The 69,224-nt window shown below is 41.0% G+C and overlaps 1 protein-coding gene across 2 annotated transcripts; it reads right to left on the bottom strand.

The window, feature by feature from the left end:
• Window positions 1–13,478: 13,478 nt before the first annotated feature.
• Window positions 13,479–39,657, bottom strand: LOC101393073 (sulfotransferase 1C2). 2 transcript variants are annotated; one of them, XM_087426077.1, is made up of 9 exons: window positions 39,492–39,642; window positions 38,865–39,015; window positions 36,673–36,695; window positions 30,916–30,943; window positions 27,089–27,143; window positions 17,152–17,278; window positions 16,547–16,641; window positions 16,241–16,421; window positions 13,479–13,807 (listed from the first exon to the last, which is right to left on the bottom strand). In XM_087426077.1, exons 1-9 carry the CDS (start codon window positions 39,640–39,642, stop codon window positions 13,695–13,697), a joined length of 924 nt encoding a protein of 307 aa, XP_087282203.1. In that variant the 3' UTR covers window positions 13,479–13,694. The 2 variants fall into 2 exon arrangements, with proteins under 2 accessions (XP_087282203.1, XP_004435944.1); XM_004435887.3 differs by lacking the exons at window positions 30,916–30,943; window positions 36,673–36,695 and having other exon boundaries at window positions 27,089–27,186; window positions 38,890–39,015; window positions 39,492–39,657.
• Between the last annotated feature and the right edge of the window lie 29,567 nt (window positions 39,658–69,224).

The raw sequence follows: 69,224 nt of genomic DNA, 5'->3' as shown, positions 1-69,224 counted from the left end.
ATCCAAGGACTCAATCTGTTTCATTTCTTCTTTAAACCTGACATTGACCAAATTAACACTCTGAGTTGATAATGTTAATACAACTTCACTTACTACTAATACTAATTATAGCAAAACAAAACAAAACAAACAAAGCACACCAAGTGCTTACTGGCTGGATGCTGTCCTGGGGCTTTATATGCTTCATCTTGTTTATTTTTAAATTTTTATGACATAGGTATGATTCTAACACCAATTCCCATGTGTGTTTTTTCCAACACCACCAAGCAATTCTCTGACATCATCTGGGTGTCCTATACTTCAACTCAATTATGACACTTTCTACCTGGAGATAGTGTCAGATCCCACAGGTTAAGGGCTCAGTCCTACAAGAATTTCACTCCCACCTCCACACACACACACACACACACACACACACACACACTCTTCAGATATCAATCACAAGTCCAGGTTGTTGCTTGGGCTTCTGACCTACTGACTATAGATGGGAGGGTCCCGTGACCTCCTCCATGGGTTCAATTAATTGCTAGAGTGGCTCACAGAACTCAGAGAAACACTTAACTTACTAGATTACTGGTTTATTATAAAAGGATATAACTCAGGAAGAGCTGGCTAGAAGAGATGCATAAGGCAAGGTATGTGGGAAGGGGCATGGGTCTTCCATGCTCTCTGAGCTTGCTGCTCTCCCCAAATCTCCATGTATTCACCAATCTGGAAGCTCTCTGAACCTAGTCCTTTTGTTTTTTTTATGGAGGCTTCATTACATAGCCACTATTGATTAAATCATTGACCATTGGTGATTGAACTCAATCTCCTGCTCCTCTCCTCTTCCCAGAGGTAAGAGGTGGGGCTGAAAGTTCCAACACTCCAACCACATGGTTGGTTCTGTGGCAACCAGACTCATCCTTAGGTGACCCAGGGGCTTTCAAAAGTCACCTCATTAACATAATAAAAAAAACCTTTGCAGCTCCCATCACTTAGGAAATTTCAAGGGTTTTAGGAGCTCTGTGCCAGGAACAAGGATGAAGGCCAAATATATATTTCTTATTCTAAATCACAGTATCACAGTAGGTATGACTATTGACCCCATTTTCCAGATGAGGAGACTGAGGTCAGAGAGGTAAAGTGACTAGCCCAAGGCTACACATCTAGTAATTGGCAGGGCTAGGACTCAAACTCCCACAGTAGGCTCCAAAGCTTGCTAAACTAGACTGCTTGTCTAGGATGACAGAGTCATTAGCATCCTCCATTCACTTGTTCCTGAGGATAAGCACATGCACACTTTTCTTATAAGGGTTTTATGGCTATTCATTGTGGGAAATAGGCATGGGACATCATTAAAATAATTTAAAAATTACCAACATTTAAGAAACCTTAGCAAGTTCTGGACAGTCTTTGTAGCTAATGTTGCAGATTCCTTTGTTGGTGTGGATCTCCAGGAGGTGCACACCTCTCCACTTCAGCTTCAGTCCTCACTGTGCATGACATCCTCATTGTCTCTCCTCCTACCCTGGCCTGAGATGCAGCAGGAGCTGGACTAGAGGAGTGGACTAGACTCCTAGTGCCCCCTCATTCTGAATTTCTGGGGACCTCTAGAATGAGTGATGCCCTTCTCTTTGCCAAACCCAGAGGGTGCTTCTTTCTTTCTTTCCTTCTTGTCCTCTCCGCAAGTTGGCCACTACTGATCACTCTGTGATTTGCTCTCCTGCTCTTAGGTTCCTACATTCATTTATTCCTTCATCAAGTATTTATCAAGCACTTTTAGACACTGAGGATATAATACTAACAAAACAGATATGGTCCCTGCCCTGGGGACACTTACATGCTAATAAGGGAGTCAAAGAATAAATAATTATTCAGATAATTAATGGAGTACACTGTGCTTTCTAAAGATGAGAGAACTTTTGAAAGCTCCTTGGAGACACTCTTCCACCGCAGGCTACTAGAGATATGAGGAAGGAGTAATTGATAAAGACACTAAGGAAATGATGGGGATGGAATCTGAAGTACAGCTGGTGTGGTCAGCCTTGGGTGGGAAGGGGTCTCATCTGCCCCAGAGACAAGAGGGATGATCCAGATAGTCACTAGGGGACTTTTGGGGGGGGTCAAGAATTTGAGGGGCAAGAAGAAAGTTTGGCACAGAGACAGAAGGAAATAGGAGGGCAGTGACTGCTCCTAGCTGAGGTCAGACACCAGAATTTGCAGTGATTACAATAGTACTGCTACATGAATTTTGTCTAGCAGTTCTGTGGCTTGAAAGAGAGAAAACTAAAAGGTGGATTGATTCAGACCTAAGCATTTGCAAGTTGAAGACAACAACTAACAAGCAGGGTAATTGGAAGTGATGGTGACTGAGCTGGAAGGAAGGGATTCCAATTGAGACAGGATATTATTAGTATTTAAAATGTCTGGTGCACAGCAGTTTTGGATTATGACAGATTCTAGGACGCAACTTAGGGACTGGGGTTGTGAAACAGAGTGTAGGTGAAGACCTCTAGAGCAGAGGAGGTCAGGGATAAGTTGCATAAGGTGCCCACAGGGGCAGTGAAACACAAATGATGGGGGACATGGTGGAATTGACAGTGAAGAGAGAAACTCTCAGTTGGCTAGTGCTGGTGCCATTTTAAAAGATATGGCCAGATAGATTTTGCAACCTCCTGATCTGTAGACATAGGGGACATATCTGGGGCCTTTGTAACCTTAAAGGTCATCTGTGCTCACAGAGATTTGCTCAGGGGTATAATTCACAAACAAGATGGAAGAAAAGGTCATTTCTGGGGCTTCCTTGCAACACTGAGTTTGGGAAGGTCCCACAGCTCTAGACCAAATCCCCTATCCCTCCTCCATCTCTGGCCTGCTCAAGGGACCTCTGATTAGGGACCTACTGAGTCTAGGACTACAAACTCTTTGGTCATTGCTAACATTCCAGTTTGTCTTTATGAGTCCCAGAACCTGTGAACATGATCTGATGTCCGATGGTGTGGTTCCTTGGACTCCTAATTAATGATAACCACCACAGGACAGCTCAAATGTCCATGCTATCAGGCCATGAGGCTCTTCATAGGGGTAAGAAGATCTTAGGGTTGCTCTTCCCACTTCATCTCTTGCTTATGTTTTGGTATCCTTTCACATGAGCTCATGATAATTTTTAGAAAGAGTTTCTACTATTGGTTGTTTCTATGTCATCATCTCTTCCACTAAATTAAGAAAAGGCTGGTTTCTGTAAGCCATGGGAAGAATTTCTGAGGGCCATGAAAGCTCCTGTGACTCCGATTCCTGAGTACTGTGAATTGACATTGCACCGGGATCTTGGGGTTGCCTAATGGTCAAGAGGTTTTAAATTCCATCACAGACTGATTTACTATGGAGTATAATTAGCCAGCAGCATAGTACCTAAAACCATTCCTGAGGCTTCTTTAAAAGACCTGATAACAACTGGGAATAAGTACAGGAAACTTCACAAATTTGAACTAGTGGAAGAAGGACGACATGCAAGTTAAAGGACAAACCTAATTTCAGAATTATTTCAAAGCAATAATGATGTTAATTACATCTGCTGAGTTAGGATAACTGCTAATTAATCTTTCCAAGAAGAGATCTTAACCAATGTGACTTAATAAAATCTAAGTGTTCTTTTTTAAATTTTTATTTAATTTTTTTATTAATTAATTTTTTTTGAGGAAGATTGGCCCTGAGCTAACATCTGTTGCCAATCTTCCTCTTTTTCTTTTTTCTTCCCAAAGCCCCAGTACATAGTTGTATATCCCAGCTGTAGGTCCTGCTAGTTCTTCTATGTGGGACCCTGCCTCAGCGTGGCTTGATGAGTGGTGAGTATGTCCACACCCGGGATCCAAACCTGTGAATCCTGGGAGGCCAAACTGGAGCACAGGAACTTAGCTGCTATGCCACTGGGCCGGCCTCAAGTCTAAGCGTTCTTGACAATTAGCAGCAGGGTGTTGTTATACACATCAAAGATTATCAGTAAACATGTGGAGACATTGATTTGTGTAGGAATAATGAGCTTATGAGTACTTCAATATTATTTAATCTTGTAAGATGTAACCATGTTAAACATTCCTTCTGAAATCTTTTTTATACAATTAATAGTTTAGCAAGATGTTCTTTTTAGCTGTTACAAAAATAATCAAGCTCAGCCTGAATTTCCACAAATTCAGAATTGTTTAAATTAAATGGGCTGTTTAATTTTCATAAAACAGCTCATTTGTTTTCCTTCTGCTTCTTACCTTGCAGTTTTTTTCCTAAATGGATAGCAGCATCAATTGGATGATGAATGTTAATGATCTTTGGGAAGGCATTGCATTGGTCTTTTCCAAATCTATAGATTAATTTTGACTTTATTTATGTCTAAGAAACTTAATTTGAATATGATTTTACTTAGGTGTTCTTTTGTTTTTGGTGAATTATGAAGGAGAATATTCTATCCCTACCTGCTTTACTCCTGGCTGTGTCCTAGGTGCTGTGGTCATGGAGAGAGTCTCATGTCTAGTAGCTTACCCTCCACCGTTGATGCTCTGACCACAGTCGATTCCACTTTCCTCTCTTCATCCAAACTCATCACCCCCATCAGTTCCCTTCATCACCACTCTTTCTACCAGTCTGTCGCTCTTTTCTGCCTGCTCTTTGCCTTCGCCCTGCCCAGACTCTATCATCCATCATTGCAACCACTCTTGCCAATGCCCTCAATGCCCTTGTCCTTACATTTCATCATGAGCCTGGATCAATATTAATCAAAGTTCTCTGCTTCCACAAGAGGGCCTTTTCCTCAATCTATATGCTCTCCCTGGTCAGTCTCAGCCCCTCTCACTTCCTGGCCATGGTCTGCTGACTCTCCTACTACTTTGCTAGTCCAGCTCTCTCCTTGGAGTGCCATCTTCACTAACACATTCGACAGGTACCTCCTAATCCCCTAAAGAAGACTAAACCCACCATCCTCCCAAATGCTCAAGCCAGGGACCTGGGTAACAATTTCCATACTCCATATTCTGCAATTACCACATCCTCAATCATTGTTGGCTGAAACCCTTTCTCCATTCCTGTCAAACCTTCTCCAAGTCCTGGTCATACTACCTTCAGCCTGGAGTTGGGCAACCACCACCAACGTGGTCTCTTGGCTTTCCTTGCCAGTCTCCAGCCATTGCCCTACTGCTGCCTGAGTGCCCTTTCTAAATTGCAGATCGATTCTGTCATCACTGGGGAAAATTCTTCACTGTTTCTACTGCCTTCGTGAAAAGGCCCAAACTGGAGTCAGCCACAGATCTGTGCCTAAGACACCACACATCTGGCCTCAGCCATTGATCTGATCACTACCCGTATATCAGTCCTGACGCCACTGTTGAGCGTTTTCTCCTTGACCATCCTGTCATGCTGAACTTGCAGCTTGCCAAACAGGCCATGCAGCTTTATGAAGCACAAGCTCATGCCAAAATGGCTTCTCTGCCCACTTCCCTGTACCAATAGCTCGTATTGTCCATGAAGACCCAGCTCAGGCATCACCTCGGGACACCACCTGCCTCCTTCAAGGCTGTGCCAGGTGTCCCATTGGCCCCCTCTTTCTATCACTGTCACAGCAGTTGTCACATAGGCTCCTGGCAGGAGAACTATGCCTAACCTGGCTCTATACCCTGTGTCATCAGATTGGTGGCACATTGCAGGGCCACTTGGTGAATATGGAGGAAGGAGCTTGTGTCTTATCTGCAGCTCCATTCTCTAGACCTTGCAGGCTTAGCAGTTTAGATCTGAATTTTAAGGACTATTCTGCCCATGGACTCTTGGCAAGGACCAACAATCTTACCATTGAGAAGTACAAAGGAGATAGCTACTAATGCTGCTAATTGAGTGGTGATGGCAGGGACTTTTTTATGTTAACTCTTGTAGCTTTGAGAAATTTATCTTGATATCCTGTTCAAGAATATGCTAATCAATGCTTGTTCATCAAATAACCCTAATATTTCTCTTGAATGTAAACTAGAAAATTGAACCTAAATATTAGAGGAGAAATCTAGCAGAAGGACATTTAGGTATTGCTTTCTACTCTGCCTTATTACAGAAGCGATTTCCAGAGATGATTTCCTGAGGCACATGAGGTATTTTTTTTGCCCCACAACAGCAGTTCTCAAACTTGAACATGTACCAGAACCACCCAGAGGGCTTGTGAAAACACAGATTGCTGGGCCTCATTCCCAGAGTTTCTGTCTCAGAAGGTCTTGGTTGGGGGTAATCAGTTACCAGGTGATGCTGATACTGCAGGCCTGGGGCCCACACTTTGAGAACCACTGCCTCAGAAATTAAGAAAAACTGATGAGATTTAGCACGTCTGGTAGTCAGTTTAACTTTTGAAGCTTGTGGCAAAGTAGAGTTTTGCATTGGAAACCTTTAATCAATTTTTTAAGCTATTAAGTTTGTTCTGTCCACAGCCAAAGAAGCTGAATCTTGGCCCATTGATTTTAGAGAGTAACCTGGGGTTGAGACTTAGTGGGAATCCATCACACTAATCTGAAAAGATAAGAGCCATCGAGAAGAGGTGACATGCATCATTTTAGGGCATGGAATCTGTGTTTAAAATCCCACATATTGCTACAATTGTCTTTTTTCACTGCTTGATTATGCAGAAAATATGGGGCAATCTTATTATTAAATTTTTGTCCAGGATTTTTCTTTCTTTACATTTCTCATGGTCAGGCTTGTCTGACCAGGGAGCCCCACACTCCTTGGGGTTAGGATGTTGAGAGGGTCACTCAGAGTGGCCTATTCAAGAAAAAGGTGCTTAACACATACAGGGTCTCACCTGCATTATCAACTTCCTCATCATGGAATGTCATATCCACAACCTCCTGTGGCCACACTGGCCCTGGTTGGCCCCACAAAAGGGTGAGTGGAGTGACATTTAGTTAATTACTTCTCAGACAGCATTTCTATTTAATCCTTTACATTTTACAATATAATTAGAGATCTGTAAAGCCATTCCCAGCTGGTGCTGAATACAACAAAACCCTATGATGAATAAGCAGCCATGTTATGAGGTCACGCCACTCTCCTACGAGCACCTCTTCCCTTTTGTCTGCTCTTTTCATTCATTCTTTTGTTTAATCATTTGTTCAATCATTTATTGAGATCTTATTCAGCCTCTAATGAATAGCACTTCCTGCTATGTGCTGGGAATAGGGTTCTGACAGAGACACAACTCCACCACAGGGAACTTCGAGTTCAATGCGTCAGGCAGGGAGGAGGCCGACAGGTCAGCAGGCTATCACAGCAGAGCTGGCTAGTGTTAGGATAGATGTAAGCAGTGGGCACTACAAGAGCTCACAAAGGAGGTAAACTAAAGTAAATCTAAAGTAAACTGGGGGGTGATGGTCAGGTTACATCTCAGATCAGAACTGAAGGGTAAAGACACCATCTCAGTGAAGGTGGGAGTGGAGGGCAGAGAGGAAGTTTCCAGGGTGTTTCCAGAGGAAACAGCCAGTGGGAAGCTGGAGGTGAGAGATGTCACATCACTAGGCAACTTCAAGCTCTCTTTTCTCTGCACCCCACAGTGCTTTAAATAGACCTCTATTCTAGACTTTTTGGGGGAGGAGGGCCTTGAGGTGGGGGCTAGTCCATACTATACGCCACAAGGCTGCTTTGCATTTACTCTTTCATTAAAACCTCCACAAAACGGTCAGGTGGACATTTCTCTCATTTTCCTGGTGAGGAAAGGGGGACCCAGAGAGATTCATTAACTTATCCAAGATCACACAGCTCAGAAGTGACAGAGTCTGAGGCTGAAGGACTTTCTCTTTCCACTATTCTACATTACAGCCTCCCTCATATTTAGGAGTTATGGCTGTTTTTCTTACTCATCTTCAGGTCCCCGGTCATAACACAGTACCCAGCACACTGTAAAATTCAGCAAATTTTTATTAAAACAAAGAATGCAAGTATCTTAGAATATTCTCTTCAACTTCCTCACTTTATATATAAGGAAATAAAAGTCAGAGAGGTTGGAGCATTGGCCCAAGCGTGTAGGGCAGGCTCGCTCTTATCACGTTATGTATGTTGCCAACTGACTAGAAATCTGCTTGATTTCTTTTCTGCTTCTTCCATAATCAGGAGCTAATAGAAGGAGAAACTCTAAAACAAGACTCTAAGGAAACAGAATAGATCATTTAGGGAATGCTCAGGGTCAGGAGGAAGCAGGTTTAGGACAATTTACTTCCAGATATAGTCATCTTGCTCCTGGGCAGGGACAGACACTGCTGCCTGATTCTGTGTGTGTTTGTAACTGTATGTGTGCCCATGTGTATGTGTGTGTGCAGGCACACGTGTGTACATGTTTGCACGAGTGCAGATGTGTGCACATGTGTACATGGTCATGTGTGTACGTGTGTGCACATGCACGTGAATGTGTGTGTATTGTACACGAGAGTGTGCACACGTATGCATGTGTGCACGTATGCTCGTGTGTACATGTGTGAACGTGTGTGCACTTGTGCATACTGTATTTGTGCACGTGTGTGTATGTGTGAGTGTGTATGTGTGCACACGTGCCAGTGCTTTGATGTTTTGGTGGATTTTGCTTAGAACCCTTCAGGCTGCTGCTTCCTCTGCCATTGGAGATAACCAGGAGAATGGAGGTGACGTGTATGTGAGCACCAACCCTAGATGTGAAGGTGCACAGGTGAGAAGGCTTAGCTCTTAGACGTGCCCTTTGACTTCCCACACCTGCCTCCCTATCTTCCTGAACAATTTTACACACCTGCTTTAGGATTTGTGGCAATGATGAGGTCGTTGGGCCTAGCCTAGAAGTGCTAGATTTTATCCCAAAAGGCATACGAGGCTTTGGTCAACAAAATTCCCTCCACCTCATCCATTTTGGGGGGCTGAGTTTGACCTTTCTTCTCTGAGGCCATTAGGAAATGGTGTTCTAAAATAAACCATAAGAAAATCAAAAAGAGAGGGCAAGGTATTTTATTTCAGTTGATGCAGGTTGTCTCAGTAGAGATTTTCAGAAATGGAGCTGTGAAAGAAGGTGCAAGCTTGTCTGATTTGGGGAAGATTCTAGCCGCCAGCTGGCTGGAGAGGAAACGCCTCTCTGGAGGGATGGTTGTGGTTGGTTTAACTTGCAGTGCTGTTGATCATAGCCTAGGCACTGTAATTTCTGTTTGATCACACTGTGACAGCATGGGGAGGTACCATCTGTGTGTTAACTCTTGGCACACTCTGAAGTGGTTCACCAGGTAACCGGAGAACACATCTTCCTGTGCCTTGGCCGAGTTGTATTCTGACTTTCTCCATGACTGGATCAAAGGGCCTGAAACAACTTACATTGGTCATGTGGGGTTTTCTTTTCTTTTTCTTTCCTCTCCCCACCTTTTCTTCTTTGTTATAAACTAATCTTCAGTAGTACCTAGAATAGTTATACCATGGTATTCTTTTGTTGAAAATGCATTTAAGTATTTTCTTGGCAGGGGGACAGGAAGTGCTCGTGCCTAAAGGTGGTCTATGTTTCCCATGTGCTTTTAGTATCGTCTTTTCAAAATGATCCACCAGCTTGTACTTTGACTATGTGGAAAGGAGGAGTGGGAAAAGTGTGGCTGGGAAAAGAGGTGGGAGAAGGCAGGGCCTGGGTGCTGAATGGCTTGTGCACAGGCCAACCTCTATTTTGGCCCCTCCAATGATGCCACCGACCAGGCAGAACAGAGAAAACCACCCAAGTCACTTGCTACAGACACCCGACAGCCTGACCAGCGTCGTCCTGATCTTTGGAGTCTGTGACTCACAGCAAACTGCTCCAGCAAGTTTAGTCCTGCATCTGCCATTGAGACTGTGACTAAATTGTATTCCTTGGGTCAGATATATTGCTGAATATGAAAAACAGTCCTGACAAAGAATCTAACTATCTCAGACCACATTTCCCTTTTCATAGAGATCTGTGACTATGTTATATATCGCTTACTGTTCTGAAGCTTGATAATCCAGATCTTCCCCTTTCTTTTTCCTCTTCTCTTCTCATTAATCTTCAGTAGAACTTAGCATAGTAGGTACTAGAGAAATGTTTGTGCAATTAAAATGAAAAGATATTCTACAAGAAACTGTGTCCTACAAATCAATCTTAAACTTAACCTTCCACTTTTGTTACCAGTGTGCTAGAGGCTAAAGGAGGAGGTGAGCTTCCTGTCTTATCCCTGAGAGCCTCCATACCCATGGCCACTCCATGGCCCTTTCAACTAGACAGTGCCATGACTCCTCCACCCCTGCTCCACTCACATCCTATCTCTACACTCCACCCACAGTGGACATCTTGAAATGCTAGTCTGAATATATCACCTTCTGTCTTAGAGTCTTTGGTGGCTTCTCACCACTCTTAGGATAAAGACTAACATCTTTTGCATGACTGTCAAGACCCTGGTCATTCACTCCACCTCTTTTTCTCTGACCTCATTTTGTCTGTTGTCCCCTGAGCTCACTGCATTTCCCTCACAGCCCTTCCTTCTAGTCCTCAAACAGGAACCATATCTCCTCCACCATAAGCCTCTTCCTCTAGCTCCCTCTCTCTGTCCATCTTCTTCTCCTAGTTAATGCCAATGCATGCTTCAGCGCCCAGGAAGGGCCACTTCTCCACTTCTCCTTGGGGAAGCTGATCCCTCAAACCCCAATCACAGTTTATCTGCTATGTACTCTGAAAGGACTGTGGCCTTCCCTCCCGGCATTCACCTTAATTGGTGACTATGTGTGTGGGTCCTCACTTTCCTGATGTTTGTCCCACTCACTGGACAGCAAAATCTGTGAGAAGGGCTTGTGTACCACTATATCACCAGCATTCAGTGCTGGACACATAGTTGGTGTTCAATGAATGAATGATGGCTGTAACTGTTTCTAGGAAGAAAGAAATATCTTCTTAAAATCATCACTTTTTGGCTATTGACACATACTAGCATATGGAGAGGGCATGCTCCTCCCTCATCTTGGCTTGTTGCTTAAATACTGAATCTCCTGGGCTGTGTCTTTGCTCTTGCGTTTGACCTTTCCCTGCTTGAGCAGGGTGAGAGCAGGTCAAGTTGCAAAACATTGTTTTACCAGCAGGGCAGCTTTTCATCCTTGACCTTGATTATAACGTGTTCTGGTCAGCCCGTGTAATCTTGCAGCATTAAACTTTAAACTCTTTGATGCACTAAAACTCAAAGTCAGTATGTTCAGTTCCTAGCTAATGAGGGAAAAGGAAAGAGTTCAAACAAGCAAACAAACCACAAACAAACCATATGCAGTTTGTAAGCTGGGACCATATCTGACCCCGGAGAAAACCATTTTTTTTAACTACTTCGCTCCTATATACCACAACATTATTTTCAGTGTTAATTATAAAGAGAAACAAATAATAATAATGGTCAGTAAGGAATGCAGTCAATGAAACTTTCTTTAAATTCAACTTTGGCTATAGACTCATTCCAGTTAAAAAAAATCAGAATGAGTCAATTTTAATAAAACTAATATGTCTATAAAAAGTTTAGACAATTGCTAAACCATACCACTGAAGTAATGTTTCATTTTCTTAATTCATTCTTGAGTTTTAAAACAAATAATTAATAATTATAAAAGAAAGTACATTTCAGTTTTAAAGATATCATTCAGGGGCCGGCCCGGTGGCACAAGCAGTTAAGTGCACGCCCTCCACTGCAGTTACCCGGGGTTCACGGGTTTGGATCCCGGGCGCGCACTGACCACTACTTGTCGAGCCATGCTGTAGCGGCGTCCCGTATAAAGTAGAGGAAGATGGGCACGGATGTTAGCTCAGGGCCAATCTTCTTCAGCAAAAAGAGGAGGATTGGCATCGGATGTTAGCTCAGGGCCAATCTTCCTCACACACTCACACACAAAAAATTTATTAAAAAAAGATATTATTCAAAATCAGTAAACTATTTCCTATATGAGCAAAACTTTGCACTTAATAAACAAAGATTTTATAGCTCACAGTTCACACTTTTAAGTTTCACTATTTTAAATTCTGAATACAAACAAAAACTCCAAGGAGTTATATAGAATGACAGAATCGATGAAACTCAAGTTCTGGTTCTTTGTCTTTACGATCTCGGTGCCATCAATTGTTTATTCTGAATCCACCACTGTTTGAACACAGGAATAGTCATATAAGAGGGGCACAAGTGTACCTGAAGTGAGCTTGAAGGATTCCGGACTGCTATGAACTTGCCCTGCTAAAGAAGCAAGCGTAACTGCACACGTGTCTGTCCGAGTTCTAGGGCAGCTGTATGCCTGGGGTTCTCTGAATTAACTTCCGTAGGAAGGTGAATAAGACATAGAACCAAACAGCAAAAAATTTACACTCTAAAATTACAACCTGTGGGGAATACAGACAACTTTTTTACATAATAAAAAGGTGCTAATTTGACGCTTTCATATATATGATTAAAACTTAGTAGTAACCAAGCAATTGTTTAGACTCTAAGCCAATAGAAGGTTCCTTTTTTTTCCCCCTGGGAGGAATATTTTATCACTGACATTGTTTAGAATTTTCAGAGGAAGGTGATAATAAAAATCAGTCAGAATTTTAGTTGGCTTAATGCACCCTCTTATTGCCTTTCCCCAGGTGAACTGCTCCTGCTGCCCTGAGCTTTGGAATGCCGCTAGTTGGGATTAAAAGTTGGGAATTTGTGATGTGAAATGTGCCTGCCTTCCTGAAGTCATTCATCATGCATTTACTTGCTCATTCAACAAGTAGTTACTGGACATATTATGTGCCAGGCACTGCACTAGGTACTGGGAGTAAACGGTTGAATAAGACATGGAACTGAACACAAAAGAATTTACCATCTAGAGGGGAAATAGACAAGTAAATTGACATATAAATATGGAGCAACGGGGCTACAGCTGGGGATAATGCAGGAAGACAGTAAAAAGGGCGCCAGCTTGGTTATGGGGGATCCCTGGAGGGCACGGACTTGAAGGAGAGACTCAGTTATCTCCAAGCCTGACAACCACACCTGCACTGACTTGTTGATGCTGCTCCCCTGTCTGCTATTTTCTGCTTTTACCAGGATACAACTTGTACTCCCAAAAGGCCACCCTTGAGTTTTCTGTTTCCTATACAACCTAGCACCATGACTCCTTGAATTAGGTTTTGGTCTTCTGGCATCTCCCTTCTGTGCCCTTCCCTTTTATCCTCCGCCACTAGGCAAGGCCCTCAGAACACGTGTCCTTGGGGCTGGCTGCACCAGAACTGCCCTCAAAGCATCCTGTCCTGTAATGGTCAGGACCTAGCACAGCTGGGGTTCCTTGAATGGCCAGGACAGATGTCAGAAATTTCATATTATTAATATAGATATAATCTAATATTTGCAAACTTATACTCAAGGTATTATTATATTACAGACTAGAAAACTAGGATGCACTTTCTAGAATAATAGAGGTTTAAAAAATCCTTGCAGTATTCAAGTCTTGTATTTTACTTAGTTTATTAATCCATCTTATTTCTTACTTTGGAAAGAATGATTGAGAAAATAAACATTAAACATGATCCTTTTTAAAAGTGAAGTTGGTACATACTGTTAATAATCACAGAGACAGTTGGAACCATAATCATACACATTTACAATATGCTCTCAGTGATTCTTTTGGCTGGGGCTGAAGGACTGAAGATAGCATCTGCATTCTTGTCATCCACATTTTTATCTACATTTTACTCAGAGTTCCATGCAGAAGTTTATTGAGGTTCCTTCCATCTTTTGTCTATAGATTTCATCAAATCTCTCATTCTGTGCCACAGTGAAGTGATTTTTCCAATCCCCCACAGTTCCTAGAAGAGGAAAGCCCAGACAGGAGTGTCACGCTCTGATTGAGAATTTTGGTGGCCTGAGTAAAGAATGGGGGTGACTGTCAACATGCCTACCTTTACCCAACTTCCTCTTCAATGGATACCCATCCACCTGCAGCTCTGTGCTCTGAGAAGCAGCTGTATGGTGCTGTATGCAGGTGGATGGGCTCCTAAATTGGGTGGACAATTGATTCAAAGGAGCTGGTGACCTGGCCCCATCTGTGGTATAGTCACATGATGGACTGCTACACAGAAATGAAAAAGAATGAACTACTGACACACAGCCACATGGAGGAATCTCAAAACATTACACTGAACAAAAGACACCAGACACAAGAAAGTACATACTATATGATTTCATTTATATGAAGTCTAAGAACAGGCAAAATCAATCTATAGTGATAGAAATTAGAACAGTGGTTGTCTCTAGGGGTAGAGAGTGACTGGAAAGGGGTATGAGAGGGAAGTTTCTGGGGTGATTAAAATTTTTGGTATCTTGATTGGGGTGCTGGTTATATGGGTGTATTCATTTATCAAAACTTGAACTATACATTTAAGAGCTGTGCATTTTTGTATGTAAATGACATCCAAATAAACAAGCCTTTTGGGAAAAATATGAATGAGATACCATTTTTTACCAAGTAGTATCTATTAAAATAATTTTAGAGCCAGCCCTGACGGCCTAGTGGTTAAAGTTTGGCGCTCACCGCTTTGGCAGCCCTGGTTTGCTTCCTGGTTGTGGAACCAGTCCACCTGTCTGTCAGTAGCCATGCTGTGGTGGCAGCTCACATAGAAGAACTAGAACGACTTACAACTAGGATATACAACCATGTACTGGGGCTTTGGGGAGGGAAAAAAAATGAGGAAGATTGGCAACAGATATTAGCTCAGGGCAAATCTTCCCCTAAAAAAGAAAAAAAAAATTTTAAAAAGGGGAAATATTCTTTTTCCCGCCAATGCTTATTCCGGAAAATTGTGCAACAGAAATAAAAGCATCAGGACATAAGAACGTATGCCCAAAGATGTTTACTGTAGCATTATTCATGAAGACAAAAAAAATTGAAAACAACAATAAGTGTAATGTCTGTCACTAGGGGAATAGTTGAATAAATTATGATGTAGCCATACTTTGGTACAACGTGAGACCACTAAAAATAGTGAGCTACATGTCCGGCCCTGGAGGGATGTCTGATATTCTGGTGAGCAAAGGTATATAGTACGACCACATTTTGGGTTTTAGGGAGCTAGCTTTCGTCATAGTATATATCTTTGTTTGTTATGTGTAAGCTTGAGGGAAGGAGAGTGTACAGAAAGATGAGTATGTATGGTTCTGAAGAAGGGCTACTTGCCAAATCATTGCTATCAATTATCTGAAGAGAAAAGAAGTGGACTTGTTCGCTTTGTTTCAACAGTGTGGGATGCTGTTGTAGATTGGAAAATGCAACAATATAAATTCAATCACGTGTTAAAAAGAAGAAAAGAAGTTGCAAAGCAGTATGTACCCCATGGTTCCACTGTCGTGAAAAAGAAAAGTATGTGTTTGTAAAACAGAGAGGGAGGTGACTTCTGTACCATTGGTGGTTACTTCTGGGGAGCAGGGTTTTGGTGAAGACAACTTCTTTTATGCATAATTCTATATTGATCTAATTTTTTACAATGACATGTGTTACTTTTTAAACTAAAAAGTGATAAAGCTTTTTTTTTTCCTCAAAAAAAATATTAGCTGGGCCAATTAGAATTCCTCTTTTGGGAATTGGAACTAAGAAATATTGAGAGAATGAGGCAGTTCTCAGCAGTAGTTGTAGTTAAAAACCATGATGTAGTGCAGGTGTGGGCCGTGATCAAGACCAAGTTATGAGCGGAAACTGAGTCAGTAGAAGCTATAAAGTAGGAAAAATGTATAATGGGGCAGAGAGACAGGAAGCTTGTCAGTGTAGAAAGGCACTTGTAGTAGATATGTGGAGAGCAGCTGAGTGCTGCCAGTGGAAGAGCCTTAGAGTCGAGAGCCGCAACCTCCTGCTGTTGAGGCCCTGACCCCTAGATCCAGGGATCCTCTGAGGTCTGGACCAATAATAGCTCCTGCTCTTAACTGTCTATGAGCCTACATTTCCCTTGCTTCTCCACGTGAATCCTCATAACAAGCCCCTTGTATTGGGGCTAGCTAGAGGGACTCTCTGCTCCTTGCAACCAAATACCCCAGAGAGCTCTCTTCTATAACAAGATTAAATCCCCAACCTTACTAGCAGCAGATACTATGAATAAATATTTATTATGACTAAATATTATGTCTAAATGTGTTGTCTTGAAATTGATAAAACCTAACATCTTCTTGCTAAGAGGCAGACAGTATGTTACTAGACAAACTGAATATTTGATTTAGACTTATGTTTATATAGTATTTGAGGCCCCACAAACCTTTTCTCATGAAGGGGGAAATGGACTGGTCCAGAATAGATTTGGGAACTGTAGAACGATTTGTCATGGGATTTTCTTTCATTTTCTCAAATGACGTCTCCTGGACAATTTTATCTAGCACTGTTTCACCCAAATTCTTTCCCATGAACTGCATCACCTTCTGAATTTCATGCTTTGGGTCCTGTGGTGAAGGTAACATTACATTGGACTAGAAGAAGCTATCAGAAGGACACACTTAAATTCTTCAGGATATCCTTCCCAGAAGCACAGCCCTGAAAGTGGTTCTTCTGAAGGGCTTTTACTCACCCTCTTTATGTCTTCATAGAAGAGGAAGAGAATCTGGTATCTGTCTTTTATCTCCCACCATCCTTTCACATGATCATACCAGGAACCCCAAGCCACTGTAACAGAGACAGGAAACAGGATAGTCTATATAGGGATCATACAAAATCTTCCGATAGTCAGGAATTTTATTTACCTGAAGTGCGTTGGAGAGAGAGAAAAACAAATTCTGGATAAGGTATAACCTAAGAGTCCTGATCTGTTTGATTTGGAGGGTAATGTGGAATGAGACAGCGTTGGGGTAATTTATCCTAAATGCTACCTAAAGTGGCTTCATATTAATTATGCAGAATCACATATGCCCTCTTGTTGGGACAGGGATACTCTTTGGAATGAGGGTGACTCTACAGGTCAGGTGATTGAGAATAAAGGCTTTCAAATCAGGTGAGAGATGTTTGCTAGGGCTGTGGGTATTCACTATGAGAGTAACCAGACTGCTCCTCCCTGTCGCAGTCTGTGGTAAGACACACCTTAGCAGGCACACAACATTCTAGGGAGTCAAAATGTTATGTGTGATGGGTGAGCGTAGCTAGAGTGGGAATGCAAAAGTGTGAAGGATTATCCTTTACCTTTTCCATTGATGAAGGTTTCAAAATACTCTTCCCAAGTACCAGGGTCAGGAAGCATTTGATTCATCCTTTGGAAATGGTAGTAGGAAACCATACAGTCTTTGGCATTTCGAGCTACATAAAGGAACTTTGGGGTAAGAAGAGAGGTGGGTGAAAGATGGTATAAAAAGTGGACTCGCACACAATTCACTTAGGTTGGGCCATCCTGAGGGTGACTGCATACACCCAGCTCAGCTCTCCTGTGCAGGCAATTCCACTTGGCCTTGTGACCTCTCTCTCTTCTGGCTGTCCCTGCTTCTCTGCCAATTATGCTGTGTATTCCTAACTCACTCCTATGAAGTAGCCTGACTCATTGCCCCCATGGTGTCAGAGTCCAATATTTCTGTAGAAACTATGACTTACCATCAGACTAAGAAACTTCACGTGTCTGCTAATGATCCTCCTAACACCTTCCTCTTAGTTTCCTGGAGAAGCAGGACAGCTTCATGATTGAGAGTTTGGGCCATGGAGAGAGAAAATAGCTATTTTTTTTTCCTGGCCTCATCAACTCTGTTATTTTCATCTCTAATCACTTCAACTCTTCCCCTACAAAGCATCCTGTTTGGTTTCATTTTGACGACAACCCTGTATCCTTCTACCCTCCCAGTCTTTCACTGTAACCAAATTTGACCTTTTATCTCATTGTGACTTCTAGGTACTCAGCTCACATTCGAACAGCATCAATCTCAAAGTGGCCTCATTGAGAAGTCATCTTAGATCCACGGGTAGCCATTTTAATGTTGTGCTGATTTTTCACCCTAAAATGGTGCTTCTCAGTTGGGAATGATTTTGCCCACTAAGGGACAGACATTTGGTAACGTCTGGAGATATTTTTGGTTGTCACAATTGGGGGTGACAGTGCTACTGGCATCTGATAAGTAGAGGCCAGGGATGCTGCTCAACATTCTACAATGCACAGGGCAGTCCCCCACCCCATCCCCAAGAAAGAATTATCTGGCTCAAAATGTCAATAGTGCTCTATTAACCATGTCTTTTATTTTCTGTATTCTGATCCTTTGACATCTTGGGATCTTTTTGACGCTGGATGGACTGCCCCTCCTAGGGTTAGCCAATTCCTAGAGAGAGTAAACAACTCACCTTGAAGCTCACTTTTCACATGCAAACCAATCAATCCAGAGCCCACACCTCAAACACGACCCTTACTGGGCTCTCACACTCTGGGCCACTATCTACCTGCTCTAATCACTCCAGGGCCAGGACCAGATGACAATCTCGATGCCCCAGAACCCACTGAAGTCATTCAAACTACCCAATCCTAAACCTGCTTACCTGCCTCAACCATTCTTTCCCTCAAAATCCACAATAAAGGCACTTGCCCACGTTTTACCCTTGCTCCCTCTGCCCGACCCTGGTGCTTCCCCCGTGGGGATTTAAAAAAATCCACCTGAATTCTTAAGTTTTTTAACTTCTGGTTGGCTTTCATTTCATTGCTGCTTGATAATCATTTTATTAATCTCTTCTTTGCTTCCTCTCATATATCTCATTTCCAACCACAAGACTCTCTTCTTCCTCCCCCCCCTTTTTTTTAATTGGGGTGACATTGGTTTATAACACTGTATAAATTTCAGGTGTACATCATTATACTTCTATTTCTGCATAGATTACATTGTGTTCACCACCCAAATACTAATTACAATCCATCACCACACACATGTGCCTAATCATCCCCTGTCGCCCCTTCCCCTCTGGTAACCACCAATACAATCTCTGTCTCTATGCGTTTGTTTGTTGTTTTTATCTTCTACTTGTGAGTGAGATCATACGGTATTTGACCTTCTCCCTCTGACTTATTTCGCTTAGCATAATACCCTCAATGTCCATCCATGTTGTCACAAATGGCTGGATTTCATCATTTCTTATGGCTGAGTAGTATTCCCTTGTGTATATATACCACATCTTCTTTATCCATTCATCCCTTGATGGGCAGTTAGGTTAATTCTAAGTCTTGGCTATTGTGAATAATGCTGCAATGAACTCAGGGGTGCTTGTATCTTTACGCATTTGTGTTTTCGTGGACTTAGATAAATACCCAGCAGTGGAATAGCTGGACCATCTGAATTTTTTGAGGAATCTCCATATTGTTTTCCATAGTGGCTGCACCAGTTTGCACTCCCACCAGCACTGTATGAGAGTTCCTTTCTCTCCACATCCTCTCCAACACTTGTTGTCTCCTGTGTTGTTAATTATAGCCATTCTGAGGGGAGTGAGGTGATATCTCATTGTAGTTTTGATTTGCATTTCCCTCATTGTTAACGATATTGAACACTTCATGTGCCTGTTGGCCATCTGTATATTTTCTTTAGAGAAATGTGTGTTCAGATCTTTTGCCTATTTTTTAATTGGGTTGTTAGTTTTTTTGTTATTGATATGGATGAGTTCTTTATATATTTTGGATATTAATCCCTTATCAGATATATGGTTGCAAATATCTTCTCCCAATTTTTAGGTTGTCTTTTCGTTTTGCTGATGGTTTCCTTTGCTGTGCAGAAGCTTTTTAGTTTGATGTAGAGCCCCATTTGTTTACTTTTTCTATTGTTTCTCTTGCTGGGTCAGACATGGTGCTTGAAAATATGCAGCTAAGACCAATGTCAAAAAGCATACTGCCTATGTTTTCTTCTAGAAGTTTTATGGTTTCAGGTCTCACATTCAAGTCCTTAATCTGTTTTGAGTTAATTTTTGTGTGTGGTGTAAGGTAATGGTCTACTTTCATTCTTTTGCATGTGGCTGTCCAGTTTTCCCAACACCATTTGTTGAAGAGACTTTCTCCATTGTATCTTCTTGGCTCCCTTGTCGAAAATTAGCTGTCCATAGATGTGTGGGTTTATTTCTGGGCTTTTGATTCTGTTCCATTGATCTGAGTGTCTCTTTTTGTGCCAATACTATGCTGTTTTGGTAACTATAGCTTTGCAGTATATTTTGAAATCGGGGAGTGTGATACCTCCAGCTTTGTTCTTTTTTCTCAGAATTCCTTTTTCTATTTGGGGCCTTTTTTTGTTCCATATAAATTTTAGGATTCTTTGCCCTGTTTCTGTGAAAAATGTTGTTGGAACTTTGATAGGGATTGCATTGAATCTATAGATTGCTTTAGGAAGTTTGGACATTTTAACTGTGATAATACTTCCAATCCAAGGGCACAGAATATTTTTCCATTTCTTGGTGTTTTCTTCAATATCTTTCAATGATGTTTTATAGTTTTCAGTGTACAGAGCTTTCACCTCTTTGGTTAAGTTTATTCCTAGGTATTTTATTTTGTTTTTTGAAATTGTGAATGGGATTGTATTCTTAATTTCTCTTTCTGCTACTTCATTGTTTGTATACAAAAACACAACTCATTTTTGTATGTTGATTTTGTATCCTGCAACTTGACCATATCCGTTTATTATTTCTAAAAGTATTTTGGTGGATTCTTTAGGGTTTTCTATATATAAAATCATGTCATCGGCAAATATAGACAGTTTCACTTCTTCCTTTCCAGTTTGGATCCCTTTTATTTATCATTCTTGCCTGATGGCTCTGGCTAGGACTTTCCATACTATGTTAAATAGGAGTGGTGAGAGTGGGCATCCTTGTCTGGTTCCTGTTCTTAGAGGGATAGCTTTCAGTTTTTCACCATTGGGGATGATATTAGCTGTGCGTTTGTCATATATGGCCTTTATTATGTTGAGGTACTTTCCTTCCATACCCATTTATTCAGATTTTTTATCATAAATGGATGCTGTACCTTGTCAAATGCTTTCTCAGCATCTATTGAGATGATCATGTGATTTTTAGTCTTCGTTTTGTTAATGTGGTGTATCACATTGATTGATTTGCAGATGTTGAACCATCCTTGCATCCCTGGAATAAATCCCACTTGATCGTGGTGTATGATCTTTTTAATGTATTGTATTCAATTTGCTAGTATTTTGTTGAGGATTTTTGCATCAATGTTCATCAGTGATATTGGCCTGTAATTTTCTTTTTTTGTGTTGTCCTTGTCTGGTTTTGGTATCAGACAAGGCTTCGGAGAATGAGTTAGGAAGCTTCCCCTCCTCTTCAATTTTTTGGAAGAGTTTGAGAAGGATAGGTATTAAGTCTTCTTTGAATGTTTGGTCGAATTCACCAGGGAAGCCATCTGGTCCTGGACTTTAATTTTTTGGGGAGGTTTTTGATTATTGTTTCAATATCCTTACCAGTGATTGGTCTATTCAAATTCTCTATTTCTTCTTGATTCAGTTTTGGAAGGTTGTATGATTCTAAGAATTTATCCATTTCTTCCAGATTGTCCAATTTGTTGGCATATAGCTTTTCATAGTATTCTCTTAGAATCTTTTGTATTTCTGAGGTGTCCATTGTAATTTCTCCTCCTTCATTTCTTTTTTTATTTATTTATTTATTTATTTATTTTCCCCCCAAAGCCCCAATAGATAGTTGTATGTCATAGTTGCACAGCCTTCTAGTTGGCGTATGTGGGATGCAGCCTCAGCGTGGCCGGAGAAGCGGTGCGCCGGTGTGCGCCCGGGATCCGAACCCGGGCCGCCAGCATCAGAGAGCACGCACTTAACCGCTAAGCCACAGGGCCGGCCCTCCTCCTTCATTTCTGATTGTATTCATTTGAGCCTTTTCTCTTTTTTCTTGGTGAGTCCAGCTAAAGGTTTGTCAATTTTGTTTATTTTTCAAAGAACCAGCTCTTTGTTTCATTGATATTTCTATTAGTTGCTATTTCATTTATTTCTGCTCTGATTTTTATTTCCTCCTTCTACTGATTTTGGGCTTTGTTTCTCCTTCTTTTTTTAGTTCCTTTAGGTACACTGTTAGATTGTTTATTTGGTATTTTTGTTGTTTGTTGAGGTAGGCCTGTATTGCTGTAAACTTCCTTCTTAGAACTGCTTTTGCTGTATCCCATAAATTTCGGCATGTCATATTTTCATTTTGATTTGTCTCCAGGTACTTTTTGATTTCTCCTTTGATTTTTTCATTAACTCAATCATTGTTCAGTAGCATTTTGTTTAATCTCCACCTATTTGTGGCTTTTCTGATTTTCTTCCTATAGTTGATTTCTAGTTTCATACCATTGTAGTCAGAAAAGATGCTTGGTATTATTTCAGTCTTCTTAAATTTATAGAGACTTGTTTTGTGGCCTAATATGTGATCAATCCTGTAGAATGTTCCATGTGCATTTGAAAAGAATGTGTATTGTTTGGTTTTTGGATGGAATGTTCTGTATATGTCTATTAAGTCCATCATTTAATGTGTCACTTTAAGGCCAATGCCTCCTTATCGATCTTCTGTTTGGATCATCTATCCATTGATGTAAGTCCCCTGTTATTATTGTGTTACTGTCTATTTCTCCTTTTATGTCTATTAATAATTGCTTCATATATTTAAGTGCTTCTATGTTGGGTTCGTGGATATTTACAAGTGTTGTATCCTCTTGTTGGATTGTTCCCTTTATCACTATGTAGTGCCCCTCTTTGTCACTTGTTACAGTTTTTGTTTTAAAGTCTATTTTGTCTGATATGAGTATTGCTACCCCAGCTTTCTTTTCATTGCCATTTGTATGGAGTATCTTTTTCCATTCCTTCACTTTCAGTTTGTGAGTGTCTTTATGTCTGAAGTGTGTCTCTTGTATGCAGCATGTATATGGGTCTTGTTCTTTTTAATCTGATCAACCACTGTATGTCTTTTGATTGTAGCATTTAGTCCATTGACTTTTAAAGTAGCTATTGATAAGTATGTGCTTATTGCCATTCTTTTCCTTTTTTCCTGGGTGTTCTAGTGGGTCTTCTCTCTTCCTTTCTTCTTCTCTGGCTCTCTTCCCTTGGGGTTTGATGGCTTTCTTTAGTATTATGTTTGGGTTCCCTTCTCTTAATTTTTTTTGTGTATTTATGATCGGTTTCTGGTTTGTGATTACCATGAGGTTCATATATAATCACTTATGTATATAGCAATCTATAATAAGTTGATGGTCTCTTAATTTTGACCTCTTGCTAAAAGCTCTACTCATTTATTCCCCTCTTCCCACATTTTATGTTTTTGATATCATATTTAACCTCTTTTATTTTTGTGTATCCCTTAACCTCTTATTATGGAAATAGATAATTTTAGTACTTTTGTCTTTTGACCTGCATACTAGCTTTATAGGTGGTTGATCCACTACATTTACTGTGTATTTGCCTTTACCAGTGATATTTTTTCTTTGATAATTTTTCATTCCTATTTGTGATCTTTTCTTTTCCACTTAAAGAAGTCCCTTTAACATTTTTTGTAAGGCCTCTTTAGTGGTAATAAACTCCTTTAGTTTTCACTTGTCTGGGAAAATCTTTATCTCTCCTTCCATTCTGAATGATAACATTTCGAGTAGAGTATTCTTGGCTGCAGGTTTTTTCCTTTCAGCGCTTTGAATATATCATGCCACTCCCTTCTAGCCTGTAAGGTTTCTGCTGAGAAGTTAGCTGATAGCCTTATGGGATTTCCTTTGTGTGTAGCTTGTTGCCTTTCTCTTGCAGCTTTTAGGATTCTCTCTTTATCTTTAATTCTTGACATTTTAATTATAATGTGTCTTGGTGTGGGCCTCTTTGGGTTCATCTTGTTTGGTGCTCTCTGTGTTTCCCGTACTTGGATGTCTGTTTCCTTCCTTAGGTTAGGAAAGTTTTCAGCTATTATTTCTTCAAATAGGTTCTCTGCCCCTTTGTCTCTCTCTTCTCCTTCTGGGACACCTATAACTCAGATGTTAGTGAGCTGATGTTGTCCCAGAGGTCCCTTAGACTGTACTTGTTCTCTTTAATTCTTTTTTCTTTTAACTGTTCAGCTTGGGTGATTTCCTCTAGTCTTTCGTCCAGGTCACTGAACCATTATTCTGTATCATCTACACTGCTTTTAAGTCCCTCTAGTAAATTTTTTGTTTCCATTATTGTATTCTTCATTTCTGATTGGTCGTTTTTTGTATTTCCCAATTCTTTGTTAAAGTTCTCACTGAGTTCACCATTCTTCTCCCAAGATCAGTGAGCATCCTTATGACTGTTAATTTGTACTCTATCAGGTAGATTGTTTATCCTGTTTCATTTAGTTCTTTTTCTGAGGATTTGTCCTGTTCCCTTATTTGGAACATATTCCTCTGTCTCCTCATTTTGCTTCTTTCTCTGTGCTTATGTCTATGTATTAGGTAGATCAGCTACGTGTCCCGGTCTTGGAAAGGTGGCCTTATGTAAGTGATACCTTATGAGGCCCAGCAGTGTGCTTCCCTCTCTGTCACCAGTTCCAAATGTTCCAGGAGTGTCCTTTCTGTGGGATACATATGTCCTTTTCTTGTGGCAGGGTTGCTCTTGCTGCAGGTGCCCAGGGAGGCTAGGCTGTCCTCCTGGCTGGCTGGTTGTAATGCTTGACTGTGTGTGGCTGCTATGGTCCCTTCAGTCACTTTATTGGGTATAGGGAGCCCCAGTACTGTTGGCTTCAATGTCTAATAGCACATTCCTGCTGCAGTTTCTGTTACATGAATAGGACCTCAGCATGGCTGGTTGCTAGGCTCAGGGGCTCACAATTGCTGTGGGCCTCCAGCCTGCAAGGCTGTTGTTGGCTCTTTCAGGAGTGCAGCTGGCTGGGGCCAGCCTCAGGTGTGGCAGCACACAATTGTTTCAGGCATTGGAAGGTGGGGCCAATCCCCTCTGTGGCTGTTTGAGGAGCACGAGTCTGTCTCAGCTGACAAGTCCCACTGCCCCCAGGGCCACACACACATTCAACACAGTCCTGCCCCATGCGCATGCCATGATCCACTGAAGTGGACCCACTAGCCCTGCTGCCAAGGCCCCGCACACTCTGCCAACACAGGCCTGCCCCTTGCGCATGCCCTGCCCCACAGAAGCGGACCCACTCACCCTGCTCCAGAGGTCCCACATACTCCACCTATGCAGTCCCACAAGTTGCCAGAGGGCTTGTTCTTGGGTGGGGCCATTCCCTAGTGCAGGCTGCCTGCCCTGGCTGAGCTGGATTAAATTGGTGCTCTAGTGGGTGGGGCAGACTCCTGTGCTAACAGACGAGGGGAAGGACTCCAATGGTGTCTGTCAGTGTCTGTGTTAGCACACCAGTACTAGGTCACAATGGCTGCTGCCAATGTCTCAGTCCCTTGGGACGTGGTCCCAGTCTGGGGAGACCTCTCACCAAGGTGTGCCCAGAGCCTGTCAAGTGAGTCTCTTTTCACCAAGAGACCATGCACCTTTCTTTCTGGTGATTTTAGGTTGCTTTCTGAAATGGCTGAATTTGTGTGTCAGCCCTTTAAGAGCTGGCTTCTTTCCCTTGTGTCCAATAGTCTTTCCGGAGGTATTCCTTGCTGTTGTTAATAGCCAGTGAGGCCAGATATTATGACACTTGTTCTGGTTGTGCTGAGTCCAAAAGCTGCTTATTGTGACAAATCTCTCTTGCTCAGATCCCCCACTCCTCCAGGGAATGCTTCATACCTTATGATTGCTCCTGGCTAGCCGTGAGGCACCATGGCTAGACCGTGGCTTTTTACTCTCCAGAAAGGAATTTCTGCCTCTTTCACCTCAGTCAGCACTGTCCCTTGCTGTGGGAGTTCTTTTTATCCAGTTTTCAGTTCTCTCTCAGGAGTAATTGTTCCAGGAGTAGTTGTAAATTTGTTGTGTCCATGGGAGGAGGTGTGTTCAGAGTCCTCCTACACTGCCATCTTCACAGCAATCCCCCATGGCTACACATTCTTAAGGGTGCTGAGAGCTCAGATCAAGACAGAGAGATTTCTTTGGTCTGCTATGGCATCTTCCACCCACTAATTGAAGATGAAGCCCTTGAGCAGTCCCAGCTTCAACTTCTCACTTTTCTGGTTCCTTCTGCTCTAGACATTGACCCTGCCCCAGTGCAGCCATTAAAACTCAACTTGCTGCATTATCCAGGTCATCAAATCGCCCCAGGACAACTACAGACTCAATTCACCTCTCTGAGGTTCAGTTCTCTCTTCATTTTTGGAACTTAGGAATTTTCCTTACTTTATCTTGATCTCAGTTATGCATTTAAAAGGAAACTTGTTATATCATATGCAGCTTTCCTAGGTGTTTTTTACAAGAGAATTTCAATATATCTAGTCTGTCATAATCCTGGATATAGAAGTTCTTGTTCCGTTATCCAGCTTTACTGAAAGGATTCATGTCATTGATGTCAGTCCTCTTAACTGTGCTACTGTCTCCCAGAAATACATCTTTCTTAGCCCATCTTTCCCTTCATTCCCACCTCTGAGAAAATAGTGCCCCACTTTCTTACAAGGCTGGCTGACAGCTCAGTTTGTACCCTTGACTGCACTCACTCCACAGCCACTCTTTCATTGTTCATTCAGCAAGCATGTTTTTAATATCTTCTATGTGCCAGGAACTGATTGATTAGGCACTGGGGTGCAGAATAAATAAAGTCTCAGAATAAATAAAACTCGGAGCCTAGAGTCTACTACAGGCTGAGGCCAAGTGCCCTCCTCAAGAACACTGGTCCATCTATTTACCATTTTAAATAATCTTCAGGGTTTTTTCTCTCACTCTTCCCTCCTTGCTCTATTATATGAGTCTTCCCACTGCCAACAACCTTAAGTCACCACTCTCTCCCCTTCTTTCACAGCCAGACTTACTGAAATAGCAGTGGACACTCATTGCCTCCCCCATGTCTCTAGTTCTCTCCAAAAATTCAACATGGCTTTTGCTTTCATGTCTTGTCTGAAACCGTTCAGGTGTATATCCTGCTGAGTGTAGAACTTTACATTTGTCTCCCATTGCTGATAAACTCTCAATACTTCAGAAAGAATGGAGATGTAAAAACGATGATGGGTGTTCTGAGTTGGGACCTGGAAGGTTGCTCTCAGGAGACTTACTCTCCCTCCTGTCCCAGGAAGGTGTTGCTGACTCACCTTGCAGTTGTTTTCCCAGAAAGATGGAGGCAACAGCTGAGTGGGAAGGTGAGTCCTCAGTATCCGTGGAGAGGGCATTATGTTGGCTTTTTCCACACCTTTAAAGTAAGTCAGGAGGAAATGTCTGCGTAATACAAGTATTGCATGGGGAACATATATTCCAGGCTGTGTCCAGAATGTTCCATCACCTACCTATTTTCTCTTTGTCTCTTGATTTTCTTTTGTGATTTCCTAATGGGATTATAGCTATTACTTTCACTTTTGTAGACTCATACAGCTTGAGAGCTTGGAAGGGAACTGAGAGTTAATTTCCTCTATCACTTTAAGGATCAGGTGAGGGACATGAGAATAGACAAGTGAGGTCTTATTGAGGCAGAGCCAGACAGGACCAGAGCACAGACCTCTCTCATCTGCCATCCAGTGCCCATTCATCTGTGCCTGCAGCAGGCTGCCTATGTACCTGGCCTGCATACCAGTCACTGGTTTCATCTTTAAAAACATATATACTTGATGGCATGTGAGTCATGATTTCTCCTCTCTCCTTTAAAACATTTGCTGGGCACTTGCTCTGTGCAATCATTGTGTTAAACTGAGCTTAGGGAAAAAGGTAACAAAGATAAAGAAGACACAGTCTTTCTTTCTAAGAAGTTTCCATTCTAGTGTAGGAATCAGAGGCTTATGCAAATAACTCCAGGGAGTGACAGAATTAGTGCTGAGAAATAAAATAGCTCCAAGGTCTGGAATGAATTGATGCTGTTAGGTGACACTGTTGAATTCCTCTGCATGAAGGATCAGGAAGGCTGGCTAAATGGAGGAGGTTATTTCTAAAAACTGGAAAAAAACTGACAATAAAGTAGCATTTTATTTTAAATGTGCATCAACAGGTTATGCTCTGAAGCAAGCTTCCACCTCTCTGGTCCTCTGAGCACCAAGCTGAGTTTACCGAGGGGCTGGGCCCTCTCTAGTTAGTGCCTGGTTTTCCAAAGATGAGGGCGGGGTAGAAAGGGACCTGTGGAGAAGATGCCTCTCCATACCCCTGCCGGTCATTCTGGGTGTACCATTGCCATATGTGACTTTTAAAGAGCTGGATCCCAGGGAATGTTACCCGGAGTGCAAACTGACCTCTCTCTGCTGTAAATTGTGCTTGTGGTCTATCTGAAGATTGTGGGATTGGTTATTTTTCTGGGCCTGCAGAGGAGGAAGAATCTCTGCCAGATCCCAGTAAAGAAGATGAAGACAAAGCCCTTCACCCTGGGAAAGACTAAGTCTGGAGCTGAAGTTCTCATTACTGTTAAAAACAAGACAACAGGCCCCAAATGGAGTCACTTATGCTAAGCCCCACATGACCAAACTGAGGCTTAATATTTAAGTTAATTACAGTTTGGCTGTCTCAGAAATGGAATCTCAAACTAGTCAATCAGCAATTACCTGGTCAGCACCAGTGAAGTCATCTGCCTGATAGACCTGCCATCCCCTAAAGGGCAATGACCTTGCCACAACCAATCCACTTTTTGCTAGTATAGCTTCCTTGTCTCCACTCCCTTCTGCCTATTAAAGTCTTTCATTTTGTACAGCTCCTCAGAGCTCCTTTCTATATGCTAGATGGGAAGCTGCCTGACTCATGACTTGTTGAATAAAGCCAATAAGATCTTCAAAATTTATGAGGTCGAATTTTGTTTCTTAATAATTATGGTGGCAGTGATGGGATTCAAGGGAAACTTCTGATGGCTTTAGGAACAACAAGAAACACAGGCACGGGTACCTGCACACCCTTTGAGTTCTCTGTCTTTCTTGTTGTTTCCAAGGGCCATGGGTAAATTCCTCCTGGTTCTGAGCTCTACTCTCTTTGCATCTAGCTCCCAATCTAATTGGCCTTCTAGTCCAGGGCAGGGCAGCTTGAGCTAGCAGATGGTTCCACCTGGAACCCAAGACCCTCGGTTCAGTCTGCAGTTCCCCATTTGATTGAAAATTCCAGCCCTTGGTTCAGTCCCCATATTCCACATGGGAACTTCTAGTGGTTTACTCTGCAGTTCCTCACTTGACTGGGATTCTAGTCTGCAGTCTCCTTTTGTTGGGATCTGCTGTTTCAGTCCTTTCCCCAGTCCTCACTTCCACATTGGGAATTGCTGGTGGTGTGCACGAGGCCTTGTCTTGGTCAGAAACTGTTGGTTTCTGTTAATGTGCACATGAAGTAAAGGCTATTGCTAATGGGAATCTCTGAAGCCACAGCCATAAAATTGGTAAGCACGAGTTGAGCACTTAGAAGCTATTAGAGTGCGTACCACCTAACTCTATGACTCCTGTGTTAGGATAAGTTGGTCACAGAACAGGTTAGATTGACACAGGGTCACCTGCCAACCTCAAGAAAATTTCCATGCAATGAAGTATGCCATAAAACACCACACAATCCCCAACCCAGAGGCACATCCTCTTAGGTATTAATTTGGCTCTGAGAGACCCAAGGCTTAGCTAAAGATATCAGATCCTTAAGTACCAAAGAATTGAGCACACCACCTTCCAGCACACTTGCTTATTTTATATCTAAGAACTGTGGTCCTAGAAGCCGTACATATCTAAAAAATGGCAAAATCTTATTAAGATAACCTAGATTACAATGGCCATTATGGGGAATGTTCCAATTAGACAAGATCGTTCACTTAAGAAGTGCACTTGAAAACAAGGGTTCCCAAATCAAAGAAACAGAATGAGATACCTATTTTAATAGGTATACAGAAGCTTCCAAAAAGCTTTAAGATTGCAAAACAGCCTCATTGAAAGATTTGTTGCAAAAGGCTAATGAAAAATTAAAGACACAAGAAGTACCTACAACAAAAGACAATAAGACTGACGTGACTCCTACTTCTCCCCTCTCTCCTTCTACTAATCCTCTATCTGAATTACTTTTCTACTCTGAAGAGACTATTAAACAGTTACCTTGTAAAAGAAGACCACTGAGGCTGCAGGCAATCCTCTTCAGGTATCTTTCACTTCTTGGTCAAAGACCAAACTAAGGGCCATAGTTAAAGGATTTCCTAAACCACGGGAGGATCCTCAAAGTTTTCTGAAGAATTTAGAGTCCTTATTGGAGCCTATGACTCCAGGCTGCCAGATCTTTATCAGCTTATGCACATGCTGGTAGGACCTGGTGAAGCCTCAAAATGGATGCAGGAAGCTGAATGACATAATCATGAGGATGATATTTGAGATCCTCAATCTTCAACATAGTTCCCTTATGGACCAGAAAAAACTCACAAAACAGTAACCAATCTTTTAAAAGCTATTCCTAGAGTCTTCCCTGCCCACACTGATTGCTCTATTATTCAAACATGCAAACAATACAAAGATGAATCTGTGGCAGACTTTAAAGCTGTCTGGAAGCCCTCTTCCTATGGTATTGTGGGTTCCATACCATAAATGATATTACCCAACTTGCTCCAGCTGCCTTATTTGTAAATGAATTATCTCCTGAGATTAGTGGGTTAATTAAGAAGCAGAAAATAGGATGGGAGGCCAGGAGTTTGAACTTGTGACCGTAGCGGGGCACTTGGAAAGGACGTTGGAACAAGACCATAAACAAAAGTCTGCCAGTTATTGGCCTACAGCTGCAACAGCTCCAAGGCCAGAGACCTAAAACAACACTGGGCCTCCCCACCACAACCTCCTAGGGGTCCATCATCAAAACACTGTCTCATTTGTAAACAACTAGGACACCAGAAAAAAGATTGTCCTCAAAGGTTTTGTGCAAATCCTTCAATATCAACTAGAGCGCCCCATACCTACCTTCAAAGGAGAGCCCGCATATGGGCCCCTCCCAGGGTTGACAGGACTCTGAGAGATTTTCTGGTAAACTGCTACCTGTTATTCCCTCAAATTGCCAAATGGAAACTAAAATTAAAATTAATGGAAAACTTTGACAAATTCTGGTAGATACCAGAGCTACACTCTCCACTTTAAACCCCACTCAGAGTCTGCAGATGGGATCCTGGAAAAACTGGCAGAAGCCAGCTAAGGGTGATAATTATTACCAGAGTCAGCTCTCCCAGATCTCTGTCTGTAGTACTCAGTAGAGAGAGGAAAATAAAATTTCATGTTGTCCCTTCCTTTCCAAATCCAAGCCAATTGGTTATTGAACCTTTATCTCCTAGGAATAGCTATTGCCTTCTTGCTCATTCCATTTTACGTCCTGAGAGCTTGACTTGGACATCTGCCTGCCGGAAGCATGCAGGTTTTTGGTTCTTGCATGTGCAGGCAGCACAACTGTCAGGTTGGGGGCACAAAAATATGCAGGACAGAAATGAGGGTTGCACCCCACTTGTGGCTAGGTGAAGCTGGACAGAAGTAAGGGTTGCACCCCATTTGTGGCTGGGTCCTACCATTGCCAGCTCTCAGGGAAACTGTCTAAGTCTTTCTTTCTTTCTTTTAGCTAGCTTTGGGAGTGGACCTGGACCTTGGGAGGGTAGTATCCTTTGCACCCCCCTTGGGGATGCCTCTTGTATCCAAAGGGGGTTGTTCAGTACTGCCAGAAATATTTACTGTTTGTCCTGGTTGAAATTTAACAAGATATTTGAATGGAATTTTTAAGTAGCTCTGTGGTCAGAAATTGGCCATAGTGGAAGCTGATATTCAGAACCTGATAGGAACTTTTTTAAGGCCTTCTCTAAGCTAAATGTACCCAGAGGGAAAGAAAAACATTCCAAAGACAAAGCTCTAAATGTAGAACATAGGAATCCTTTTGATTTCTACCTTAGTTGAAGATCTTCTCCCTGACATAAAGAAGCAAATTGAGGCTAATGTAGTTGGATGGGCAGTTCAGCTCCTTGATATCATTTAGGCTGCAACCCAATTCTTTGAGGAATTAAAAGCAACTGTCCTTGTCTTACAAAGCTTTGCAAAATCAGATATTCAGCTCTAGAAACAATTCAAAGCCCACCTATCCTTTTTACCAATCCCAGAACCTCACCTATTCATCTCAAAAGTCTTGTAGGTATTGTGAAAATTCCGGCTTTAGGAAACAAGAGTCCTTCCTGGAGAAAATTGTATTCTTTCCCTGTGCCTTTGAGATGTAAATGTCCTACCTGGTCTTCTCCAGGAACTCTCATTTAGGCCTTCGAAATGCAAACATCAGGGAGGTATTTCCCATCAGGAGGCTAAAAAAGAGGAAAACTATTTTGGAAACTAGGTGAATAAAAAAAAATCTTAAGTGTCTTCTCCACAAATATTAGCAAAAGCTTTAGCCATATAAGCAGGTAACTTTAACTTATTCCACCTGCTGGAAACACAATTTGGATCCAACTTCTTTTCTAACTAGTGAGTTTTGTATTATTGTACCTGGTTCATGGCTAAAATTTTAGATGGATGCTATAAGGTCTCTGTGTCTGCATGTTTATGTGTCTATACATGTATATTGTAGAATTTTCTACCTCTGGATGGTATTGCCAAAATTAATTTGTAAAAGAGCTCTATTGGGTTGGTTTGAAGACAAATGCTTATATGGATTGGGTATCCAAAACTCTCAGAAATGTAGAAACTAACCCAAATATTTTTTTCCAAGTTCATATGATCTAGGATTAATCTTTAGTAAATAAAAGCTAGTTTAAGTTTGTTGGTTTAACTAAAATAGTTGTGTCATTAGAGTTATCAGCATTAAATATAATACTTTTAGTCTACCTAGTCTTACTGAAGGTCAAATAAGTTCATGTTACCTCTTGAAATATTTGTTAGCAAGAAAAATAGCTTGGGATGATGGCTGACTTTGTCTAATGTCTCATGAAGTTTTCATGTGTAGTCTAAACATAATTGTTAAGAACAAGTGATTTAAATAGATGTAAGTGAGATAAGAGTTTGTAGGTGGACTTTTCAGCAATAGTTATGTTTTATGGTATGTCTACTTAAAAAATGGTTTCCAAAATCTTTTTGGCTACTTGAAACTTTAGAATTTTGGTAAGTTAAATGATGGATAGTCTGGTTAGGAATGACTATGAATGAGGCTATGATAGGAACTTCTCCTTAACTCTTGAAGATATTGCAGAATCCACTACTAAAGCAATAGCTGCCTAACAAAATTCCTTGACTCTCTGGCTGAAATTGTTCTTGATAACAGGATAGCCCTCGATCATCTTTTAGCAGAGAAAGGAGGTGTGCGTGCAATGGCCAACGCCACTTGCTCCACCTGGATTAACACTTCTGGGGAAGTCAAAACTCAGCTACATAAAATCACTGAACAAGCCTCTTGGCTTAAGAAAGTGACTCCTTCTGTGGGATCTTTCTTTGACTTATATGATTTAGATTGGTTTGGGTCTTTGGGAGTATGGCTCCAAAGTACACTTCAGATGTTGTGAATCATCCTGCTTATAATAATCATAGTAGTCTCCCTGGTGCACTGTATTCTCTCAAAGCTTTAAGTGCATATTCACAGCTGCTAATCACCAAGCAAATGATCTCCCTAAAACTGGAATGTCAGAGAAGGGATGAAGAGGACGACCAACTTAAAGAAGGTGAAACCAAAGTCGTAACCTGTGAATACCATAGGGATTCAGCAGAAAACATTATGACCTGTGAATACCACACAGAGGATCAGCAGAAACTGTGAGAACTTCAGAGCAGTAGCTGGGAGAAGCGCTAATGCCTTAAATTTTGATCACATCTCTCACTTAGGCTGAGAGTCTGATCGAAAGGGAGGAATTGTTAAAAGACAAGACAACAGGCTCAAAATGGAGGCACTTATGCTAATCAGAAATTACCTGGTCAGTGCTAAGAGGTCATCTGCCTGCTAGACCTGCCATCCCCTAAAGGAAAGTGACCTTACTGCAACCAATCCACTTTTTCCTAGTATAGCTTCCTTGTCTCCACTCCCTTCTGCCTATTAAAGTCTTTCATTTTGTACAGCTCCTCAGAGTCTCTTTCTATCTGCTAGATGAGACGCTGCCCGATACATGAATTGTTGAATAAAGCCAATAGGATCTTTAAAACTTACTTAGCTGAATTTTGTTTTTTAACATTACCAAAACCTTGAAATATAAGTGTCCCCAGTGCCTTCAAATTGTTTCTGCTTTTGAGCAGCTCAGATCATGTGGCTTTTCTGCTTGGAAGCCATGGATCATCTCTAATACTTGCAGCAGCTTTTCACACTGCTCCCCAAGCTGTGTGTGTGCATGTGGGGGGCGGGGGTGGTTGTATGTGTGGGAAGGTGGTAGTGAGGCAGTACGCTTCATTCTGTTCATCTTTGATTTTATATGTTGGGAATCTCCAATAATTTTTTAGAATTGTGGTAAAATACACATAACATAAAATTTGCTGTCTTAACCCTTTTTACGTGTACAGTTCAGTAGTGTTAAGTACTTTCACGTTGTTTTACAACCAATCTCCAGATTCTTTTTATCTTTTCAAAACTGAACTCTGTCTTGTTAAACACTAACTTCCCATTCCTACCTACCCCCGTCCCCAACAACCACCACTCTACTTTCTGTTTCTATGAATTTGACAACTCTAGATACCTCATTTAAGGGAATCATACAGTCTTTGTCTTTCTGTGACTGACTTATTTCACTCAGCATAATGTCCTCAAGGTTCTTCCATGTTGTAGCATGTGTCAGAATTTCCTTCCTTTTTAAGACTGGATGATATTCCACTGTTTGTGTAAAGCACCTTTTACTTATCCATTCATTCATTCATGAATATTTGTGTTGCTTTCACCTTTTGGCTGTTGTGAATAATGCTGCTATGAACATGGGTGTACAAACATCTCATTGAGTCCCTGTTTTTAATTCTTTGGGGTATACTCAGAGGTGGAATTGCTGGATCATATGGCCCCAAGAATTTTTTTAATGAAAAAGCATCCTGCCACTGAAAAGAAAAATTGGAAACCCATTGACCTATAAAGTCCATATTCCTTAGCAAGACCTGTAAAACTGTCCTGCCTCTAATCCCTTTCCTGAGCTTCCACTTCATCTCCCACTCACACTTTGTCCTTCAGAACTATGTACACTCATCCTGATGCTCCAGGCCCCTTGTCCTTCCTCTTTTCTACATCTCTATGCACCTGGTTTGTCCCACTCACTCTTTAAGAGTCTATCCAGACACTTCGACTGTGGCGATATGGTGGCCTGGACATTATGAAGATCTTTCCTGTTATAAAACACCTGCAAATTCTGATTAAAACACCACAAACATCAATATATAACTGGGCTTACAAGAAAATAAGGGGACTCCTGGGGTCCAAAATGAAGAGGTAGCTGCAAGATAGAGAGGTGAGAAGAGGAAAGAAGAAGAGAGAAGAGAAAAGAAAGGCTGTTATGACAGCTGCCTTGAGCATGTTTGCTCACCTGGGAAGCCCAGTTCTCAGGTTCAATGACCCCTATGTAGGAAGGAGGCTGGTAGGCTTAGGCTTTCCTCCTCCTGAATGCAGCCCTCCTGGAAGGCTTGGCCCAGCTGCAACTTCAAACTTCTCTGCCAAAGAACCCCTACAGTAAAGAGAGGTTCTGTGGATTTGGAGCTTTACATAAAGCATTCCACCAGTGTATTCTTTTATAAATTCAGGTAAATTATACATTTTCTCCTTCTCTCTCTCTGTCTCCCATCAGTGCTCCAGAAAAGCTAGTTGGATTGTCTCATTCCTCTGGCACACTGCCACAATTGCTCAGCCTCTGGGTTGAGAGGCACAGGGTGATAATGTCCATGCTCAGGCTGCAAAGTCCATTCCCAAACCCATGCTGCAGAAGAAGGGGGCAATTGGAGTCACTTTTGGCTTTCATCACCTGCACAAGGAGCTTGTGGTCTGGCAGGAGAATTGGAAAGATACTCAACAACAATAATAGCAGCCTATCATTTCAGGTATCACCTTTTCCAGAAATTGGTCTTTGGTCACATTCGTCTCACCCTGCCAACAGCATCCCATGCTAACCTCTACCCAACATACTCACTTCTTGTCTTTATGTGGTCTGCATTTGTCTCTTCCATGGAACCATGCATTTATTGAGGGCAAGTGGAGGTGTGCTGTCTTATGTGCAGCACAGGGCCTATAGTATAAAGGTTAAACTGAGGGAGTCATTCTTAGGTTTTACCCATATACAGTTCATACACACTCACACACACACACATGGGTCTTTTCAAATTCTTCCCAGTCCTATTCTCATTAGGTCCCAGATGCAATGCCTTTGTCATTGAACAGCTCTATAGCTAGGAATTGCTGGGAAGGTGGAAGGTGGCCTGGGAGGGAGACTGACCATGCAGGGCACAAGCTCCTATAGCATCCAGCAGTGTCTGCTCACTCCAGAACTCTCTGAGGGTGGTTGGTATACTTGACCAACACCCATAAATCTATTTCAGCAACCACTTTCCTCTCCTAATGGTACTCCTTACCTCTGCTGACAGGGATTATCTACTCTGAAATAAAACCACCGCACAGCTTAGTCTCTACCTAGCATCTGTCCATGGCTGGAAAGACCATAAAGCCAATAACTGTTTGTTACCTCTTTGGACACAGGGCACCTTGCTTCATGAAGAACTGTCCTCGTTTCTATATGACATGACATTCTTGGCTATTGATTGGCATCCTTTCTTGAAGTTCTACAGCTGCTGGCATTGACTTGAGAGAAGCTCTATCTTGCTTCTCATGCTGACTTAGTGATTGGACACTCTGCTTCCCACTGCCAAGAATACCTAATTAGAAATCATGCTTAGGCTTTTTTTCTTCTCCTTAATCTCCTAAATGGTCAGAGGTAAGACAATAGTGGCAGAAGGAGAATGTAGAAGTGAGATAAAAAACTGGGCTTGGATGACCCAGGGAACACATGGGGTTGTGGGGCAAGGGATTCAGCCTGAGGAGGTGGTCAGGAATACCTGACCATTTAAATGGTATCTACTCTGTGCCAGGTACTGTTGTAAGATTTTTACAGATGTTAACTCATTTAATCCTCACAATAGCTCTTTGAGGTAGGCACTAATTATACTGACATTTTGCAGCTGAGGAAACCGTAATACAGAAAGGGTAAGTAACTTGCTAAAGGTCATGGAGTGAGTGGTGGCATCAGGATTTAAACCCTGGTCATCCTTAACCATTGTACCATTCTGCTGCTCCAAGGATCAGAAGACCAGACACAAACAAAAATGGAAGGCCCTGATGACACATGGAGTATAACCACAGTTGGGCAAGCAGAAGGTAGCCTGTGTGTGAGGTCAGAGCCCCACAGATAGTTCAGAGCAAGGGCCAGACCAGGCACTGGATTGCAAAGCTAGCGGTCAACCAAATAGACAGGAACTGAGGGCCAGAGGAGCCAGAGGGGCTGGGCAGATAGGACTACAGGAAAATCAAGATGCCCCAAGGATATTCTAACACACTCTTGTGCAGGTTATAGGTGTCTTATGTGCATCAAATCAGGAACTTTTCTATCTCAAGGTATTTGCAGAGATGTAACAGATCTCTGTAAACAATTGTTCCCAGTTCAGTCTTCAATACTAAAGTTGCATTGACTATGTTTTTATAGCTCTAGCTACCTGTGTTTTCAATTTTCTGTTACACTGATCTATGCAATGCTGAAACGTAGGGAAGAAGGCCTTCCTCCTATCCTTGTTTGGCAAAATACTTCCAGTAGATCCCAGGTACCTGGAATGGCTTCCTTTGTCTTCTGGGTGTCTTTCTGAGCTTCATTTTTGTGTGTGTGTGAAGAGAAAAATTTCTAGGTTGAGTATTATCCAAAAAAAAAGACTTCTCTACTGAACTGAAGTAGTTGGCTCCGAATGCATTGTTTGGTCAATTATCAGGCACTCCCCTGGCTACACCTGGCTTTTATAGGAGTGGTGTAAGGAGAGAAGAAGGTGTGAATTGTGCATAAACAGTTTTCTGCCTTCTCTGTGTGTTCTACAGTAGCAATGGCCAGAAGGGAAGAATCCTTCTTACTTGGTGACTCACTTTTGGCAAGTACTCTTAGATAATATGTACAAAGAAGAGGAGAGGAAGAAAAGAAGATGAAACATATGGTGTTAGAAATGAGAGAGAGAGAGAGAGAAAGGAAGAGAGTGAGAGAGAGAAAAAAGAAAGGTGAGAAAGGAGAGAGAAAAAGAAAAGAGATGAAGAAACAGAAGAGAGAGTAGAAGACAGAGGCAGGACAGAGAGAGGCAGAGAAAGACAGGAGAGCAACCAAGATGTTCTTTAGTAGGTGGATGGATAAATAAACTGTGTACATCCAGACAATGGAATAGAGTTCAGTGCCAAAAAGATGTGAGCTATCAAACCATGAAAAGACATGGAGGAACTTTAAATACATATGACTAAAGTGAAAGAAGCCAATCTGAAAAGACTACCTACTATTTGATTCCAACTATACGACATTATGGAAAAGGCACAACTATGGAGACAGTAAAAAGATCAGTGGTTGCTAGGGAGTGAGGGCAAGGGGAAAGATGAATAGGCAGAGCACAGAGAGTTTTTAGGGCAGTGAAAATACTCTATATGATACTGTAATGATGGATACATGTCATTATACATTTGTCCAAACCCATAGAATGTATAACACCAAGAGTGAACCCTAATGTAAACTACAGACTTTGGGTGATGATGATCTGTCAAGAGTAGGCTCATCAATTGTAACAAGTGTACCACTCTGGGAAGGGAGGCTATTGATAATGGGGGATGCTATGCATGTGTGGGGGCAGGGAAATCTCTGTACCTCCCTCTCAATTTTGTTGTAAACCTAACTCTTCTCTAAAAAAATAAGGTCTAAAAAAAGAAAGAAAGAAAGAAAGAAAGAAAGAAAGAAAGAAAGAAAGAAAGAAAGGAGACAGGGCAGTGAGGGAGGAGCCCTTACCAGAGGTTTGGGATGGCTGAGCCCACTCAATGAAAGGATGGCGATGTTGAATGATGGCTCGCTGACATTTCTCCACATCCCCATTCTGTTCAATCATGTCCACAATTTCCTGAATCCACGTTGTCCCTGAGGCCCGGATGGAAAGGGTGAGAAGCAGAAACTGGTTAGACAATCTGCCCTAAGTGTCCTGGGTAAATGAAGGGGACATGGAGACTGACTGGTGTTTGGTTCAACCTCCCCTCAGGTCAGAATCCTATTAGCCATGACAGATGGACATCTGTGTGGGAGAGAGCCACTGAATCTCTGTGGAGAGAGGAGCAGCACAGGCAAAGCCTCATGATGCTCTCACCCTAGAGCGGTCCACAGCAGAGCACAGCAGGCTGATCCTCTAAAGCCATGAAGATTGACCCCAGTTAACTCAGGATACTGGGTTTAAACTTAGGATACTGCACATCCTGAGAGCAAGTACTGTCAGAACAATACGAAGGAGAAGATTTCCTTGATAAGAGCAACATCCTATCAAGGGGAATTCTAACTGATGTGAGCAGCCCCTGCTGACTCAGCAGGCTGAGGTCTTGCTGTCCCCCTTCCCCTACAATCACCTGATTTAGGGTAGGTACAGATGAGGAGATCATCTGGCTTGGCCTCAAAGTTCTGGATCTCGCTCCAGTTGTCCACAGTTGCAGCCTGTAGGAGGATCCCCTCCACCTCTCTCAGTTGTAGCTGTCTCCCCAACTCCGTGGTCAGGGCCATACTGTCTTGGGATGGGAGAGAGAATCACTATGGGCAGAGAATAGAGGAGATTTTATTTTACTTGTGATAAAATACACATAACATAACCACATAATGGTTACCATTTTAACCATTTTTAAGTACACAGTTCAGTGGCCATAAGTATATTCTCATTGTTTTTCTACCACCAGGACCACCATCCATCTCCAGAATTTTTTGTCATCACAAATTGAAACTGTACGCATTAAATATGCATTAAATACTAACTCCCCATTTCCCTCTTCCCTCATCCCCTGGCAACCATTCTATTTTCTGTCTCTGTAAATTTGACTACTCTAGGTCTGTCACATAGATGGAATCATACATTTGTCCTTTTGTGACTGGCTTATTTTACTTAGCATAATATCTTCAACGTTCATCCATGTTGTAGCATGTAGCAGAATTTCATTCCTTTTTGAGGCTGAATAATATTCCACTTAGCATGTACATAACACATTTTACTTATCCATTCATCCATGCATGGAGATTTGGGTTGCTTCCAACTTTTGGCTTTTGTGAATAATGCTGCTATGGACATGGGTGTACAAATATCTCTTTGAGACTTTGCTATCAATTCTTTTGGGTATATACCCAGAATTGGAATTGCTGGATCATATGGTAATTCTATGGTTAATTTTTTGAGGAATTGGTATACCATTTTCCACAGCAGCTGCACCTTTTTGCATTCCCACCAACAAGGCAGAAATGTTCCAATTCCTCCACATCTTCACCAGTGCTTGTTATTTTCTGTTCTTTTTTATTTTTAATTTTTATAATAGTGATCCTAATAGGTGTGAGGTGATAGTTCAGTGGTTTTGCTTTTTATTTCCCTAACGATTAGTGATGCTGAGCATCTTTTCATGTGCTCATTTGTCATTCATAGATCTCCTTTGGAGAAATATCTATTTAAAGCCTTTGCCCATTTTCAAATCAGGTTGTTTTTTTGTTGTTCTTTTGAGAGAAACTTTTTAAATGCACAAATTGAGGAAGCCAGAAGAAGTGGGTCACTATTACTCCAGACTAATTGGCTACTGGGATTCTAGACAACATTTACTGCTACTGCTGATAATGATAATGAGAAGAGTTGAAAGCTAACATTTATTGAATACTTCAGTTTGCATGTGCTGGGTTGAGTGTCCTATATACGTTAACTCATTTTGACTCTTGCATAAAACGAGTGTTAGAACTTTAGAGCTGAAAAAGTCCTTATAGAAAATGTAACAGTAAGTGATTGTTGGAAACTGAATAAAGGAAACTGGCCCAGCCTTCGTCTGGAATGGGAGAGAAGACTGGTGTCCACCTAGTGAAGCCCCTTTTCATGGTATCTTCTACTCTCAGAGTGAGTTGAGTTTTTTAGGATGGAGACTATATTTTCAGAAAATGAAAGACTATTTATGAAAAAATTTCAAGTATAAGAAGCAGCTGTGTTTATAATGTGTCAAAGAAGGTAGATTTTGGACAATACTCTTGAAATTATGGTGTAATCAACTTCAGGAAGAGGAGGGAAGAAAACTAACATTGTTAACAGGACTTCTATTTTAGATCTTTTACAAACTTTTCTTTTCTTTTTTAATTCATAACACAATTTCATTAGGAAGGAATAATTAACACTTAAAAAATGTATGTATATCTACATATTGCAGAAAATTTAGAACAAGCCCAAATGTACAAGGAAAAAAATCCATCACATAGGAGTTGTTATTATTTTGATGTATTTCTATCTTTTTCAAATATATATTGTGGTAGGCAGAATAACAGCCCCCAAAGATGTCTTAATCACTAATATGCTACGTTACATGGCAAAGGGACTTTGCAGATGAAATTAAGGTTAAGGACTTGAAGCCAATGAGATTGTCCTGGATTATCTGGGTGGGCCTAATGTAACCACAAGGACACTGAAAAGTGGGTGAGGCAGGTGAAAGAACCAGTTGGAGTGATGCAGCAGAAGAAGAGGCCAGAGAGAATCAAAGCATGAGAAGGACTCATCCCACCACTGCTGGCTTGAAGATGAAGTGGCACATGAGCTAAGGCATGGCCCCTAGAAGCTGAGAACAAACCTAAGCTGACAGCCAACAAAGAAACAGGACCTTAGTCCTACAGCCACATGGAACTGAATTCTGCCAACAAACAGAATGAGCTTGGAAGTGGCTTTTCTCCAGAACCAGAAAGGAACACAGCCCTGCCAACATTTTGGTTTTACTCAGAGACACCTGTTTCAGACTTCTGACTTACAGAGCGTGAGATAATACATTTATGTTGTTTTAACCTGCTAAATTTGTGGTAATCTGTTACAGCAGGAATAGAAAACTATATATATAGTACAAAACACTCATGGATACTATCATGGACTGAATTGTGTCTCTCTAAAAATCATATGTTGAAGTCCTAACCTCTAGGACCTCAGAATGTGATGGTATTTGGAGACAGGGTCTTTAAAGAGGTGAATAAGTTAAAATGAGGCAATTAGAGTGGGTCCTAATCCAATCTGATTGGTGTCCTTATAAGAAGAGGAGATTAGGACACATAAAAAACACCAGGGATGTGTATGCACAGAGGAAAGACCACGTGAGGACACAGCAAGAAGGTGGCAGTCTGCAAACCAAGGAGAGAAGCCTCAGGAGAAACCAAACCCGACAACACCTTGATCATGGACTTCCAGACTCCAGAATTGTGAGAAAATAAATTTCTGTTGTTTAAACCATTTAGTCTGTGGTCTTTTGTTATGGAAGCCCTGGCAGACTAATATAGATGCTTTTGACTAAATTTCAGAAACTAACTGTTTATTTTGAAAACTGGTAAATAAAAGGAAAGAATAAATCATTTGTCTTGACTTTCCTATATTAATTGTACCACTGCATAACCAAATAGTAGACAAAGAGGTTTCTCTTTATAGAATTATTCCAACAATAAATAAATCATAGAATTGTAATGTCTTTTGCAGTCCTTAATAATAAAAGAATCTAGGCATTTAACATTTCTAACGTCATGAAAAGAAAGACAACCAGACACTTGTGTCCCTCTTGATGAGGAACACATTACCTGTGAAGTGGTCCTGCCCAAAACATTGAACCTGAATCTGATTAAACCTCTAAATTCAAGTACTAAGTTACAGAAAATGCAGGGAAAAGTGGAACATATTAAACTAGACCATGGTGAGGCAATCAACAAAATCTAGATCTTATGAAAGTCTACAGAACAAGAACACACTTTCTTCAAATAAATTGCACAGGAATTAAAAAAAAAAGATGGAGAAGAACCTATAGATTTAAAAAAATGTGGCAGTGAGGACTGAGAGAAGTAAGTAGATTTAAGAGACCTTTGGGAGGTCAAATCATAGCACTTACTGATTGTTAGAAAGAAACAACAAACCCCAAATGGAGTCACTTGAGCTAAGTCCCACTAATACTTAATACCTAACTGAAGTGCAATTTCAGCATCTCTCAGGAGTGGAAATTATACCAATCAGTCTGGAATTTTCTGGTCAGCACTAGTCAGGTGATCTGCCTGGTAAGACTCTCTGCCTTCCCCTAAGAGAAGGTGACCTCGCCTGAAATAACACACTCTTTGCACTTCCTGTCCCGCCCTCTTTCTTCCTATAAAAACTCCATTTTGTACACCTCCTTGCAGCTCCTCTCTACTTACTGGATGGGATGCTGCCCGATTCATGACTGTTTAATAAAGCCAATCAGATATTCAAATTTGCTAAGTTGAATTTTGTTTTTTAACTTGAACAATCTTATGTGAAGTGGTGGAACAGTGAGGGAAAGTCAAAGATCATGTCTGGATTTCTGGCTTGGGTAACTGCGTAGAAGGAGTTGTCATTTACTGAGAATGGGAGCACTGGAGGGTGAGCAGTTCCTGCATGGGGTGGCTGTGAGGGGATGGCAAGTTCAATTTGAGGGGTCTTGAGTTTGAGGTACGTATGGGACATCCAGATGGAGAGGGCCCATAGGCAGGTGTAGCGTGGGCTTAGAGCTCTGGGCTGGAGATAATGATTCATTGACCACGTGGGCCAACTTTGTGTTGAGCGCTGTGCTTTCAGCACAGGGGTGGTAATTGATGATCTGGGCCTGGCTGTAAGACTGTGTGTGTTCAGAGTATATGCAAGAACACATGGAGTCCTGATGGGTAGCCACATTCAAGACCAATAGAGAGAGGGGAGCCACCAGAACCTGTTGCTTCTAAGGACCAGGGGGGTTAAATAATTTAGCTGGCTCATGGAATATGATTTCCACTGTACTGCTCTGTGTTGGAGGCCTGCATGGGGGCAAAATTAAACCCGGCTGAAGGGAAGACATGCTTGGGAATGATAGTCAAGGCAACAGGGCAGTGAGGTGGGAACAGAGGGTCTGCCAGTTCTCACAGGAGGAATTCCAATCCTTATCACCTCCCCCTTTCCCCCTAGGCCCCACATTGCTGAGCCACATCAGTGCATGGTTCTCAACCTTGGAGAGTGGGGCACTGTGATAGTGTGATTTATAATAAGAAATATTTATTTTGGTCTTTGTCCATGATTCCCGGCTCACAGCTCCCAAAAACCTTGTAATTTCCTAAGTGATTACAGTAATGGGAGCATCTTTTGTTATAACATTTGTTTTTTGCCTTGGGTTCCTGAAATAGCTTCAGAGTGATAAAGGTGAAATGGGTGCCTTTTGTTATTTATAACTAACCATTTTCAATCATATCTGAGTTTTTGTTAACAAGGTGATGTTTGGAAAGCCCCTCAATAATCATAGGATGGGGACTGGTTGCCAAGGGAACCAATCATGTAATTAGAGGGTAGAACTTTCAGTTCCCCCACCATCTCCCCCCCTCCCCCCGCTCCTGCTTTCCCACCTCTGGGGAGGGAAGAGGGGATGGAAATTGAGCCAATCACAATGGCCAATGATTTAATCCAGCATGGAGCCTCCAGAAAAATCTCAAAGGTATGGGGTTTGGAGAGCTTCTGGGTTGGTGAAGATGTAACCATGGGCCCTCTAGAATCAGTTCAACTGATCAAGGAGTAATTAAGAGTGGTTTTTCAGGAACTGAAAAATGACACGTCCATTTCAGGCTTGTTGAGACCACCAACCCATCAACTGGGCCTGTGCAAATGCCTGATGAGTGACCCTTTTGACATCAAGAGGCTGAAAACTCCACCCTCAGATCATACTAATGCCACCATTTTGTGAACATGCATCCTATGAAGAGCCACGAAGCTTGACTATGCTTGCACAGATCATCAATTACCACACTTCTCCTTACCTCCAATCATCTATCTCCACACTTCAGACCACTCTGCCATTCATCCCATAAATTTTGTCCCACAGCCTGGATTGGGGAGACAGATCTGAGAGCACATGCCCCCTGTCTTCTTGCAGATCAATCTCTCAATAAGCTGTTTTCTTTTCTCAAAACATGATGCTGTAGTAATTGGCCCTTTATGTGCATTGGGCAAGAGAACCCCAACTTTGTGCAGTAACACTTTTGGTGACCACAAAGGGACTAGGTCCTGTGGCTGCCCATCCAAGACTCTGGAGGCCCCAGGGGAGTGTGGGGTCTTTTCAGTGACCCTAAGCAGCTGCCTAGACAATTTAGTCAAGAGGCTCAGCTGATTGCTTTCCTCTTTCCCGCCATGGTGCCCCAGGCCCCTCAGCACTCTTTTTCCTTTTGAGAGAAGAAACAGCTCCTGGATCAGACGTCTTTTGGGTGAGTGACCTCGCTAAAATGTGCCTGTGCCTAAATTGTCAAATACTCTTGTAAGAATTGTGGGTTAGAGTTCCCACTGAGGAGATTTTTGTCAGGTTAAACTCCCAAGGCTAGAATTGTGGGTTAGAGTCCCACTCAAAAGGATACAATATAAAAGGGTTACAGCCATGTGGAAACTTAAGGGATTGGGTTAGAGTCCTGAATGCTGTGTTAGAATCCCAGAATGCCTTGGGTTAGAGTCCCAGAATACTGGATTTCTGTGTCTGTTCATGTTTGTCTATGTCTGTTTTATTTGTTAGAATTGGCTGTTTGGGGACTGGGTTTCTTAGTGACTGTAACAAATTCTCTTTAGAAATTACCTTGTTTGTTTAATGGTGTTGGGAAAACTGGATAGCCATATGCAAAAAAATGAAAGTAGACCCTTACCTTACACCATACACAAAAATTAACTCCAAATGGATTAAAGACTTGAATGTAAGACCTGAAACTGTGAAAGTTCTAGAAGAGAACATAGGCAGTACGCTCTTCGACATCGGTCTTAGCAACATCTTTTCAAACACCACATCTGACCGGGCAAGAGAAACAATAGAAAAAATAAACAAATGGGACTACATCAAACCAAAAATCTTCTGCACAGCAAAGGAAACCATCAACAAAACGAAAGACAACCTAACAATTGGGAGAAGATATTTGCAAACCATACATCTGATAAGGGCTTAATCTCCAAAATATATAAAGAACTCATGCATCTCAACAACAAAAAAACTCCCAACCCAATTAAAAAATGGGCAAAAGACCTGAACAGACATTTCTCCAAAGAAGATATACAGATGGCCAACAGACACATGAAAAGATGTTCAAAATCACTAACTATCAGGGAAATGCAAATCAAAACTACAATGAGATATCACCTCACAGCCGTCAGAATGGCTGTAATTAACAAGAGAGGAAACAACATGTGTTGGAGAGGATGTGGAGAGAAGGGAACTCTCATACACTGCTGGTGGGAGTGCAAACTGGTGCAGCCACTATGGAAAACAGTATGGAGATTCCTCAAAAAATCAACGATAGAACTACCATATGATCCAGCTATTCCACTGTTGGGTATTTATCCAAAGAACCTGAAAACACCAATTTGCAAAGGTACATGCACCCCTGTGTTCATTGCAGCCTTATTCACGATAGCCAAGACTTGGAAGCAACCTAAGTGCCCATCAAGGGATGAATGGATAAAGAAGCTGTGGTATATATACACAATGGAATACTACTCAGCCATAAGAAACGACGAAATCCAGCCATTTGTGACAACATGGATGGACATTGAGGGTATAATGCAAAGTGAAATAAGTCAGAGGGAGAAGGTCAAATACCGTATGATTTCCTTCATTAAGTAGTAGATAATAACAACAATAAACAAACACATAGGGACAGAGATTGGATTGGTGGTTACCAGAGGGGAAGGGGGGAGGGAGGAGGGTGAAAGGGATAATTCGGTACATGTGTGTGGTGATGGGTTGTAATTAGTATTTTGGTGGTGAACATGATGTAGTCCATGCAGAAATAGAAGTACAATGATGTACACCTGAAATTTTTACAATGTTATAAACCAATGTTACTGCAATAAACAAAAAATTAAAAAAAAAAAAAAAAAAGAAATTACCTTGTTTGTTGAGACCACCTTGGAAAAAGCCCCCTGAAATGGGAATAACTGTAAATGGCTGCCAAGGTAACCCGGGATAATTTAAAATTACAGTGGCCATTTTGGGCTCTTTTTGAGCCTCCAAACCGAAGAAGAAGGAAAATCTTTAATCTTTAAAGAGCCAAGTGCTCCAACTTCCAGCACAGTTGCACAAAACCTAAAGGTTCCAGAGGCTGTAAATATTTACAAAGAATTGCAAAACTTAAAAAGCTTGTTTTGTGTCCTAAGGGTTTGGCTTGATAGTTGTCAAGTAGTGGGGGGGGTCCCCAAAAGTATGGTTGGACAAAAATATGGTTGAACCCCATTTTGTGGTTAGAGATGGTCAGACAGAAATGTGGTTGCACTCCCTTTTGCAACTAAGTGTCCTACCAAACTGCCATCAGCCTCAGGGGAATTACATTGGCCACTAGAAGTAATGTTCCAATTAGATAAGATCATTGAAGAAGTGCAGTTAAAAGCAAAAACTTCAAAATTCCAACATAGCCTTATTGAAGGTTGTGTTGCAAAACCTAATAGAAAATTAGGTTATAAAAGGTGCCCAAAAGAAAAGCATATTAGATCGCAGCTTTACAGACATAACCTACTCCTAGAGTTAATGAGAGTCTGAGACATTTTCCGGGAAAGTGTTGTTCAATACAGCCAGGTATAGTTACTGCTTGCCCTGGCTGAAACCTAACAGGATATTTGAAAGGATTTAGCAACTTAAAATCAGAAATTTGGCCAAAGTGGAAGCTGATATAAGTAATACCTGATAGAAATTTTTTTAGGCCTTCTTCCCTAAGTTAAAATAAAAGTAAGCGCCAAGAGGGAAAGAAGCAAATTAGAGATGATGTAATTGGAGTGGTAGACCAACCTATAATGTCATTTAAGTTACAACCCCAATTTCTGAGGAATTAAGAGCAACTGTCCTTAAAAAAGTCTTTGCAAAACTGAAAATGCAGTCTAGATTCAGATTCCACCCATTTCCTTTATCTCAAAAAAACTTGTAACCTCTCTGGGAACTATTACCCAGCCCATCATCAGTTCCTAAGACTGAAGAAAAGAAAAATGAAAAAAGGAAAGACAAATGGCCATAAGAGCACCCTTGCCCCAAATCTAGCATCTTGAGTGTCTTCTCTACAACTATTAGTAGAAAGAGCTTAAAACAAAATTTGGATTCAGTTATTCTTTCATAACTAGTAACGTAACTTATATTACTGTACCTGATTAATGACATTAATTTTAAAGCAATAGCTGTAGAGTATTTTTGTATGTGTCTCTATAAGTATGTTATATGTGTGTGATATCTTACCTCCTGACAGTATAATTTCTAAAAGATCCCTATTCAATTGGCTTAAAGTAGGCACTTAAATTATTTCTAAATGTAATGAAAACTAACCCAAATGTTTTTCAAGTTAACCTGATATAAAATAGTCTTTGGTAAATGGAAGCTTATTTGAGTTTGTTGGTTTGATTAAAATAAACATGTCTTCAGAGTTGTCAGCAACGATCATTGTAACTGGGTTTATTAGTTAAATAAGCTCATGTTATCTCTGCTACAAAATTTGTCAGCAGAAATAATAGCTTAGAATGATAGCTCATTTTGTCTAATATCTCATGAAGTTTTTGTAGGGAATCTAAACATAATTATTGGAAACAAGTAAACTAAATACATGTAAGTGAGATACAAATTTTTGGGTAAACTTTTTAACAATAATCATGTGTTATGGCATGTGTGTTTAAAACAACTTCCAAAATCTCTTGGTAACTTGAAACTTTAAGGTTTTGCTATGTTAAATTAAATGATGGAAAATTCATTGAATCTAGATCATTTCCAAATAACATAAAATATTACACGTCATTGCTAAATATAGATTTACCTACTTTTGGCTTCTTATTACAGAGAAACTAAGGGATGTTTGGGTCTATTAGTAAACATGTCTTGTATTTTATCCAAAAATTGTTCTATGAAGTAGCATGTTTCTAGAGGTTATGGAAAGTATTTGTAAACTTGCCAAGCCACAGAATGCTAATGTAAAAGACAGTTCATAATTGCTTACTTCTTAGTTTTCACTAAAAATTAAGGTTTCTAGGGGTTAAAATTCTAATTAAAATATGTGATTAAAGCTAATAAAATTAATAAAGGAAACATGTTTGTATTCAAGGAAAGTAAGATATATGTTTTTAGTAAAGAAAGTATAAAGAATAGAGATATTTTTGTTAGTTTGTTTTGTTAAGAAAGATAAATTTGTCCTAAAATACTAGAAAGGAAAGAAGGCATAGGACAAATTCTGAATGTGAAAAGAAAGTTAGAGAAGGTTTGTGGGAGAAGAACCCTGAGGAAAAATTTTGTGCATGGTCAAGTTGGCTAAGTTTAAAATGAATTTAATTAAGCAAATGAATTTTAATATCAAAAGTAAGCTGATTTAAGGTGGTACAAAATTAGAATTTGGATTCCTCTCTCTTAAAGGGATAATTTTCTTAAACTTTTAGTCTGCTCTTGATAAAGACATTATAAAAGATTTTTCTTTATCTTTGAGTAAGTCTATCTAAAAGATAGAAATTCTGAGTTTTCTCAAAATAATTTCCTACGTTCCAAAAGGCTGAGGTCTCTCTATTAAGGTTTTTAAGAACTATTTAACTCTCTGTGTTTTCCTTTAACATGTGGGGGGGATCAGAATTGAGCACCTCAAAATGTGTCTCTTTGGCTTGATTATTTTTAAGAACAAAAGACTCTGAAAGACACTTTGACTTTCCCCCTAACTGCCTAAAAGAATTTAAGATAGAAGGCCTGTTCCAGGAAGGAGCTAATACCATAAGATCACATTGTGTATAGCCAGCCCAGCAAACACTTGTTTAGCATACATTTACATTTCCATCCCCATGTAAATTTCCTTCTTCCCCTTTGAAGTCCCAAACCACTACCCTCAATATCCTCCTTTGTCTTTAGCTAAAGATGCTAATTAAGATGGTGGCTTTGGCCATTCTGGTGAGGTACTCAGTGTTCCTGAGTTTCTCCCATGTATACATGTTATAAAGCTTTGTTTGATTTTCTCCTGTTATTCCATCTCATGTCAATTTAATTCTTAGGCCAGCCAGAAGGAACTAGAGGGTAGAGGAATTGTCTTCCTCACCTACAGTTTGGTGACTTGGACAGGATAAAACTTCACTGGCTGGATGTTTCTCACTCCTGGACTACTGTACCTGAGAGATCCTGGACCCCTGACAAGATCCAGCAGGAGTCCTTGCCACAGATTAAGAGTTCTTACCATGTCAGTCTCCTGGATCTTTGCCTGCAGGGTCCAATGGAAGTGAGAGTGGTGAGTTTTTTTCTTTTCTAAATTTAGATTAGCAGGATAAAATATTGGTTTAGTAGCTTCTTGGACTCAGCAACTCTAGGAAATTTGTTTTTAGTGCTCATTGGTTAAGATCCTTCTCCCAGAGATGGTCACTCTTTTTCCTTATCTCTGTCTTTTTTTGTCATCTGTCATAAATAGGGAAAACTGTAGGGCAAGAACACAAGCATCTATAAGCCTGTTGTCTGAGAATATGTGCATGAGGTGAAAGCTGTTGCTAAGGGCATCTTGGAAGCCAGTGGGTGTGGTCAAGAAGTTAAGAGCCATTAGGGTGATTGCCACCTCAAGAAGACTCCCATGACAGGATAAGTTGGGTCACAGAATGGGGTAGATGACACAGGTCCCCCACCAACTGCAAGAAACTGTCCATGCAATGACTAGTTACTCTGTAAAGCACACACAATCCCCAACCCCTTGGCACCTCCACCCTCATAGGTATTAATCTGGCTCCAAGAGACCCAAGGCTTGGCTAAAGCTGTTAACGTGCATATTAGATGAGGTTTTTTCTGTCTTGAGAGCTTGGCTTTGTGACCCTTCTGGTCTCCACCATGTGGAGACATACATCTAGGTGGCCAGTCAAATAGACCGGGGTTCCGAAACACACTCTTTGTCTGGCTGTGTCAGCTCTCAGGGGACTTTGTCATAAAGAGTCCTAGTTGCTTTTGCAAGGGGACTTGGTCATCTCAACTTTCGTTGCTTGTTGTGCAATGATGGCCTTTGCTTTCTTAAACTATTTTTGGGAGTGAAATTTCTGGATTTGGGGACACCTCTTGCATCCATGGTTAAGCTCATTGGGTTGAGTCGCTAGTAAGATTCTACTCATCAATGTGGCCAGACGATGGGTTATTTAAACTGGAAAAAAATTTTTTTGAGAACTCTTGTCATAATTCTTTTATTGGTATCTATGAAAAGGCCAAATTAAAAAAAGAATAAAAGAATAATGACTAGCCTTAAGACCCTGACTCAGGCTGCAATTAAATTGAGAAAATGTAAAAGTATAAGTATTGATAAGATTATAAAGGTTGGAATGTTTGAACTAATTTTATATAAAGAGGTTATATCAACTTTGCCTGAGTGTGTTTTGAAAATGGACCTTATGCATGACTGGGAATGCTTTCCCTATTTAATATTATAAGACTGAAACCTATTGATAAAGTCCTAATGGAAGCTATGATTATAGGTATAAGAGTTGATGGAATTCAGATGAAAGTTTGCAGGAAAACTGATATATTTACAAACTTATGTGAAGTGATTGTGTCTCTTTTTGCCTGATTGTATTAAAGATTGTACCGTGGGGATAATCATAGTGTATCAGGGGAAAGGGAGCATTTCCCCTGCCAGATTGTAAGGCAGCATATAAATCTGCCCTTTAGACAATGTTAATTAAACATACTAAAGAGAATTCAATAGGGTTGCCTGAGCCCCCACATGGTATGAGATAAAAACTAGAGGCTAATATAAGGTGCTAATAAAAAGATAATAAAAGCTCCCCCACCCCAAGGTAAATAGGGTTAAATTGTACACTTAGAAAGAGGGCCTTTGGTAAATGTTTTGTGCAGATATTTAAAGGTGTGATACATTGTCTTAAAGTTTTAAAACAATAGCTGTAGAGTATTTGTGTATGTGTGTTCATATGTATGTTACATATAGCATGATATTTTACCTCCAGAAGGTATGGCCTAAATTAAGAGCTCTGTTTAATTGGCTTAAAGTAAGCACTTATATAAATTATTTCTAAATGTAATAGAAACTAACCAAATGTCTTTCAAGTTAACATGATATAAAATAACCTTTGGTAAATTAAAGCTTATTTAAGTTTGGTATGATTAAAATAGACTTGTCCTCAGAGTTATCAGACATGCAGCCTGGGTTTACTAGTCAAAGAAGCTCATGTTACCCCTGTTAACAAATCTGTCAGCAAGATAATAGCTTTAAATAATAGCTGATTTTGTCTATCTCATGAAATTTTCATGGGTAATCTAAACATGATTGTTGAGAACAAATGATTTAGATATAAGTAAGATAAGAGTTTATAGATAAACTTTTAGCAATAATTTTAGTTTATGACATGTGTACTTAAAATAACTTCTAAAATCTCTTTGGTAACTGAAACTGAAGTTTTTCTAGGTTAATTTAAATAATAAAATTTCATTGAGTATCTAGATCATTTCCAAATAAGATAAAATACTGAAACATTAATTGCTAAACATGTCTAAGTTTACCTACTTTTGTCGTATTATAGAGAAACTAAAAAGTGTTTGGGTCTATTAGAAAACATGTCTTATGTCTTATTGAAAGATTGCACTGTAAAGTAACATGTTTCTAGAAAGTGTAAAAAGTATTTATAAACTTGCCAAGCCATAGAATGGTAATGTAAAAGACAGTTTGTAATTGCTTGCTTCTCAGTTTTCACTAAAAATTAAGGTTTCTAAGGGTTAAGAATTCTAATATCTGATTAAAGCTACTAAAAATTAAAAAGGAAAACATTTTTGTATTCAAGAAAAGTAAGATGTATGTTTTCAGTAAAGAAAGTATAAAGAATGGAAATATTTTTGGTTAAGAAAGATAAATTTCTAAAGTACTAGGAGGGAAGAAAAAAAAGAAGGCATGGGACAGATTCTGAATGTAAAAAAAGAAAGTTATAGAAGATTTGTGGGAGAGGAACCTTGAGAAAAGAGTTTTGCATGGTTAAGTTGGCTAAGATTGAAATAAATTTAATTAAGTGAATTAGTTTTAATATCAAAATTAAGCAGGTACAAAATTAAAATTTGGTTCTCTCTCTCTTAAAAGGATAATTTTCTTGAACTTTTAGTCTTCTCTTGATAAAAATGATTATGAGAGGTGTTTTCTTTGAGTAGTCTGCCAGAAGGGTAGGGATTTTATGTTTTATCGAAATTAATTTCCTGTATTGTTTTTATCAGGTCTCTAAGGTTTTTCTTACAGCTATTTAATTCTCCACAGTCACCTGAATATCTTTAATTGTCACTATGGTTAAATAGATAACTAAGCATTGTTTCACAGGGACCTATGATATTATGTTATAATATTATTGATATAATAAGTGTTTTAAAAATTACATAACATTCCTAAAATTTTGATCTGTCCTGGTCATCAGTCATAATTCTAGGTATTATTTTTAAGTGTTGTACGTCACAGAAATAACCAAGTTTCTTTGTCACTTGCCATTTATAAGTCTTTTGTCATTTACAGACAGTTATTGTTTTACTCTCATGCTTTTGCAAATATATTTCATCTTTAGAGAGATTTATGGAAAGGACTCTGATGCTTGTTCTGGAATACAGGTTTCTGATAAACTTTCAGATAAAATATTGCTGATTTTTTTAATGTCTTATTTTTCCAGATCTAAGGAAATCTTTTTCTTTTCTCTTAAACTAACTATGAGTTACAGCAATTTGGTAAAATTATACCTTTGTAAGCAGAATTGAAATATTTATTTTTTTCTCCCTACCTGATCACTCCAGAATTTGGAAACTCTTGATGAGTGAGTATTCTTACTTTCATGGCAATATACTTATTGTCATAAATTCAACAAGAATCTGATCTCCTTATAGCAGGACACTATTGGAAACATTGGTTCTATTACCAAGGATTTGACTGAATGTAAGATTTGAGAAAAACATGCATAGACTCAGATATGACCAAACAGCTTTAAGGAACAAGGGGAGACTTTATGGAACAAATAAAGCTGCTTGGAATTATTGGCCTGGTATCTTGCTTACAAAGTTCCCAGCAACCTTGCCAGGTGAGTAAAGAAGGTCACTTCCCTGGCAGGTGCAAGAACCTCAGGATATTTGGGGGGACCTCGAGTAGAGAGGAATTTACCCAAATCTATATGTATTGCAAGTGGAGTCTGATGACAAATCCTTATCTTGGCTTTCCTGGCATTGAGAGGCCTTTAAAGTTTAATCTGAAATTCCTTATAAAAAATTCCAGTAAAGCAGATTTAGAAGAGCCTATATGACCAATTGCTATTCTTGCTGTACTTATGTAAATAATTGGGCCAAGTTTATTGAAACTAGACTTATTTTGCCGACCAGTTGTCTTAATTTGGCTATCTTTGGTAAAAATGAGGATAATTTTAGAGAGAAAAATTATGTTTCAATAGAAACTGTAGCACACATTTGTAGATATTAGATTCTAGTTCTGTTAATTATCTTTGATGTTTTTGTTTTCTACCTGTAAACTGGACCAGATCCTGAATTCTTCTAGTTCCCTCAAATATCTGGCTACAAATCTCCAAACTAACATTTTCAATTTATTTCCATTTGGAATCATTGAGTACTGAAGTGACCCTTTTTTCTGAAGCCCTGCAAACTGAAGCTGGACAGCTTGGTATAAACTTAATAAAGATTCATACCTTTCACTGTGTAAACCACTCAGAAAGATACCTGAACACCAGACAACATCATCAGAGACATTTCAAACTGCAAAGATGCTTTAACCCTGAGACCTAGAAATCTTTCTGACTGGCTGCCCCTTGGGCTCAGAAACTGATTTATAATTTGCTCCAACCATTAACCTTCTTCTTTTTGTTTCTCTAGAAATGCTTCTTATTAAATACCTGGTTACTTGCTTACACAATATAGGCCTAACTTTGGGAACCCACCTGCATCACTGTCTTACTAAGAGACTAGTTCCATGAGATGGAACAGCCTAAGCCCCTTACCAGCAGGAAGCGGCTAGAGTGGTTGTCACCCCATTTCCCTCAAGATTGAGGAATTAACAACAAAAAGGGGGGTTTGTAACTGTGGGCCCTCTAGGACCAGTTCAACTGAACCTGTCTTATCAAAAGAGTTATAGGGGTGGTTTTTCTGGAACTGAAAAATGACCCCTTTGTCTGGTTCAGGCCAGTTGAAACCACTGACCAATTAACTGAGCCTGCACAAATGCCTGATAAGTGACCCATTTGACATCAAGGGACTGACAGCTCCACCCTCAGATCATGCTAATACAACCATTTGGTGAACATGCATCCTATGAAGAGCCATGAAGTTTGACTATGCTTGCACAGATCATCAGTTACTTCACTTCTCTTTTCCTCCAATCCTCTATATCTACAATTCAGATTGCCCTGCCTTTCACCCGATAAATTTTGCCCCAAGCCCTAAATCAGGGAGACAAATCTGAGAGCATATGCCTACTATCTCCTTGCACATCAATCTGACAATAAAGCTGTATTCTTTTATCAAGATGTGATGCTGTAATAATTGGCTCTTTATGTGCATTGGGGAAGAGAACCCTAACTTTTGTCACAAACATGTAGAGGTGCTGGGAGGCTAGCACACCTGGAAAGGACATGGAAGCTTTGTGACCCTTATCAGATACCTTGCCCTATGCATCACTTCCATCTGGCTATTCCTGAGTTCTATCCTTTATAATACATCAGTAATATAGTAAGTAAAATGTTTTCCTGAGTCCTGTGAGCTAGTCCAACAAGTTAATTGAAACTGATGAGGGGGCCTTGGGAACCTCTAATCTATGCGATGTCTGTCAGAAGCACAGGTAACAACCTGGACTTGCAATTGGCATCCGAGGGTGTGGGTGCAGTCTTGTAGGACTGAGCCCTTAACCTGTGGGATCTGATGCTATCTCAGGGTAGATAGTGTCAGAATTGAGTTAAATTGTAGGAAACCCAGCTGGTGTCTGGAGAATCTGCGAATTGCTGGGTGTAGGAATCCTCCCCCTCGCCCACATCTGGTCACAGAAGTATTGTATGAGTGGTGAGTGAGTGGTATAAAGGAGAAACACAGGAAGAGGTTTTTCTTTTATAGGCACAAAACTCACCACTTGAGCAACCAGCTGGAAGCTTTTTCATCCTTTCAGGTCAGGCTATATATGCCTCCTTTGTGAAACTGTCCCTGACTCCATGGACAGAAATAGTCATTCCTTCCCAAGGGATCCTATAGTATTTTGTGCGTGACATTTATAGTTTACTCTTCTGTCCAACAATTACTTGTACATGTCCAGCCCCCCAGAAGCATGGGGATCTGGTCCAGTCCTCTCTGCAGGCCCAGCACGAGTCGTAGGCAATGTCCGGAGTGAAAGGAGGGCCCTTTTTGGGAGAAGAACTAATCATGGGCAGAGAAGTAGAGTTGGCTAGAGAAGGGGAGAGGGAACAGAGGGTACTTGGGGAAGATATCAGGGTGGGAAAGAGATGGTATTATGGGAGAGGGAGCTTTTGGAGATTTTTGCCTCAGGGTCCTGAATTTCTAGGTCTAACATTGTTAGGCTGGTGTCTGTTCATTACAGATATCTTTTATTTCATTTTTAGGTTCCTTAAAATATTTTCTGGCTTGACTTAATCTTATCTATACAGCAACACCTACATTACTATAGTAAAGACTGAAATAATGAGTTAAGTAAAGGATTTCTTTTAAGCCGTATTCTTACCTTCACGTTCCAGCTGAACATTAGCAGCCCAAAGGCCTGACCAAGGGTCAGTGAGCACAGAACGCACATTCCAAGGAAGGAGGGCAGCGTTCCCTGGATGGCAATTGCAGAGGCTCAAATTACCACCATGTCAGAGGCGCACGGGCCTTCAGCAGGGAAAGGCCCTTTGGGAGGCTTTTGGCATCAGTGTGGTAAGTGGGAGCCATTGCTGGAAGAATTGATACTAAACAGAAACAAACCCTGTGACCTGGCCTGAGAAAGAGGAACTGTAGATGATCACTCAAATGTGGCCTTGATCATTCTGCAAATCTTAGCTCCCTTGAGTTTATGCAAACCCAGAGGGCTGTTTGGAGGGGTACACTGTTCCTTCCTCTGGGTTCACCGCCCAGGCTCTGTGCGCATCTGTAACTGAGCTCTGCAGCAGAGCCTGGCTCTCATGTTGCTGTGCCTCTTTTGTATGGAGAGGATCTAAAACAGCTGGGCCTGTGGGAAGATGGGAAGTGGCTCCAGAACCAGATGCATCCAGCTCCAAATAGGCTCCTGCTCCTTTGGTGTTCTCCTTTCTTTTCTTGGCTCCTGGCTTTACTCACTTTCTACATCTATGACATATGGGTGACAGTTCCTGTATCCAATTGAGGTTTTAAGACTAAAACCAGCAATGTTAATGAAAACACCTTGCCTAACATATAGGAATCCCTTAAAAATGCTTGTTCCTCTTGCCTTTCTCCCCAAACTGTATTCATCCAAACCTAAATGCAGAGAGGACAAAACAAAAGTCTAGGGCCCAGGTGTGTATTTATTTATACCTTGCCTTGGCCTACAGAAGGTTTACTTCCCTGGAGGCAAATTATTTTTCCTGGTGTCCTTGGCTACCTGGGAAATCGAACTGATCACTGTGGTAAATAATCTCTGAACTGCTACAGTTCTGCCCATGCCCCACCTTGCTCATAACCCACTGCTTTTCTTTCTGGAATTTAAGCATATCCATGCACCCCAGCTGCCCTTCCTGTCAAAGCTTCCCTTAGCTTCTTTAACTCTGTTCCCCCTGATGCTTCTTCACCCACAGCTCTTCCTCCTGTTTTCAAGAGATTTTTTTTCTTTAAATCTCAACCCATTTTTCTTCTTTCTGCTCTCTTCACTCTGACAGTTTCACTTGTTCCAGTCCTGTCAACTCTCAGCAACATTTGGTTGACTCACAAGTTTTGAGCACTGACTCACAATCTTTCTCTAGAAAGTCCCTCCTTTCCAGTGCCTGCTAAGGAGTCTGTCAATATCAGAGAGTCCTGCACTGCACGCAGCATCTCTCCCCAACTCCACTGCCTGTGAGCTCCGTGCTTCCTGTCTGTCTCGGTATCACCATTGTCCACACCTGAAGCACCACCTTGGACTAAGGAGGTGGAAGGCCCCCCCCTTAACAGTGTCATTTATTAATTTAACATTGTGAAATGTGAAATAAATCTGAGTCACTCATGTCTAGGGGCTTTAAAATGGAGCTGGGAAGCCATGAAGGAAATGGGTCTTGTGCAAGGTCCTCATGGGGCAGAACGTGAACTTTTGTAACACAAATCTCCCTTCTTTGCCTGTAAAAGCCCCTGACTTTTACTCCCTAGCAGGGACACTATTTGGGTTTCTACTTGAATCTGTACTTGAATTTTACTTGAATTGCTCCCCAAATTGCAATCCTTTGATCCCAAAATAAATGCCTCTCTGCCTCTCGTTTTGGCTCTTTATTTTGAATGCAACTGTAAACAATGAATAAACCTGTACTCCTTTCGATCTCAGAATTTGCAGTTAGTAACTACTGCTCATATCTTCTTCCTCCACATTCACACAGATGAACTGCAACATTGCAGAACCTTCTAGCAGATCTTCTTACCTCTGGCCTCTTCCCTTCTGGTCTCTCATACACTTAGCATATAAATTAAGTTTGATCAGTTCAGATCAAGTTACCCCCTGTTTGTTTATGGGCCAAAGTCTGGATGCTTTAGGCTGGAATTCAAGGCCATCTTTAATATGACACAGTCCCCACCATGAACCTCAAATACCAGCTGAACTGAAAAACTTACCGTCCTCTGTGTGCATCCCATAATTCCCTGCTTCCCTGCTACACTCTTCTTCTCCTGCCAGTGCTCCTAATCCATTTCTATAGTCAAATCTTTAACTTTGGAGCCGTCTTTTCCTTGCAGCTTTTTTTTAAGTTCCAGCTGAAAAACCGTCCACTGTAAACTGCCATATGCTTTTAAAAATAATAGTTTTATTGAAATCTAATTCACATATCATACAATTCACTCATTTAAAGTGTACAGTTCAATGGTTTTTAGTATATTCACAGAATTGTGCAACCATCACCACAATCAATTTTAGAACATTTTCATCCGTCAAAATTGACTATAATGGAGGACTTTTTTTTTTTTTTGTGAGGAAGATCAGCCCTGAGCTAACAGCCATGACAATCCTCCTCTTTTTGCTGAGGAAGACCGGCCCTGGGCTAACATCTATGCCTATCTTCCTCCACTTTATATGTGACACAGCCACAGCATGGCCTGACAAGCGGTGCATTGGTGCACACCTGGGATCTGAATCCCAGGCTGCCAGCAGCGGAGAGTGCGCACCTAACCACTATGCCACCGGGCCGGCCCCTATAATGGAGGCATTTTAAATGGAGTCAGAGCTGCCTTTACAGAGGAACTGCCTTGCTGTCTTGAACCTTGGACTGGGCCAAACCTTTGGACTGGGCCAAAAGGGCAATTGTTTTACAAGCAATTATCTGAGACTCAGCAAGAGAACAGACATCCTGATCACAAAGACTGAGCATTGTGGACTTTCTGAAGCTAGACTCAATAGTCAATCAATGTTTAACCAAGACGAGCTCTCTGCCTCCAACAGAAGTTAAAATTCTTTGTAATACAATCTTCCTTCTTTGCATTCAAAAGTTCCTGATTTTTCCTCCCTAGCAGAACATGTTTTGGGTTTCTACCTGAATCTGTGTCTCCTTTATATCCAAATAAGCTCATCTTCACAGGTTCTGGAGTTAGGACTTCAAGATCTTTTGTGGGGGATGCAATTCAACCCATAACACACTAATATCAATTTTTAAAACTCTGAAAAAATAGCCAGAAATCTCTTTCAAAATTTCTGTAAAGCTTTCAAATCTGTTTACCATTTCCTCCAACTAAATTGGCTCTTTGTCCTAAGGCACTGACATTCAAGATAAATGTAATTATCTCTTGTTTTATTTAATAACTAGTTTTGCGGTCGTATTGTGTTTTTCCTTTGATTATTTTATAATGCCTGGTGTTTATGAATTAACTGTAGTTTTTGTCCTAGTCTTGGGAACCTGTATTCATTTCAATGTTGTCTCTTGGGAAAATGTCTTTCAAGTTTCAAAAGTCTAAAGGAAACTCTGGAGCACAGTTGATTTTTAACTGAGGACTTTCTGTGCAGGTTTCTGAATCCTTGCTGTCCTGGACATGTGATGATAACCATATCCTTGTAAGGCAGAGAAAAGCAGCCACATGACCAATAATTTGCCAGGTCTTTGGATGATGCCATGTTCATACATTGGAAAACTTAATTATGTAAGGATGTCAATTCTTTTCAAATTGAGTTAGAGATTCAGTGTAATCTGGATCAAAATCTTAGCAGAATTTTTTTTACCTGGGGTAGAATTGACAAGTTGATTCTAAAATTTATATGGAAATGCAAAGGGCCAAGAAAATCTTTAAGAAGAAGAAGGCTGGAAAACTTAAACTACCTTATATAAAGATTTATTATAAAAGTACATTAATTAAGACAGTGTGGCATTTGTGCAAGGATAGACAAATAGTCCAATGAAACAGAATAGAAAGTCTAGAAACAGATCCACACAGAGACAGCCATTGGATTTATGATGATGGTGGCATTGCAATGAAGAGGCAGAAAGCATGACTTTTCCAATAGGTAGTGCTGGATCAATTGGATATCCAGTTGGAAAAAAACTGAATCTTCATCTCCTCATATGCCAAACATAAAAATCAGTTCTACGTGGATTGTAGATCTACAATGGATGTAAACACCATTAAGAAAGTAAAAAGGCACACCACAAATATTTTGATATTTGTCAAAAACCTCATATCCAGGTTATATAAAGAACTCCTACAAATCCATGAGAAAAACACTAACAACCCAGTAGAAACATGGGTGAAAGACTTGAACTGGTACTTCACAAATGACAATATGGCCAATAAATACAGGAAAAGATGTTAACATCAGTAATTACCAGAGAAATAGATTAAATCAATAGATTAATAAATCAATTTACATAAATTAACTTAAAATTCAAATCATAATCATTACTCACAATAGGCAAGGCTTGGAAGCAACCCAAGTACCCATCACAGATGAATGGATAAAGAAGACGTGGTATACATTATATATATATATTATGGAATACTACTTAGTCACGAAAAAGATGAAATCTTGCCATTTGTGACAACATGGATGGACCTTGAGGGTATTATGCTAAGTGAAACAAGTCAGATGGAGAAAGACAATTACCTTTTGACTTCACTAATATGTGCAAGATAAACAAACAAACACATAGATACAGAGAACAGATTGGTAGTTACCAAAGGGGAAGAGTATGGGGGGAGGGCAAAAGGGGCAAAGGGGCACATGTGTATGGTGACGGATGGCAACTAGACGTTTGGTGGGCAACATGATGCAGTCTATATAGAAGTTGAAATATAATGATGTACTCCAATGTGACCTCAATAAAAGAAAAATACTACAACCCAACCACCAGAATGTCTAAAATAAAAACTCAGGATATACCAAATTTTGATGATGATGAGAGGCTGGGATCCAATTATAGCTGCTTTTTCTTTTCTTTCTGCTTTGCCATATTTTCCAAATTTTCTACTGAATTTATGTTCTTTTGTAATCAAAGTATAATGACATTTTTCTCCAAAGCAGATTGTTTTCTTTTTTTTTTTTTCATGAGGAGGGTCGGCCCTGAGCTAACATTGGCCAATCCTCCTCTTTTTACTGAGGAAGACTGGCCCTGGGCTAACATCCATGCCCATCTTCCTCCACTTTATATGGGACACTGCCACAGCATGGCTTGACAAGTGGGACATCGGTGCGCGCCCGGGATCCAAACCGGCGAACCCCAGGCTGCCGCAGCAGAGCATGTGCACTTAACTGCTTGTGCCACCGGGCTGGCCCCTGGATTCTTGTTTTCTTAGTGCTTCTCACCTCTGCATCCAAAACCAAAGGATAGGCAGAACGGAGCAATATATCCAAATAGATCTGGTGGGTTTCCACTTGTTCTCAGAGTGCATGGGGTAATTCCATGGAACCAGGTTGTGGAGGGTAATTTAAGGGGCGGAACTGCTGACTTCTGAAGGAAGAACCTCGGGAACAGATTCTGGGTTCGTAGAGCGTGGATGACTTTGACCTCGGCGGCTCAGCGTCCCTCTGAGCTCTTAATCATTTGATGTGGCCAATGACAGGGTCTTGGCCTTTGCTGCTGTTTCTTTGACCTCAGTTCTTCCAGGCCTTTCTACTCTCATATACTTCTCTCCAGAAATTGTTACAGTCCTTGGCCGTCCAAGTCCACAACAGAGTCACAGAGTCCATATTTTTGCTCTAGGTACATCTATGTGATGTGGACATCAGCCAATCAGAGTGGGTTTTTTTTCATATATCTATTACAGTTATTGCTCTTTGAGGTTCTTTGAACTAAGGTGAGCAAACCACCTTAGTTCATTGTTTAGTAGCTTCCCTTCTTTAAATTAAAATTCCTCTTTTTATGACATTAATGATAAGAAAATATAAGGCTTATTACATGACTGGCACAGTTCTAATAATTTCACATTTTTACTACTTTATTGAGACCTCTAGCAACCTTGTGGGGTGGCTGCTATGTTTGTCTCATGGCACGAGGACACTGAGGCACTTGAGGGACAAAGGCCCTGCTCTACATTACAGCAGCAGAGCCAGGACTTGAACCCTGCAGGCTGCATCCCTAGTCCAGGCTTTTAAACACCACACTACTCTGTGTTTTAAGTCCATGTTTTAGACCTTTGTTTCCTCGTGAATGTAGAGTAGCAGGTCTGGCACCAGCATGAGAAGTATCCCAAGTTGGGGCACTTCCTTTGAGGTCAGACCTCCAGAATTGATTTCTGGAAGTGACGAGTCTCAGCTACTTTCTCACAGCACAGCCTACTCCTGGAGCCCTTCCTCAAATGTCTGAGGGAACTCTGGGCCATGTCTCTAAAACTCTTATTCACCTTACCCCCTAGGAAAATTATTTGATCATCCCTGTGGTCTTATATATTAAGTGTAAAGGGTAATTTGGTGGTTCAGAGTGTGGAGCAGTATCATTTTTTAAAAACCTTCTCTCACAAAAGAACTGAATGGACATTTTCCCAAAGAAGATGTACAAACAGCCAACAGGCCCATGAAAAGATGCTCAACATCATGAATCATCAGGAAAATGCAGATCAAAACTACAATGAGATATCACCTCACAACTGTCAGAATGACTTATCAAAAAGACAAGAGATAACAATTGTCGCCAAGGGTGTGGAGAAAAGGGAAACTTCTGTGCTGTTGGTGGGAAAGTAAACTGGTGCAGCCACTATGGGAAACAGTGTGGAGTTTCCTCAAAAGAAGTAAAAATAGAACTACCACAGGATCCAGCAATTCTGCTTTTGGGTGTATATCCAAAGGAAATGATAAAAGGATATCAAAGAGATATCTGCACTCCCATGTTTATTGCAGCATTATTCACAACAGCCAAGATATGGAAACAATCTAAGTGTCCATCAAGAGTTGAACGGATAAAGAAGATATATACATTATATATACATATGATGGAATACTACTCAGCCAGGAGAAAGAAGGAAATCCTGCCATTTGTGACAACATGGATGGACCTCGAAGGCATTATGCTAAGCGAGATAAGTCAGACAGAGAAAGACAAACACTATATGATCCCACTTATATATGGAATCTAAGAAAGCTGAACTCATAGAAACAGAGAGTGGAATGGTAGTTACCAGGGGCAAGGGAGTGGAGGAAATGGGAGATGTTGGTCAAAGGGTAAAATCTTCAGTTATAAGATGAATAAGTTCTCAGGATCTACTGCATAGCATTGTGATTATGGTTAACAACAATGTATTATATATTTGAAAATTGTTAAGAGAGTAAATTTTACATGTTCTCACCACAAAAAAGTAGTGGTCATTATGTGGCGTGATGGCGATGGTAGCTGTGGTGGTAATCACTTTGCGCTATATAAGTGTATCAAATTAACACTCTGCACACCTTAAACTTACACAATGTGACATGTCAATTAAGGTAGAAAAAAATCAACAAAATTTAAAAAGTGAAAGTAAAAAACCATTTTTCTTATTATTCAAAGTCACTTGAAATTTATTCTTGTCTTTTAAGGGGCTAACAATCCCCCTCCCTTTCAACATTAATAACATATTTTATTTTCAATGTTTTAATTCATTTCCTTTAAAGGACTAACTAAAGGCAGAGCTACAAATACATTCTCTCTCTATTTTTGTGATTACTTACAGTTGGTGTGTAAAGGCAAGGGGTGTATCACAGGCGCGGAAGTTTGGGACCAGGTCCTGGTTTCGCTGAGAGAGACTTTACCCAGGGCTCACGGCCAGCCTGTCTGAGCACACTGACCCAGGTAAACCGGCAGCCTGGAGGTCCAGTCTCATTGGCCCCACCACTGAGTATGCAGCCACAGTCTTGGCAGAGCTGCAGCCTCTATGTTGCTACAGCTTTCTTATCCAAGAACTCATTTTCTGGTAGCACCCTATCAGGGCTCTGACTAACGAATTTACTTTTGATAGCATTGACCACACCTAGGTACAGAATCAGGGTTGGGTTTCTATCCTCTGGGAACAAGTGCACACAGGGTGAGTTCATTCCCAAGTGTGGGAGGAAATGATGAGATGAGTACTCTTCCATGAAAATCAGGCCACAGTAGAGGACAGAGCACTCTCTCGAGTTCCTATGGGATTTAGTGGGGTCTGTTGGGGATGCCTACTAGTTTAAATATTTGCTTCTAGCATCATGACAGAGTTTTGGAAAGCTGGAAAGTGCCGGAGGGGGTGAGTGGTGGCTGGAGTTTCTGTAAAAAGATGGAGAGGGGCCCACTGGACTCTCTCCTCAGACATAAAAGAAAGAGAAGAAAGAGACATTGGGATATCCATAGTAGACTAGCGGCTACTCTCATTTATTCATACATTCGTTCAAGATTTATTGATCACCAGGCACTCTGTTAGGCACTGAGGAAACAAAGAAATAAGAACTTTCTGTGGTTTCTGGACTCTTGGCTCCTGTGTATTTTGGTGCTCCTCTATTTATTTTCTTATAGTGATAATATTATCCTATATATATAAATATAATATATATAAAAGTCTTAAAACAAAAGGGCCCTCATATGATTCAAGAGCAAAAATTAATCCAGTTAAAAAATGGGCAGAGGATCTGAATAGACATTTTTCCGAGGAAGACATACAGATGGCCAAGAGGTACATGAAAAGATGCTCAACATCACCAATCATTGGGGAAACACAAATTAAAACCACAATGAGATACCACCTCACACCTGTCGAAATGGCTATTATCAAAAAGACAAGAAATAACAAGTGTTGGCAAGGATGTGGAGAAAAGGGAACCCTCATGTACAGTTGGTGAGAATGTAAATTGGTGCAGCCACTATGGAAAACAGTATGGAGGTTTCTCACTGTTCCTCTACTGTTAAAGTGAGGGTATGGATTGGGAGGAAATGGGACTCTGAAAGTTGGAATGGTGATGTGTGGGAAGATCCTGATGGAGCTGCGGACATTGAGCCCCTAAATTCTGGTGAATCTTCTTTGCCAGTAGAACCAGGTTCTCTACCTCTGGGGAAATGCCTTCCCCACCGCTACTCTTGTTAGCAGAAGTGGCCTCTCCACCTCCATTTGCGGGCATTAACCCTGCATTGCCTGAGGAAACCGTAATGGCCTCCCCTGAAGCAGTTACCTTATCAGACAATGCTGATTCTCCTCAGGACCCACCCCACCACCCCTCTTTGCTTATAGAGCTATAACTAGAGTCAAGTCCCAGCAGACCCCTAAAAGTGAGGTACAGAGTGTGACCCACGAGAAGGTGCACTACATTTCAAAAGAACTACTTGAGTTTTCTAATTCATAAAAACAGAAAACCGGGAAATATGTGTGGGAATGGATATAAGGGTGTGGGATAATGGTGGAAGGAACATAAAGTTTGATTAAGCCAAATTTACTCATAAGGGCCCACTAAGCAGAGATTCTGCATTTAATGTTGCAACTTTGGGGATTAGCAAGAGCTGTAAGAGGTTGGTTGGTTGGTTGCCTGAAACATGGACCAAAAAGTAGCCCACTGTGAGTGAATTGGAAATACTGGACATGCACTGGTTTAATGTAGAGGAAGGAATTCAAAAACTTAGGGAAATTGGAATATTGGAGTGGATTTGTCATTTAAGTTCTACTCACCTACACTGGGAAGCTCCAGAAGGCATACCTTTCACCATAATTGTGAGGAATAAATTTGCGAGGGAAGCCCCAGCATCACTGAAGAGCTCCGTGATTGCACTTCTCTGTTGGCCAGACCTTAGAGTGGAAACTGTAGTCACCAAATTGGGAAACCGAATGCAATGGGAATAATTGGATTACGGGATGGCAGAGGGCAGTAGACATCCAACCACCTAAGACAAGGTGAGTGTGGTTACCATAATGGACAGTAGAGTCAAAGCAGCACTCAGAATCCTCTGATTTGTACATACCTATGCTATTGGCTAGTTGATGATGGTGTTCCTAAAAGGGAAATTGATAGGAGGACTACTAAATTCTTATTTGATCTGTATAAGCATAAAAGTTCTAGGTCAAGTGAACAAATGTCTACCCTGACTCATAAAAACAGAGAGTTATGGCCCCTCGATCAAGTCTGAGACTTGACCTAGTTCACAGACCCAGAACCTCATGGATGAAGGAGAGGCCAGGTCACCTTGAGGAACGACCTTGGTACACTATCAAAAATTTGTACTGTTAATCTTTTTCCCAGCCTTCCCCAAAGGGACCTACAGCCGTTTACCCAGGAACTGTGCACTGGGGAAAAGGAAATAATCAGATCTTTTGAGGACTTCTGGACACTGGCTGTGAACTGACACTAAATCCAGGAGAGCCAAAATATCACTGTGGTCCACCAGTCAGAGTAGGGGCTTATGGAAGTTAGGTGATCAATGCAATTTTACCTCAAGTCTGTCTCATAGTGGGTCCAGTGGGTCCTTAAACCCATCTTGTGGTTATTTCTCTGGTTCTGAATGCATAATAGGAATAGACATATGCAACAGCAGAAGCCATCCCTACATTGGCTCCCTGACTCGTGGAGTGAGGTCTATTGTGGTGAGAAAAGCCAAGTGGAAGCTGCTAGAGCTGCCTCTACCCAGGAAAATAGTAAACCAAAAGCAATACTACATTTCTGGAGAGATGGCAGAGATTTGTGCCATCATTAAAGACTTGAAAGATACGAGAGTGGTGATTCCCACGACATCCCCTTTGACTCCCCTGTTTGATCTGTGCAGAAGACAGATGGGTCTTGGAGAATGACAGTGGTTTGTCATAAACTTAACCAGGTGGTGACTCCAACTGCAGCTGGTGTACTGGACGTGGTTTCATTCCTTGAGCAAATTAACGCATCCTCTGGTACCTGGCATGCAGCTATTGATCCAGCAAATGTTCTTTTCTCCACAGTTATTAATAAGACCCACCAGAAGCTGTTTGCTTTCAGCTGGCAAGGCCAGCAATACACCTTCCCTGTTGTACCTCAGGGGTGTATGAACTCTCCAGACCCACATCGTAATTTAGTTTGCAGGGATCTTGATCACCTTTCCTTTACGAAAGACATCACACTGATTAATTACGTTGGTGACATTATCTGATTGGACCATTATGCTGCTTGGAGCTATTGAGCAAGAAGTAGCAACTACTCTAGACTTGTTGGTAAGACATTTGCATTCAGAGGGTGGGAAATAAATCCAACAAAAATTCAGGGGCTTTCCACTCAGTGACGTTTCTCGAGTCCAGTGGTGCGAGACATGTCAAGATATCCCTTCTAAGGTGAAGGGTAAGTTGTTGCAGCTGGTCCCTCCCACAACCAAAAGAGAGACGCAATGCCTAGTGGGCCTCTTTGGATTTTGGAGGCAACATAGTCCTCACTTGGGTGTGCTAACGTAGCCCATTTACTTAGTGACTTGAAAAGGCTACTGGTTTTGAGTGGGGCCCAGAACAAGAGAAGGCTCTGCAACAGATCCAGGCACTATGCAAACTGCTCTGCCACTTGGGCCATCTGATCCAGCAGACCCCATGGTGCTTGAAGTATCAGTGGTAGTTGGGGATGCTGTTTCGAGTCTTTGGTAGGTCTCTACAGGTGAATTGCAGTACAGGCCCTTAGGATTTTAAAGCAAAGCCCTGCCAGCCTCTCAAATAATTACTCTTCTTTTGAGAAATAGCTTTTTGCTTGTTACAGGGCCTTAGTAGAGACTAAATGCTTAACCATGGGCCACCAAGTTACCATGTGATCTGAGCTGCCCATAATGAACAGGGTATTATCTGACCCACCAAGCCATAAAGTTGGACATGTACAGCAGCACTCATATCAAATGGAAGTGGTATATGTATATATGATGAGGCTCAAGCAGGCTCTGAAAGCACAAGTAAATTACATGAAGAAGTGGCTCAAATGCCCACGGTCCCCACTCCTGCTACACTGCCTTCTGTCTCCCAGCCTATACCTATGGCTTCAGGGAGAGTTACCTATGATCAACAGAGGAAGAAAAGACACGGGCCTGGTTTACAGATGGTTCTGCATGATATGCAGGCACCACCTCCAAGTGGACAGCTGCAACACTATAGCCTTTCTAGGACATCCCTGGAGGACAATGGTGAAGGGACATCCTCCCAGTGGGCAGAACTCGAGCAGTGCACTTGGTTGTTCACTTCGCCTTGATGGAGGAATGGCCAGATGTGTGATTATATCCTGATTCATGGGCTGTGGTCAGTGGTTTGGCTGGATCGTCAGGGATTTGGAAGGAACACTTTGGAAAATCGGTGACAAGGAAATCTGGGGAAGAGATATGTGGATAGACCTTTTTGAATTGGCAGAAAACGTTAGACATTTATGTTCCATGAGAATGCTCACCAAAGGGTGACCTCAGCAGAGGAGAATTTTAATAATCAAATGGGCAAGATGACCTGAGTGTGGACACCAGTCAGCCTCTTTTTCCAGCCACCCCTGTCATTGCCCAGTGGGCTCATGAACAAAGTGGCCAGAGTAGCAGGGTTGGGGGTTAGGCTCAGCAACACATACTTCCACTCACCAAGTCCAACCTGGCTATGGCCACT

Source organism: Ceratotherium simum, chromosome 40 (genome assembly GCF_057802395.1).
Source record: "Ceratotherium simum simum isolate JZ-2026a chromosome 40, ASM5780239v1, whole genome shotgun sequence".
Classification (NCBI taxonomy): domain Eukaryota; kingdom Metazoa; phylum Chordata; class Mammalia; order Perissodactyla; family Rhinocerotidae; genus Ceratotherium; species Ceratotherium simum.
Note: the sequence above shows the minus strand (reverse complement) of the source record. Positions and strands in the feature narration are given on the sequence as shown.

What these genes read in the sequence shown, in the direction of transcription:
- LOC101393073 (XM_087426077.1), bottom strand. Translation starts at nt 39,642, where the DNA reads ATGGCCCTGACCACGGAGTTGGGGAGACAGCTACAACTGAGAGAGGTG. An exon ending in GGCTCCTCCCTCACTGCCCT is followed by an intron (nt 36,696 to 38,864) that starts GTCTCCTTTCTT and finishes AGTCAGCATGAG; the next exon opens with AAGCAAGATAGAGCTTCTCT. An exon ending in TCTGGGAAAACAACTGCAAG is followed by an intron (nt 17,279 to 27,088) that starts GTGAGTCAGCAA and finishes CTTACCCCAAAG; the next exon opens with TTCCTTTATGTAGCTCGAAA.